The sequence below is a fragment of the Plecotus auritus genome, assembly GCF_963455305.1.
Source record: "Plecotus auritus genome assembly, chromosome: 10".
Classification (NCBI taxonomy): domain Eukaryota; kingdom Metazoa; phylum Chordata; class Mammalia; order Chiroptera; family Vespertilionidae; genus Plecotus; species Plecotus auritus.
The window spans coordinates 9,885,694-9,949,405 of record NC_137785.1 but is presented as its reverse complement, the minus strand read 5'-3'; the positions used below and the strand labels follow the sequence as shown (position 1 = coordinate 9,949,405).

The 63,712-nt window shown below is 52.7% G+C and overlaps 4 protein-coding genes across 6 annotated transcripts in view; 1 reads left to right on the top strand and 3 right to left on the bottom strand.

Moving 5' to 3' along the window:
- Positions 1–3,064: 3,064 nt before the first annotated feature.
- On the bottom strand, positions 3,065–13,398 carry KLK13 (kallikrein related peptidase 13; the record flags this gene model as incomplete). Its single annotated transcript, XM_080646075.1, has 5 exons — positions 3,065–3,253; positions 5,250–5,386; positions 8,116–8,384; positions 8,661–8,850; positions 13,347–13,398. The coding sequence occupies 5 exons, from the start codon at positions 13,396–13,398 to the stop codon at positions 3,065–3,067; spliced, it is 837 nt and encodes a 278-aa protein (XP_080502201.1).
- Positions 13,399–27,593: 14,195 nt separating this feature from the next.
- On the bottom strand, positions 27,594–34,121 carry KLK14 (kallikrein related peptidase 14). 3 transcript variants are annotated; one of them, XM_080643991.1, is made up of 6 exons: positions 34,028–34,121; positions 32,918–32,982; positions 32,058–32,229; positions 29,474–29,727; positions 29,201–29,337; positions 27,594–28,562 (listed from the first exon to the last, which is right to left on the bottom strand). In XM_080643991.1, the coding sequence occupies exons 2-6, from the start codon at positions 32,955–32,957 to the stop codon at positions 28,410–28,412; spliced, it is 756 nt and encodes a 251-aa protein (XP_080500117.1). In that variant the 5' UTR covers positions 32,958–32,982; positions 34,028–34,121; the 3' UTR covers positions 27,594–28,409. The 3 variants fall into 3 exon arrangements, with proteins under 3 accessions (XP_080500117.1, XP_080500116.1, XP_080500118.1); XM_080643990.1 differs by lacking the exon at positions 34,028–34,121 and adding an exon at positions 33,198–33,244; XM_080643992.1 differs by lacking the exon at positions 34,028–34,121 and adding an exon at positions 33,804–33,816 and having other exon boundaries at positions 27,641–28,562.
- A 12,175-nt stretch (positions 34,122–46,296) lies between these two features.
- On the bottom strand, positions 46,297–52,170 carry CTU1 (cytosolic thiouridylase subunit 1). The gene is made up of 3 exons (XM_080644903.1): positions 52,093–52,170; positions 48,580–49,128; positions 46,297–46,944 (listed from the first exon to the last, which is right to left on the bottom strand). The coding sequence occupies exons 2-3, from the start codon at positions 49,085–49,087 to the stop codon at positions 46,391–46,393; spliced, it is 1,062 nt and encodes a 353-aa protein (XP_080501029.1). The 5' UTR covers positions 49,088–49,128; positions 52,093–52,170; the 3' UTR covers positions 46,297–46,390.
- A 7,331-nt stretch (positions 52,171–59,501) lies between these two features.
- The window catches only part of LOC308235715 (sialic acid-binding Ig-like lectin 8), an 8,611-nt gene continuing 4,400 nt past the window's right edge, over positions 59,502–63,712 (top strand). Inside the window, exons 1-6 of the mRNA XM_080644759.1 lie at positions 59,502–59,559; positions 60,664–60,717; positions 60,782–61,165; positions 61,365–61,643; positions 62,101–62,148; positions 63,474–63,712. The exon at positions 63,474–63,712 is cut by the window's right edge and continues 16 nt beyond it. Coding sequence (XP_080500885.1) covers positions 60,684–60,717; positions 60,782–61,165; positions 61,365–61,643; positions 62,101–62,148; positions 63,474–63,712 — 984 coding nt within the window. The 5' untranslated portion in view covers positions 59,502–59,559; positions 60,664–60,683. The remainder of the gene's footprint in view (positions 59,560–60,663; positions 60,718–60,781; positions 61,166–61,364; positions 61,644–62,100; positions 62,149–63,473) is intronic.

Sequence of the window (63,712 nt, the reverse complement as noted above, 5' to 3'; positions counted from 1 at the left end):
GCTGGTGTGGCTCAGTGGTTGAGCGTCAGCCTAGGAACCAGGAGGTCACGGTTCCATTCCCAATCAGGGCACATGCCTGGGTTGTGGGCTCGATCTCCCGTGGGGGGCGTACAGGAGGCAGCTGACCAATGATTCTCTCTCATCACTGATGATGTTTCTATCTCCCTCTCCCTCTCCCTTCCTCTCTGAAACCAATAAAAATATCTTTTTAAAAATTCAAGGTGAAACTGCACATAAAAAGAACCATTCCAGGTGAACAGTTCGTTGGCATTTACTTTCTCAGTGTAGACTTTATTCGTATACTAGAGGCCTGATGCACGAAGATTCATGCAGGAATGGGCCTTCCTTCCTCTGGCTGCCGGCACCGCCTTCGCTCCCATTGGAGCTGCCTTTCCGCCTTCCCACGCTGCCCAGAGGCCCAGAGTGGCTGGGGTGGTGCCAAACACCTGTGTCATCACCATGGCAATGACACAAGCATCCCAGCCTGCCCCCAGCGGCACTTGCATATGCAAATTAACACACCATCTTTGTTGAGTTAATTTGCATACTCACTCTTGATTGGCTGGTGGGCGTCATGAAGGTATGGTCAATTTGCATCTTACTCTCTTATTAGTGTAGATGTTATAACAACTTGCATATTGTTTGATGTGCAGCATTTCCTTCCCAGACCACCCTATTTAAAATAGCAGCTCCAGCCAAAACCGGTTTGGCTCAGTGGATCGAGTGTTGGCCTGCAGACTGAAGGGTTCTGGGTTCAATTTTGGTTGCCGGCTCAATCCCCAGTGTGGGGTATGCAGGAGGCAGCTGACCAATGATTCTCTCTCATCATTGATGTTTCTATCTCTCCCTTCCTCTCTGAAATCAATAATATATATAGCCCTAACTGGTTTGGCTCAGTGGATAGAGCGTTGGCCTAAGGACTGAAGGGTCCCAGGTTTGATTCCGGTCAAGGGCACATCTCCAGTATGTGCAGGAGGCAGCTGATCAATGTTTCTCACTCTCTATCCCTCTCTGTAAAAAATCAATAATATATATAATAGCAGCTCCATGCACTCCATCATAACTTTCTATCCTTCCACCCTGCTTTTTAAAAAATTTTAATTTTTTTTTTAATCAGAGAGAAAGGGAGAGGGAGAGATAGAAACATCAATGATGAGAGAATCATTGATCAGCTGCCTCCTGCACACCCCCACACTGAGGACTGACCCCACAACCTGGGCATGTGCCCTTGACCAGAATCAAACCCGGGACCTTTCAGTCCACAGGCCTATGCTCTATCCACTGAGCCAAACCGGCTAGGGCCCACCCTGCCTTTTTTTTTCTTGCCACCTGACCATCTATTTCTTTATTCACCTTCTTTATCATGCATCTCCCCACAAAAATGTAAGCTCTACAAGAACAGAGGTTTCTGTCTGTTTAATTCACCCGTGTCTACAAACGCGCATGGCTTAGGATAGGCATCGACATGTAAACAAAACTGTATTTGCCAACACCCAGTGCCAGCACTGAATAAAAGTGTGCTGAGGGAAATAGATGCAACACCTTTCGGACACTCGGCAAAGGGGTTGCTGTTGCCACCCAAGGTAACATTTCATAGGGGATCATGCCAACAATGGCGGGGAGTCCTCAGTAGTTATCCTCAAAACAGCGCTCTGAGGGAGAAGGAGGAGCCCTGTTTCACGGGTGAGAAGAGGCGGTGAGTTTTAGGACTTGTTCAAAGCAGGGACTCCAGTGGCCCGAGCATTCAACCATTGTGCGCTGGGGTCATGGGCAAAGATGTGTCCACAGCTGTGGGCATTCAATGAGGGTGTCCCTGGAGGAGATGGATAGGTTCTGTGATGGACAGTTAGGGTCCGGGCATGGAGAGCCCCTGGGGATACTGAACCCCGTCACTCTAGATTCCAGCGTGGGCTCGGGGATTGAGAGGGAATATTACCAGGGCATCAGATATTAACAGAATGTGGGAGGTAGGCAGGGATGGGACATTTGGGAGGTCCAGAACCACGTGAGAACGAGCCATTAGGAGGGTCCAGTGTTAGCTGTGATGTCATTCAGAAGGGCATCACACCAAAGATGGTGGGCACGAGAGAATGTTTTTGGAATGAAATGTCATGGGACTCTAGAACCTTCTTGAGTACAAAACATAGAAGGATCTATTGGCAAGGAAAAGACTTTGTATGCATATATGCATAACCCATGGACACAGACAATAGGGTGGTGAAGGCCTGGGGCGGGAGGTGGGGGTGGGCTGGAGGGGGTTAATGGGGGGGGAAAGGGGGACCTATGTAATAGTTTCAACAATAAAGAATTATTTTTAAAAAACACAGAAAAATCCTATATAATAAAAAGCTAATATGCAAATCAACCGAATGGCGGAATGACCGGTCGCTATGACACACACTGACCACCAGGAGGCAGACGCTCAATGCAGGAGCTGCCCCCTGGTGGTCAGTGCACTCCCACAGGGGGAGCGCCACTCAGCCAGAAGCCAGGCTCCCGGCTGGTGAGTGCATCAGTGATGGCAGGAGAATCTCCCACCTCCATGGCAGTCGGACATCCCCTGAGGGCTCCCGGACTGCAATAGGGTACAGGCCAGGCTGAGGGACCCTGCCCCGAGTGCACAAATTTCATGCACCAGGCCTCTAGTGTAAAATAAAATATTGGCAATGAGTAAGTATCTGGAGGGGTATGGGATATTTCCAAGAATGGCGCATTCATGGGACATGGAATATTGCTGAGATGGGCTGGGGGTACCTAAGGATTCCATAGACAGAACATTTAGATGGTGATCTGGCTTGATGCTGAAACAGTTGGGAGACCCAGAACGTATCCGGGTTGGGACTCTTGGGGGACTGGGGTGTTTCAGGGATACAACGTCTGGTAGACTGTGATGCCGACAGGGACTGAGTGCTTCTGAAACACGGAATGTTATCTGGGGTGTGACATTCTGGGACCACGGATCGCTGGTTTAAGTGGAACGTTCTGGCAGGGGCAGGGGAGGGCTGGGCAAACTGCAGAAGGAGGGCTCCAAGGGAGTGAGGAGGTGGGTCAGTCAACCCAACTTTTATTGTGGGCCCTTCGTCCATTTCTGCTCTCGAGGTCTCTGTTCTCGGATTGTTTCCTGGATCCATGAAACGTACTGAGAGACGCGGGTGTAGACACCGGGCCGGTTGGGTTGCCCGCACGGGAAGTCTCCCCAGGAGATGATACCGTGGAGCTTTCCATTGCAGACCAGGGGGCCTCCTGAGTCGCCCTGAGTGGAGGAGACAGAAAAGGGGGGGTGTCCTTGCTGGGGCCAGACAAAGGCAGAGAGGGGGCCTTGTGGGGCGAGAGTGAAAGATGGAGCAAGACAGACATGGAGGCAGAGAGAGACAGAGGACTGTGGAGAGACAGTGAGCAACAGAGACGGGGAGGAACAGACAAAAAGACGAACTCAAAACAAAATAAAACAGAACCCAAAACAAACAAAGATAAACTCAGAGGGACAGAGAATGAGAACAAGTCCCCCCATCTCGGTGAGAGAGAGATACTGAGACAGGGGGAGACTTCTGTGTGTCTCCGTTGTTTTTTTTTGTTCCTGTCTCATGAAAGTGGTGAAAGCTTACCCCACACACCCGCTCTTCTTTCCCTGCCACTGAATCCCACATTGCTCCCCCTGCCCCCCAAAATCTGCTCCAGCTTCATGCCATCTTACTATTGAGCTAACCCACATCTGGGTTGGTTTGTACACATGTGTGCTTCTTCCCCCTCCCGACCCCCCCCCCGGGTCCAAGACAAACATTATTACTACCGATAAGGCTCTCGCCATTGATTCATTATCACACCCTTTCTCACGGAACCAAACCTCCACTTAAGAAGCCTCCTCTAGCCTGGCCGGTGTGGCTCAGTGGTTGAGCATTGACCTATGAACCAAGAGGACGAGGTTCAATGCCTGGTCGGGGCACATGCCCCCAGGTTGTGGGCTCAGTACCCAGTGTGGGGCCTGCAGGAGGCAGCCAATCAATGACTCTTTCTCATCATTGATGTTTCTATCTCTCTCTCCCTTTCCATTCCTCTCTGAAATCAATAATTTATATATATATATATTAAAAGCGTAATATGCTAATTAGACCAGATGTCCTTCCGGACAACCTATCGGATGAAGCCGGGGCTGCAAGGGAAGCCCAGGTCCCGGGTGCCAGAGGGAAGCTGGTGCCGGCAGCCAGGGGAAGGAAGGCCTACACTTGCACAAATTTTGTGCATCGGGTCTCTAGTCCTCCTATCTAATAAAAGGGTAATATGCAAATTAACCGTCACTCCATCACAAAGATGGTGGTGCCCAGTCCTCTCAGCCCCTCCAGAGTCCCCCAGTCCTGGGGGAGTGATTGCTGAGAGCGGGCAGCGTGAGCGGCCTGGCAGAATGCTTGCTTCGTCACCGCGGCGACGGGGCAAGCGTTCCGCGCCTGGCCATGGATGGGCCTCTGGGCCGCAGAGAGCCTCTGGGTAGTGGGCGCGGAGCGGCCAGGCCCCGCAGAAAGATACTGGCACACGGATTCGTGCACAGGGCTACTAGTATATATATAAAAAAGAAGCCTCCTCTATTGTACCTAGCTGTCATTTTGCCCATGTAGTATCCATTTTACCTTATTTTGGTAACAACTTTCTGATTTTTTCATGTGGGGCATGGCCCCCTCCCCCTTGTCCCTGCCCTTCCCAGCCTCCACAGTTATTTGCGTGACCCTGACTTGGTCCATCAGAGAATCCCACAGCTCGGGCCAGAGTGAAGGTTCTGGGACACATGACTTCAGTCAGCCTCGTGAGCACGGAGCTCAAGATGTTCACGTGAGTCTCACCTCTATTACGCGTGCGCCTGGATCCATCCGTGCCTGAAGCAGGGACCTCGGGGCTTTCCAGTTTTAAAAGCCAGTGTTTGCTTAAGGCAGTTTGAGTTGGGTTTGTTTGTTGGTGGTTTTTTGTTGTTGTTTTTTTTTGTCAATTGCAACCAAAAGAATCCTAACTTTTATGCATGTCAACTTCAGGATCTGGCAGCCACTGTCAGTCACAGCTGGGGCTTAAGATGAAGTCTATGTGCTATCCATGGGTACTCCCTTTTGCCTTAACCTTCTACTCTAGGGGACATCTCACCTCACAAAGACTAGTTCCCCAAAGGCTAGAAGCAAATCCTTTCCCTGCAGCATCCGTCCCCACCTCCATTCTGGCTTCCATCCTGGCCCATGGCAGCCCCCCACCCCAGCCCCACGTGGCCTCACCTCACAGGAGTCCTTGCCGCCCTCGCGTGAGCCGGCACACACCATGTTGCGTGTGATCCTCCCCGGGTAGGCTTGCCGACACTCCTCATCTGAGAGTAGCTGGATATTGGCACACTGTAAGGTTTGTGGGAAACTCACTGGGGAGGAGAGAGAGAAGGTCTGGGGATAGCTGTCTTGGACGGGCGATGAGGCAGGAGTTCAATAGGACAGTTGGCCGAAAAGAGAGATGGGAAGAGGGAGACGGGGGAGAAAGTGATGGAAGAGACAGAAACATGGAGAGATATGGGGGGGAGAGGTAACGGGAAAGGAAAGCGGAGGGAGAGATGGTCAGGGAACGGAGTGTGAAGAGATACAGATGAAGAGGGAGAGGAGAGAAAACGGATGCATGAAGACAGAGAGAGTGGGGAGAACTAGGAAGACAGAGAAGGTGAGAGGGAATGGGTGATGGGGAAACCACAGGAGAGGTGGCAAGAATTACAGGAGAGTAGGGAAGGGGTGGGAGAGAGATGGGGCATGCTGGGCCGAAAGACAGAATTGAAGCTGGGAGAGCGTGGGAACAGAACAGGGCTCTGCTGCTGTAGATCAGCTTTATACTCACACGTATATACACCGAGTGGCCAGATTATTATGCGTTCAGAGATCATAATAATCTGGCCACTCAGTGTATATCCTATATAATAAAAGGCTAATATGCAAATTGTCCCCCCGACCAGGAGTTCGACCAGCAGGCAAGCCGGCAAACCGCCCATGTCCCCTCCCCCTGGCCAGGCTGGCTGGACCCCACCCATGCACGAATTCATGCACTGGGCCTCTAATTATATATATACTAGAGGCCCGGTGCACGAAATTCGTGAACAGGGGGGTGGGGGTTTGGGGGGATGTGTCCCTCAGCCCAGCCTGCACCCTCTCCAATCTGGGACCCCTCGAGGGATTCCAACTGCCCATTTAGGCCGGATCCAGGTAGGATTGGGCCTAAACGGGCAGTTGGACATCCCTCTCACAATCCAGGACTGCTGGCTCCCAACTGCTTGCCTGCCTGCCATCCTGATTGCCCCTAACCACTTCTGCCTGCCAGCCTGATCATCCCTTAACCACTCCCCTGACAGCCTGATTGATGCCTAACTGCTCTCCTGCCAGCCTGTTTGCCCCCAACTTCCCTCCTCTGCTGGCCTGGTCACCTCCCAACTGCCCTCCCTTGTAGGCCTGGTCCCTCCCAACTGCCCTCCCCTGCTGGCCATCTTGTGGTGGCCATCTTGTGTCCACATGGGGTCAGTCATCTTTGACCACATGGGGGCAGCCATCTTGTGTGTTGGAGTGATGGTCAATTTGCATATTATTCTTTTATTAGATAGGAAGATTAGATAGGATAGAGGCCTGGTGCATGGGTGGGGGCCGGCTGGTTTGCCCTGAAGGGTGTCCCAGATCAGGGTGGGGGTTCCCTTGGGGTGTGGGGTGGCCTGAGTGAGGGGCCTGTGGTGGTTTGCAGGCTGGCCATGCCCCCCGGTGACCCAAGCGGAGGCCCTGGTATCTGGAATTTATTTATCTTCTATAATTGAAACTTTGTAGCCTTGAGCGGAGCCAAGCCTCCTATTTGCTCTGTGGCCGCAGCCATTTTTGTTGGGATTTATTTATCTTCTATAATTGAAACTTTGTAGCCTTAAGCAGAGGTCAAGGCAGGCCAGGGCTGCGGAAAGCTTGGCTTCCTCCATTGCCGGGGAAACGCAAGCCTCCTGCTCTCTCCGTGGCCGCAGCCATCTTGGTTGGGTTAATTTTCATACTCACTCCTGATTGGCTGGTGGGCGTGGCTTGTGGTTTAGCAGAGGTATGATCAATTTGCATATTGCTCTTTTATTAGATAGGATATATATATACACACACACACACACACACACACACACACATAACATTTATACACAAAGGATAAAGCTGTTTACATTTTATTATATTTAATTACTATATACCTACCATAATATACAATTTATATACAAATATTTAAATAAATGCATAAATATAGAACTATAATTTAGAAAATCTAATTTTTATAATTTGCATATTTATATACAGATGTATGATGTATATTTTAATTTTTTAAATGTTTTTGTTTTTTTAGAGAGAGGAAGGGAAAGGGAGAGATAGAAACATCGATGAGAAAAATATCAACATCGATCTGCTGCCTCCTGCATGCCCGCTACTGGGGCTCGAGCCCAAAACCCCGGCATGTGCCCTGACTAGGAATCGAACCAGCAACCTCTTTATACATGGGCTGACGCTCAACCGCTGAGCCACACCAGCCAGGCATATAATGTATATTTCTATAAATATGCACATAATATGTAGAATATATGAAATTGTATATATTTATAAATTTGTATAAAGACATAACTGTATAGTATATGACTTATAACAGTATATAACTTTATAAGTTTATATAAAGGATATCTATAACATAACTTTATATATTTATAAATTTATATTTATGTAAAAGATATACATAACTTTATACATTATGTTATATGTAATATACATATGTAACTATATATTCTTCTTGTTTCTTTAGAACTATATATTTTTTATTTTCATTTTTTATATAAAAAGGAATCTTGCTGTGGCCAGGTAGCTCAGTTGGTCAGAGCATCCTCCTGATTTGCCAAGATTGTGGGTTTGATCTCAGGTCAGGGCACATACAAGAAGCAACCAACGAATGCATCAATAAGTGGGACAACAAAATCAATGTTTCTCTCTCTCCCTTCTTTCTCTCTAAAAGTCAACAAATTAAAAAAAAAAATGAATCCTCCTCCAAACTACTCTCCCGCCTCTGCCCCCATCCCCCCGGCCACCCTGTGAGACCACCTGTGTGGGTACCTACCTCGGGGGCTGATGGTGGTGCCCCAGCCAGACACGCGGCAGCAGGTGTCAGCTGGGAGGCAGTCGCTGTGGGAGAGAGGCAGGACACGGATGTGGCTCGAGAGACGGACAGGCGACTGCAGCTCCAGCAGCATGATGTCGTGGTCGTGGTTCAGGTGAGTGGGGCTGCTCCGGTACTGAGGGTGGGGAATGGAGCGGGCGACGTCCCGCACCTGCTCTCCAGCCTCCGCGTGCCCCAGGGCGTGCTTGCCCAGGGAGACACTGTATCCGCTGTGGGTGCAGCAACAGGGTGGTTAGAGAAGATGGGCCCCTCCCTACCCCCCTCCCAGCTCCATCACACTTTCCCCATCTCCTTCCACATCAACTCCAATCCCATCCAAATCCTCTACTTCAAGGCCATTCCCATCCCCAACCCCCTAACTCCACCCAAACCTCATTCTCACCCGTTCACCTCCAAACCGGAAAGAACTCCAACCTCATCCTCAAAGGCAAACTCCACCCAGTCCCATTACCATCCCTCCCCCATCCTCCCTGGCCCCCACGTACTCCTTCAGACAGTGTGCTGCAGTCAGGACCCATCGGGGGTGGACGAGGACTGCCCCGCAGAGCAGCCGTCCCTGAACCAGCAGGGCTGCCTGCCAGGGCTGAGAGTGGGGAGGGCAGGTGTAGCCGCCTGGGAGAAACCCATTGGTCCCATTGGTGCTGTTGATAATCTTGGGATGCTCTTGAGAGACGCCTGGTAAAGGAGAGAAAATGTTAGAGGACGGGGGTTCAGGTAGAGGAAGCCTGGAGGTGTAGTTCTTGAGTTTGGGGAGAGGCTCAGCATTTGCTCTTGGTGACCAGGAACTGATGATTCATCTCTTGGGCTCTCGGAGTTGCCATTTCCAATGGAGCAGAGATGTGACGGGGCAAAGAGATGACAACGTCCTTTTCCACAGAAGTGTCATCTCCTCCACGGGGAGCGGGGGTGAGGGGGGAGAGGAAGGAAGAGTTCACTGAATGAAGAGTTTCTGATAAGCTTTCTCCCTACCTGCATTTTCTCTCTCATTCCACCACGGGGATGGATTTCAAGAGGTAGAAGTGAGATGGACCTCCACAACCACCTAGGCAGCATCCATCCATCCATCCACCCATCCCTTCATCCATCCATCCATCCCTTCATCCATCCATCCATCTATCCATCCATCCCTTCATCGATCCATCCGTCCATCCATCTGTCCATCTATCCATCCCTCCATCCCTTCATCTATCCACCCATCCATTGTCCATCCATCCCTCCATTCATCCATCCATCTATCCCTTCATCTATTCATCCATCTGTCCATCCATGCATCTGTCCATCCATGCATCTGTCCATCCATGCATCTGTCCAACCATCCATCCATCCATCCATCCATCCATCCATCCATCCATCCACTCATCTGTCCATCCAAGCATCCATGCATCCATCTTTTTAGCACCTTATTTACTGGGTTCCTCTATGGCTTCAAATACCATCCATAGGCTAACCACTCCTCAGTTCAAAGTTTGCAGGATTCTGAATCATCTGACCTTTGTTAATCCCTTCGACCCCATCCCTCACCACTCTCCTCTTCACTCACTCTGTTCCAGTTTCGCAGATCTGTTCTCAAACTGACCAGGGCCTTGGCACTTGCTGCTTCCTCTTTCTCGACAGTTCTTTCTCCAGGCCTGCACTGTTCAATATGGTAGCACTAGCTGGCGTGGCTATTTAAATTTAGACTCATCAAAATGAAACTTAAAAATTCAGTTCTTGCCCTGGCCAGTGTGGCTCAGTGGGGAAGTGTCGGCCCTGCACCAAGGGTGGCAGGTTCAATTCCCATCAAAGGCACACACCTGGGTTGCAGGTCAATCCCAGGCCCTGGTTGGGGCATGTGCGGGAGGCAACAAATCAATGTGTCTCTCTCACATTGATGTCTCTCTCTCTCTCCCCCCCCTCCCCTTCCACTCTCTAAAAAAAATCAATGGAAAAAATATCCTCAAGCAAGGATTAACAAAATAAAAAATAAAAATTCACTTCGTCAGCTACACCAGCCATATTTGAAATGCTCAAAAACTCCAAGTGGCCAGTGGCCACCCTATTGGACACTGCAGATAGAGGAGGGAGCTAGATCTATCATCATATCTGACACACAGTAGGTGTTCAGCTAATGTCGTGTGTGCCAGGCACTGTATCTGGCTCTGGACACAGCTGTTGACAATGGAACAAAGAAAGTCCAATTCTGAATGTGCCGCTTTTTGGCTGGGGATCCTGTCACAAGCTGCCAGTCTCTGTCTTCTCAGAGACACAGCAGGGAAGGTAACAGTTCCATCTGTCATGGGGTAGCCGTAGGATTCGGTAAAATCCTACACCTAAGACACACACAGCACTCAGTAGGTGGGCACTATTGCTATTATTAGCTGCAACAGGAAGTCCAGCAAGCCCCTTCCCCACCTACATAAGCAGCGGGATTAGCCCAGTGGTTCTCAAAGTTGGGGACAGAAGTCATTGGTGGGCACAAGGCCATTTTAGGTGGTACAGGGATGAGGCGTAAGTAACATCAAGTTGCATCCTCGGACACTGTGTCACTGTCCGGTTCTCTTCCAATTCTGATCTTTACATGGATTTTTAGAGAGAGGAAGGGAGAGGAAGAGAGAAATATCAATCGGCTGCCTCCTGCATGCCCCCTACTGGGGATTAAGCCCACAACGTGGGCATGTGCCCTGACCAGGAATCGAACCCGAGACCTCTCTGTGCATGGGATGGTGATCAACAAACTGAGGTGAGCCATATCAGCTAGGACTGAGCTCACTTTTTAAAACCCAAAGGGATGCCCTTAGTGGTTAGAACGTTGGCCCCAAGCACCCACAGAGGCATGGGTTTGATTCCCGGTCAAGGGCTGGTAACTGGATGGCAGGTTCGAATCCCGGCTCCAGTCACTGGGGTGCATGTCATGCAGGAGAGGCAGCCAGGCGACTCATCTATGTTTCTCTCTCTCTCTCTGTCTGTCCCTCCCTTCCACTCTCTCAAAAATACCCTCGGGTGAGGAATAACTAACTAACCAATTAACTAACAAAAACAAACGGAGCAGAGCCCTCAGCCTGCAACCTAAAATGTATTAAGTTGAACCATCTGCATGTGCTGTTTCGGGGCAGGTGGACAATTTCAGGTGGTCCAACCAAAAAAAACATACCATTTTTGTTTCATTGTGCAAGATTTACACTGAGTGGCCAGATTATTATGATCTCTGAACGCATAATAATCTGGCCACTCAGTGTATATCCTATATAATAAAAGGCTAATAAAAGGCTAAAAGTGGCCAATTATGATCTCTGAACGCATAATAATCTGGCCACTCAGTGTATATCCTATATAATAAAAGGCTAATATGCAAATTGTCCCCTCGACCAGGAGTTCGACCAGCAGGCAGGCTGGCCAACAGCCCATGTCCGCTCCCCCTGGCCAGGCTGGCCGGACCCCACCCATGCACAAATTCATGCACCGGCCCTCTAATATATATATTCACACACGCACACACACACACACTGAGTGGCCAGATTATTATGCATTCAGAGATCACAATAATCTGGCCACTCAGTATAGTTCTTTTTCCCTTTTGTTTCTAGCAAAGAATGCGGTTTTCCATTTAGGACGATGACATCGACTTTACTTTTAACATGTGTTAATTCAAGTTAAAAAATAATCAATTCTAAGCAGACCATTGGGGCCTAAAATAATGAAGATGGATGCCAGGACATGGGGGATGGACGGGGCAGGTACAGATTAGAACCCTGACTCAGGGGCGCTGCTGTCTAGGGCTGGACTCTCCTGTTGGAGGCTTGGGTTTTTCAGCTGTGAAACTAGAGTAATTATAGCTCAGGTCCCTCCTAAGACTGTTGAGGATTCCACAAGCTAATGCATGTGGAGTTCCTAGCCCAGGGCGTGGCACCCAGGAGGGGCTGGGGACGTGGCAGGAGGTCTGGGAGTGTTGCCAAAGGAGACGAGGCACCCCACCTCCAGGCCAAGGCTGGTGCCAGGTGCCGGGTGCCCTTGGCCTCCTCCTTCCATTGGGTCTCAGCTCCAGGGTCTGGGGGGGTGGGCGGGGGGCATCCAGGCAGGGAGCTGCCATCCCTAGCCTCCTGGCTCGGTCCTTTAAAGCCATCCCCTCCTACAACAATTGCAGCTTATTATTAACTCATTATTTGGGTAATTGTTGGAATGAGGTCTGCAGCCGAACCCACGGGGCTCTGGGTGCTGAGAGCAGGGACCCTGTCTCTGCCTGAACAGCACCCAGGGCCTGTGTTTTCTTTTAAAAAAAAAAAATTATTACTGAATTTATTGGGGTGCCATTGGGGAATAAAATGATGTAGGTTTCAGGGTTACAAGGCTACAATACATCATCTGAATGCGCGAATGAAACATGAATGGGGTTTCCAGAGAACTTGCCGGCCAAGGCAGGGAGAGGGGGGGGCTTACATGGGAGAGGACTGACTTTGGGTGAAATCAGATAGCTCTGGGGTCACCCCAAGGATGAAAGGAAGAACTGGAAGGTTCTGAGAATGGATAGAGAACGCGACTAATAAGGTAATAGTGACGACTAACCAAGCAACCTCCCACCCCTTCTATCGGCTGGGCAGTCCGCACAGATGGGCGTTACCTCATTTCATTTTAATATTCGAAGCAACCCTTTGTAAGCAAAAGTGCATTTACAGTTATGAGTACTATGCAAAGCACGGTATTATTATTATTATTATTATTATTATTATTATTATTTATTAACGATTGCACTATTTCCCATGCAAACAACGGTAAACCTACTTTTGCCCAGCCCCGCATGTCCCCATTTTACAGATGGAACAACCTAGGCACAAAGAAGCGAAGTCACTCGCTCAGAGTGGCAGCGTCAGGATTTGAACCCCTGTCTGTGCGACTCCTCTCACTCAGGGAGGCCGGGAGGCCTGGAGTGGGGAAGGGGCGGTGGGGGGGGTGCTTTCCAGCGCAGAGTCAGATTGAAAAGGGGGCCTGCTGGGGACAGAGGGGAGGCTGACCTCTGCCAGGAAACCAGGTCACTCAGGGATAAGCAGGAAGTTTTCGGGGCTGTCCCCAGGGGATCCTGCCCAGAGTGGGAGTGGGAGGGGGGGCGGAGCTCGCGGCTTCCCCGCCCCATCCCGCGGCCTGACCCCTCCTACCATTGTCTGCGGTGGCCACCCCGCCTCCACCCCCGCCATTCTTACCGCTTGACAAGGCCGTGGTCAGGAAGCCAATCACACAGGCCAGGGGCCACATGGCAGCTTCTGGGTGGGGGGCAGGGCGGGACGGGCCTGAGAACTAGGAAGGGAGGTGTGAAAGGGCTGGCCAAAATCCCCATCTCTGACCCCTGAACTTCCCAGTTGTAAATCTGCCTGCACTCTTGAGAACCCTGGCCCACCTCCTCCCCAAATTCATCGGGGGAGGGCGTGCACCCTAGGGCACTGGCTTGCTAGACCTCCACCCAGGTAACCAGTCCCTTCACCCTGCCCTGCAAGCTGGGCCCTCGGTGCACGCTCCAGCCCCTCTCTCTGGCCCCTGCCTCCCTTCCCAGGGTTGGTTCCCACACCTGGTCTTCTCACACTGAGCTTATCTCCCTGCGCCTGCAGCTCTCCATCTCTGCAGATTTCTATCTGTAACTGAGCCTCAGGTCTCCCTCTCCATCTCCCTGACTCAGCTATGCTCCCTCTTTCCCCTTCCATCCGCCCCCCTCCTCCCCTCCAAAGCTCCAGCCCCTGCCCCAGGCGCACGCAACTTACCTGGGCGAGGGGCCCGGGTAGAGAGCTTCTGCAGCCAGCTGCCTCCAACTTCAGCCCCGACCCATGCCTTTTAACCCCTGACACCCTCCCCCAGCGCCCTCAGCATTTCCCGGTCGCTGGCCTACCCCTCTCCACCCCCGATGGCTCAGCAGGCTGTGTCAGGCACCCCCCAGCCTGGGCTTGGCCCTCTGCTTGGGGCGGAGCTTTCAGGACAAACTGGGATCCAGATTTGGCTCCTCCCAAGCCCCAGTTGAACCCATAGTGAACTCTGAGGCGGCAGGACCCACCTAGGCGGAAGGAGAAAGCCCATTACTTCCTTTCCCAAACCCACCCCAAATCCCCATGACCCTTCCCGGTAACATAGCTCGCGTTCCAACCTCCGCTCCAACCCTGAGCATCCTCTCAATAGACATCAGCCCCCATAAGGCTATTTCCACCCTATTTCCATTTCCCTGCCTAATTCCAACCAGCCCCTGGTCTATCCCTCAAAACCAGTGCCCTCGACAGCTTTATCTCAAAATTATCTCTAGACATCACAATATAACGCATCTAAATTTCAGTTCTTGGCCTGGACGCTAGCCCCAATTCCATCTCCAGCCCTTTTTCTTCCAAAAAACACAGGGATGCCCAAGCGTATTCTACCATCTGCCCTTCCCGCCCCCACACCCAACCATCAGGCACAACAAGGGAATTAATTCTCAGGTGGGTGATTGACAGACAGTCAACTGTCCTTAAATGAGGATGGGGGCAGGGATTGGGCCTGGGAAAGCAATCTTTTGGATAAATGGCCTTTTGGAAGCAGTGTCAGATGGGGTGAGGGAGTCCATGGGTATGGGGCGGAGAGGGAAGCGCTCTGGGGGCTGGGACAAGGGAAGAGGAAGGAGGAAGAGGTTGTTTGGGGAATGAGTAGGAGTCTCCTGAAATTGTGACTGGGTGGGGCTGTGAATTAATCCTAGAGGGTGGAGGAGGCAGGATTAGGGATTAGGGAGGACCGAGGTGGGGCCAGAATTTGGAAGAAAGCCAGGGATGGGGGCCCGATGAAGTCTGGAGAGGGTAGTGGTGTCAGGATAGGGATAAGGGGTTGAGCCGGACGGAGTGAGTGTTAGCATCAAAACTGGTGTGGCCATAATGGGGAAAGTTTAAATTTGGATATAGGGATCAAATCTAGTGTCAAAAAATATTTTTTAAAAAATTTTATTTGTTGATTTTAGAGAGAGAAGGGAAGGAAGACAAGAGAGAGAGAGAGAGAGAGAGAGAGAGAGAGAGACATTGATTTGCTGTTCCACTTATTCATGTGTGCTCTGACCAGGGGTTGAACCCAAAACCTTGGCGTATAGTGACAATCCTCTAACCAACTGAGCTACCTGGCCAGGGCTTAAAATATAATTTTTAAAATATATATATTTCTTTATTAATTTCAGAGAGGAAGGGAGAGGGAGAGATAGAAACATCAATAATGAGAGGGAATCATTGATTGGCTGCCTCCTGCACGCCCCCTACTGGGGATCAAGCCCACAACCTGGGCATGTGCCCTTGGCCGGAATCGAACCTGGGACCCTTCAGTCCACAGGCCGACGCTCTATCCATTGAGCCAAACCGGCTAGGGTTAAAATATAATTTTTTTTTAAAGATCAAACCATGACTCTCCTACATCTATAAATTGAACATATGTCTAATATTTTATTTTGGCACATTAATAAGTGATAAAACTATCAAGATGTTCCAAAGAACCATAGGCAATAAGGAATGCTGAAATGAATTTATAAATAGACATAAGCTGTCTTATTCCACGTGGTGGGGAGAAGGAAATTGCACTTCTACCTGGTAAGACTCATTTGCATGGTTATGGACAGGAGTGATTTGCATTGCTATCAGCTGTCCATAATTTACAGAGTTGTAAAGCAGCTCAAAGACAGTAAAAGAAGCAGTGATCCCAAAAATCAGTTGGCCCATCTAGTTTTCCATTGAAGACACCAATTGTCTTCACAATATCCACGTCTTTCACAATTTTTCCATACACTAGGGAGAAAAGTTTTTTGTTTTTTTTTAAGTATATTTTATTGATTTTTTACAGAGAGGAAGGAAGAAGGATAGATAGTCAGAAACATCGATGAGAGAGAAACATCGATCAGCTGCCTCTTGCACACCTCCTACTGGGGATGTGCCCGCAACCAAGTTACATGCCCTTGACCGGAATCAAACCCGGGACCTTTCAGTCCGCAGGCTGACGCTCTATCCACTGAGCCAAACCGGTTTCGGCAGGGAGAAAAGTTTTTGGTCATGTTTAGGATGGATCTGATGACAGCATTGGGAATGCAAGTGGATTTGGGGAGAAAAATGGACATGTGGTGAAGATGAGGCTGGAGTCGGTTTAGGGGACAGGATTGAGTTGTGGTTGTGAGGTTTCTGGCCATAAGGCTGTTGATGGAGTCCTATTGGGTGGGACTGGGGATGGGGCCAAAACTGAAGTTTTGGATGGGGAGGTGTTGAAAAGCATTTGAGTTGGTGTTATGTAGGGATTGCCATGGATAATGAGGACTGAGGTTGAGCATCTGTGTTGAGGTAGGGTTTTGGTGGGGGTGGGCTGGGTCATAGCTGTGAACTCCTCTCCCAGTGACAGAAAAGCAATTGTCCTTCCGCCTCGTGGAATTCCCCCACTTCATAGGGCAGGAGCCCGCGTGGATACCGAGTTGACTCTTCCCCAGTAGAGTTGGGTTCAGTCTGGGTGGCAAGAGGGAGGATGCCGGGTTACGTGAGGTGCTGGGCTTGTGTGGGAAGTCAGGGTACCTGTGCCCTCTTGTGGCTGGGTCCACGCTTCCAACAAAAGCCTTTCTCATCTCGGAAGGGCCCTTTCTCACCTAGGAAGGGCTGGAAGGAGCCTGGAGAGGGGGTGGCTGGCTTGGCATCTGCTGAGGGGTGAGTATGAGGTCAATGCTGATAGTTGAGCTTATGATTGGCCAGGACTGAGGTTGGCTGACTTGCGTTGAAGTGAGGTAGGTCATGGACCCACGGAGGATGGAGGGCGTTCCACCCCCTCCCATGACTGATAAGGCAACTGGAGCCCACGGGGGTGACACATCAACTGGACCAAGTCCAGGTGTACTGTCTCACAGGTCAGGGTCTTCCCCCGCTTCTGAGAGTAGGGATGGGGAAAGAGAGACGAGAAAAAGAGGCAGGCTTCCTGGTGGCTTAGGGCTGAGGCTCTGGAGTTCAAGCGACAAGGACCCTCTGTGCCTCAGTGTCCCCGATTGTACAATGGCATCGTCAACAGCACCTCCCTCACAGAGGAGGGTTAAATGAGTTAATATTGGAAGGCACTTGCACAAGAGCCTAATAGGGACCTAGGGCCACACAGGTGCTTGCTAAATAGGTGAACCTGGAGAGGGAGGCACATGAGATTCCTGGAAGCCCCACCCTGACTTGGCTTCAAAATGGGGTTCTTTGTGAGGCAGGAACTGGAAGTTCTGGTTGGAAGTGCTGATTGGGGCGAGAAAGTGGGCCCCACCACCAGGCCCAGAGGAGAGGCCCTGATACAATAAAGACAAAGGGATAAATACACCGAGACAGACAGACAAAGTGGGTGGGAGAGGTGGGGAAATGCAGAGGGAGAGAGAGAGAGACAAAGGCACAAAGACGTGATGGAGAGAGATCCGCGGAAAAACCAGACGTGAGATGTGCAAGGAGTCCAGAGCCATGCATTCTTTCGTGAGAGCTGCTGGATCCCTGGGTCACAGGCGTCGGCCCCAGTCACCATCGTCCCTGGGTGGCAATGACATCACTTTTCACCCATCGGAATAGCAAAAGCTAGAAAGATCAGCCTTGCCACCTACCTGACTGTGTGCCCGCATCCTCTGCCTCCTCTCCCATGTCTGCAGACGAACAGTCTGCACCTCGATCGAAGACAGACCCCTCTGTTTGTGCCCGGTATCCCACCACCTCTCGTCTTCCTGAAAACATTGTTCCAGCCAGCACTTCTCTCTTCCCTTGTCTACATCATCAGTTCTTCCCCCCACCAGTGAGCTGTCCCACTAACATACAAACATGCTACCATCTCTCCCATGTTCCATTAAAATAATTTTTAGAAACCTCTCCAAATGCCCTGGATGATGTGGTTCAGCTGGTTGAGCATCATCCAGTGTACCAAAGGGGCTCCAGTTCCATTCCCGTTCAGGGCGTGTATGGGAGGCAACCAATCGATGTTTCTCTCTCTAGTCTCCTGTCTCTCTAAAATTATATATATATATTTATAATAAACAAAAATAAAAATAAAAACCTCTCCAACCTTCATGCTCTCCTGGCCGAATTTCTACTTGTTTGCACGGCAATTCTTCTCTAAAGAGTTGGCTACACTCACTGACTGCAATTTCTCTCCTCTTGTTCTTTCTTGAGCCTCCCCACCCCCCACCCTCCAACTGCTCTGCCAACCGTGCCCCTGTTCAGGGCACCAATAACTTCCATGTTGCTGAACCCAGTGGCGATCCCTTTAGGGTTCCTCTTACTTGAGTTATCAGCTGCGTTTAACAAGTGGATCACTCCCTGTTCCTTCAAAGGGTTTCTCTCCTCTGCTTCTGGGACACTTTACCCTCCCGGTCATCCTCCTCACTCACTGGCTGGTCCTCATCCGTGGCTGGTGCTGTTGGCTGTCATCTCCCCGGTCGGTCTCTACATGGTGGGGCATCTCAGGACTCAGCGCGTGGTCCTCTTCTCTCCTCTGTCTACACTCAGTCCCTTGGTGATGATCGCCATCAGGTCTCGTGGCTTTAAATACCATCCACATGCTGACGACTCCCAAATCTGTGTCTCTGGCCAAGACCTCGCTCTAGAACGCTGGGCTTTGCACCCAACTGCCTACTCGACGTCTGCGTGTTCCTTCAAGTTCAAAACGAGACTCCTGTCCTTCACTCCTCTCACGCCTCACACGGGGTCCTCCGCAGTCTTGGTCTTCTCGGTAGATGGTCTCTCCATCCTTCCACTCCTTGGTCCAAACCTTAGCCTTGCCCTTGGGTTCCTTGTCTCCTACCACACATCCATTTTGTTACCAAACCCTGTCAGCTCTACCTTCGAAGTAGATCCAGAATCTGCCCATTTCTCAACACCTTCCATCCTTACCACCTGGTCCCTCCCAGTCACCATCACCTCTCACCTATATGTTCACTCTCTCGTCTCCCTGTTTCTGTCCTTGTCCACCTACATTCTATTTGCGACACAGCAGCCAGACTGACCTTTAAAAAAAAAAAAAGTAAGCCAGGGCAGGTCACTCCTCTTCTCCAAACCCTGCAATGCCTTCCGCCTCACTCAGAGTGAAAGTCAAGTTTCCTGAAGGTGGCCTACAGGGCTCTCTCTAGACCATCTGGCCCCGATGGTCCTCTGATGTCATCTACTCTCCCTCCCTCCTCCTGCCCCTCTCATGCCAGCCATACCCCCACCTCAGGGCTGTTCTCACTATGGGAACGCTCTTCCAAACCAGAGGTCTACGTGGGTTCTCTTATTCTCCTCAGCGTCTCCACGAAGACTTCCTTGAGTCCTGTAATTGGGGGCCCGAGACACGTTCCGCGAATCCCCGGAAGGATTCCCAGAACTCAGAAAAGCGGCTCTGCTCACGATTTGGGTTAAATGACAGCAAAAGGCTACAGATGAACATGAACAAAGCAACACAGCACACAGGGCAGAGACCAGGAGAGGCCAGACACGAGCCTCCTGGTGTCCTCTCCGGCTGTGGTCATGCAGGTCACCCCTAATTCCCCCACAGACAGAGGGCTGTCCACCGGGGGTGTCTAGGTATTTTATTGGTTGTTGGTCATGTAGGCACAGCTGTCTGCCCTTGTGGCTGACCTTTGTCTCTGGGTCCTCCGAGGACTCCACCAGAAGTCACCGTGTTAGCATAGACTCTCCGGCATGGTCTGGTGCCCTGGGTAAACAAAAACAGGATAACGCAGAGGCTCTGTGGTTATCTCCAAGAAGCCAGGCAAAGGCCAAACCTCTCTTTGTATGTAATGTGCAGGACTTGGACAGCCCAGGCCCTCTGAGTTAACAACCCTTCGTGGCACAACCATCCGGGGATGTAAAATACAGCACAGGGAATATCTCTCTATATAAAAGGCTAATATGCAAAGTGTCCCCACTCACTATGATGTGCGCTGACCACCAGGGGGCGGTGCAGAACGAAGGAAGGCCCCAGCCAGCAGCCGGAAGGTCCTGATGGGCCCTGATTGCTGGCCAGGCCTAGGGACCCTACCCATGCATGAATTTCATGCACCAGGCCTCTAGTAGTCAATCATATTGTATTAACTATGGATGGTGCCAGGTGGGTATGAGACTTAAGAGGGGGATCAGTTTGTAAATTATATAATTGTTTAACCACTATGCTGTACACCTGAAAGGAATATAAAGTATGATGAATGTCAGCTGTAATTGACAAATTAAAGGGGATTTGTCTGTTAATGGGATGATTGGAATCCCATCGGCAGGTGGGAAGTGTTCGTGTGACAATGAAAAAAAACACAAAAAGCATACCACACTGTAACTCTTCTCTGCAACCCTCTATACCCTTCGTCCCAGGGCTGACTCCCATCTGTAGTACTTTCTGTTTTACTTATTCATTTGTTTCTTCGTCTGCCTCTCCTCTGGAAGTGAGTCCCCAGTACCTGTCATGGAATAGGATTCAATGGATATTTGCTGAATGAATGAATGAACTACTGGCATGATTGAGGGTGTGAGGAGAAAGAATCTTTTTTTAAAAAACTATATTTTTTTATTGATCTCAGAGAGGGTGGGAAAGAGAGAGATAGAAACATCAATGATGAGAGAGAATCATTGATCAGCTGCCTCCTGCACGCCCCCTACTAGGGATCGAGCCTGTGACCCGGGCATGTACCCTTGACCGGAATCAAACTTGGGACCCTTCAGTCCACAGGCGGACACTCTATCCACTGAGGCGGGAGACAGGAATCTTTATCTGGAAAAAAACCTGCTGGCATTTGGTGAGATGGATGAAGAATGGGCCTTTTGGTCCATTAGTCCTGCTCCTGTATTCCAGAGATGTCCCCTGTAGGTACATAAGGAGCATCCTATCCTCTCTGTCAAAATGTAGGACAGTGACCTTACCCCAGGAATCGGGAGGGCCTGTAGGGGGAGCTCTCCTGCTCTGTGTGGTGGAGAGAGTTCTACAGGAGCCATTCTACAGTATTGCCAATGGAGCTCTAAGGTGGTAACACCCCTCCTCTTAGCAAAGGACGTCCTCCATCTTTGTCCTGGCACGAACTTCCATGTGGCTGGCCATGGCTGCACATACTGGATTGTAGGTGTTTTGTTTTGTTTTGTTTTGTTTTCCTGAATAAACCCTTTTTGTCTAGCGAATACCAATGGCTGTTTATGGTCAACGCCCCAAATAATCATTGCACCACGGCTTGGGTAGTGGAGGGAACCTAGGTGTGCCCAGAACTGGGGAACTGAGTCATTACATGGTGGCTAGAAAAGTGATGGTGAAATAAATTACCATTTTCTAACCGGGCAGGGCTCGATGGGGAGTCCCACCTGGGCCTGTCACTTCTTTATTTGTTTATTTTTTTTCTATGTATTTATTTCTTTTTATTGATTTGAGAGAGACAGAAGCATCCATTTGTTGTTCCTCTCTTATTGATGCATTTATTGGTTTTTTTCTTCTCCCCCTCCCCCTCCTCCTCCTCCTCCTCTTCCTCCTCCTTCTTCTTTAATAAATCTTTATTGTTCATCATTGGTTTCTTCTTGTATGTGCCCTGACTGGGGAGCGAACCCACAACCTTGGTGTTTTGGGATGACGCTCTAACCAATGGTCGGACCCAGCCAGGGAATCTTTTTTTAATTTTTCATTTTTTGTCCGCCCTCCCCCTTTTTTTTTCCTATTGCTTTAGTGAAAAGTTGTGAAACCAGCCCCATCTATTGTTCTTGTGCATCTAGGTTAACACACCTTTTTGAGACACCATAAGTGACACCCCTGGAAGGCGTAACCACCCTCCAGACAGAGAACACTTAATCTTGTTAGCTCTCCTGTGATCCAGTCCCCACTTTGCTGTCTTCCACCTTCATGTAATCTTCCCTAGCTCCCTCCTGAACAAAAGGCACACACACACAGGAACTGCAAAAATGTTCTTCCCCAGAGCATCTGAGATCTTGTTCCCCAGCATATGTCGTCAGCTTGGCTCAGAGAAAGGCTTACAAGAATTCCCTATAGGGCTGGGTGCTTCACATTGGCACCCTGGGGTGGTGCTTCTCAAATGTTCCTAGGCATTGTCTTCTGGGGATCGTAGTGAAATGTAGATTCTGGTTTAGCTGGTCTGGGCTGGGGGGTCCAAGACTCAACCTCGAATAAGTTTCAGGTGATGATGCTTCAGCTGTTCTCGGGGCCATGCTCTGGAGTACAGCTGTCCAGCAGAATATTCCTCGTCCGATATGCAAATACTTTATTTATTGGCACCACCCAATTTGACTGCCACCAGCCACACACGGCTATTGAGCACCAACATGTGGCCGTGAGACGAAGGAATGGAAATTCCACACGTGTTCAGTTCAGCTAAGCTTCATTGAAAAACGCCAAGTGCCCTGGCTAGTGTGGCTCAGTTGGTTGGAGCGTCCTCCCATACACCAAAAAGTCATGGGGTTGACTCCAGGTCAGGGCACATACCCAGGTTGAGGGTTCGATCCCCACTTGGGGTGCATAGAGGAGGCAGCCAACCAATGTTTCTCTCCCACATCGATGTTCTCTCTCTCTCTCTCTCTCTCTCTCTCTCTCTCTCTCTCTCTCTCCTCTTTCTCTCTTCTACCTTCCTTTCTCTCTAAAATCAATAAAAACATATCCTCAGGTGAGGATTAAAAAATAAAAAGAATCTACACTAATAAAAAAGTAACATGCTGCCGAAACCGGTTTGGCTCAGTGGATAGAGCGTCGGCCTGCGGACTGAAAGGTCCCAGGTTCGATTCCGGTCAGGGGCACGTACCTTGGTTGCGGGCACATCCCCAGTGGGAGATGTGCAGGAGGCAGCTGATCGATGTTTCTCTCTCATCGATGTTTCTAGCTCTCTATCCCTCTCCCTTCCTCTCTGTAAAAAATTAATAAAATATATTTAAAAAAAAAAAAAGTAACATGCTAACTGACCATACCTTTGTGATGCCCACCAGCCAATCAGGAGTGAGTATGCAAATTAACCCAACAAAGATGGTAGGTTAATTTGCATTCCCAGGCGCTGAGGGGCCAGGGGTGGAGTGGGACACAGGCGATCTGCACCACCCCAGCCACTCTGGGCCTCTGGGCAGCGTGGGAAGGCGGAAAGGCGGCTCCGGGCAGAGTGAAGGCGGTGCGGCAGCCAGGGTAAGGAAGGCCCATTCTTGCATGAATCTAGTAAATAAATAAATAAAAATGACCACAAGTGGCCAGTGGCTACCATGTTGGACCACACAGGCTGAGAAGCCCGTGACAGTTAGATGGCAACACGGATAGATTAACACTGTGTCATGGAGTGAGATCACCTCGTTAATAGGGCAGCCTGACTCCTCACCCACGCACTTTCCTTCCCACCCTCTTTCCTTAATCTAAGAGGCTGTCGACATAAGAAGCACCCAAACCTGTAAGTAATTTTTTTTTTTTTTTGGTAAGCCTTTACTTGAGCCAAACTGAAGACACATGCTGGGGAGCGAGATCTCAAACGCCTCGAAGAATAAAAGTTTAGAGGTTTCTCTTATGCACTTGGAATTAAGCAGGGAACTGAGGAAGAGCACCCGGAGGTGGGAGAACGCAACGTGGGCACCGGAGTATGTGCCTGTGTTCGTCATGCATAAGAACAATGGCCAAGGCTGGCTTGAAACCTTTCACTAAAGAAGTTGTATGCCTGGGGCTTCACTACCCACCGTGACCTGCCCAGTTAAGAATGCATGATCAGATCACCCTGAGAGGTTACTTGTCTTAGAGCCCCCCTTTATTGTCCATCATGCTGTGGATTGTATTTGCTTTATGATTTCATATACCAGTAAGAAAGAAAAGAGGGGTGCTGATTGCCCTGGGTGGTATGCTCCGTGGTTAGAGCGTCAGCCCCCAAGCAACAAAGGATCTCTGGTTCAATCCCCGGTCAAGAGCACAAATCTGGGTTGCAGATTCTGTTCCCAATCCCCGGCAACCAATTGCTGTGTCTCTCTCACATCAATGTTTCTCTCTCCCACCCTCCCTCCCTCCCTCCCTCCCTCCCTCCCACTTCTCTAAAAAGCAATGGAAAAAATATCCTTGGGTGAGAATTTTTTAAAAAGGGGGGTGACAATTAAATTATGACATTATGCTGACACTATCAGTTGTAATATGCCCTCACATTAAAAAAAATTTTTTTGTTGTTAATCCTCACCAGAGGATAGTTTTCCCATTGATTTTTTAAAAGTATGTTTTTATTGATTTTTTTTTGAGAGAGAGAGGAAGGGAGAGGGATAGAGAGATAGAAACATCAATGAGAATCGGCTGCCTCCTGCATGCCTCCCACTGGGGATCGAGCCCGCAACCCGGGCATGTGTCCTGACCGGGAATCGAACCATGACCTCCTGGTTCCTAGGTCGACACTCAACCGCTGAGCCATACCAGCTGGGCTCCATGGATTTTTAGGGAGAGAGGGAGGGAGGGAGGGAGGAAAAGGAGGAGGAGGAGGAGGAGGAGGGGAAGGAGAAGGAGGAGGGGAAGGAGAAGGAGGAGGGGAAGGAGAAGGAGGAGGGGAAGGAGAAGGAGAAGAAGGAGAAGGAGAAGGAGAAGGAGAAGGAGAAGGAGAAGGAGAAGGAGAAGGAGAAGGAGAAGGAGGAGAAGGAGAAGGAGAAGGAGAAGGAGAAGGAGAAGGAGAAGGAGAAGGAGAAGGAGAAGGAGAAGAGAGATGGATTGGTTGCCTCCCACACATACCCCGACCAGGACCAGAGATTGAACCTGCAACCCAGGTATATGCCCCCCTTAACTGGGTATCAAACCCAAGACCCTTCGGTGCCCAGGGCTGTGCTCCCACTTTGAGAAGCATTAACAATGTGAAAGAAATGTGCATCTGAGAAGCAATGAGAGATGCCACTCAACCACCACAGCTGGGAGTATGGGTTGGAAATCAGATTAGAGTAATCTTTAAGGTATGTTTACTTAGCTTTATGGAAGGAGGCAGGCCAAGAATTACAGCAGGGCTGTATCCTCTTCTCACCCAGGCCTGACTCGACCCAGCCACACAGCTGTCCTCACAGAGCTGGTTTGTCCACAGCGTGTGTGTGTGTGTGTGTGTGTGTGTGTGTGTGTGTGTGTGTACCTCGACAGAAGGTGCAGCCTCCATTGCCCAGCAGTCTTTTTTTCTTTTGAATTTTAAAAAATTTATTAATTTTAATTTTTATTATTTTATAAATTTTTTAAATTGATTTCAGAGAGGAAGAGAGAGGGAGAGAGAGATAGAAACATCAATGGTGAGAGAGAATCATTGATTGGCTGCCTCCTGCACGCCCCCTACTGGGGATTGAGCCTGAAACCCAGGCATGTGCCCTGATCGGAATTGAACCCAGGACCCTTCAGTCCGCAGGCCGATGCTCTGTCCACTGAACCAAACCAGCTAGGGCCAACTTATTAATTGTGAGAGAGAGAGAGATTGCTCCACCCACTTATGCACTCACTGATTGATTCCTGTGTGTGCCCTGTCTGGGGATCAAACCCACAACCTCAGTGTATCTGGATGATGCTCTGAGCAACTTGGCCAGGACATTTCCCAGAAATCTTCTGAGCTGCTGTGGTCACACAGGTCCCAGAGCTGCCAGCTCAGAACTCTGATTCTGCGCTGTCCTCTCAGCACGGCACGTGGGCACTGGTGAAGCCAGACTGCGTTCTGCTCTGAACTGTGCAGCCCCCCAACACAGAACTGTGAGAAGACAGACACCAAGGTCAGCAGGTTGCCCCCAGGACGACCTGTTCAGGAGTGTGCCGGTGAGGGATTAACAGCTCTCTGAGCTGCACCGTTTGCCAATTTCTGTGGTGTAAATACTGCCCCTTGAGTTGATATCAACCTATCATTGCAAAGTCGCTTGACACTGAATCAGAAAAAAAAGATGCTCAGCCCGGCCAGCGTGGTCAGTGGTTGAGCATCGACCTATGAACCAGGAGCTCACGGTTTGATTCCCGATCAGGGCACATGCCCAGGGTTGCCGGCTCGATCCTCAGTAGGGGGCGTGCAGGAGGCAGCCGATAGATGATTCTCTATCATCATTGATGTTTCTATCTCTCTCTCCCTCTCCCTTTCTCTCTAAAATCAATAAAAATATATTTTAAAAAAACGATGCTCAGAAGCCCACCATTACAGATGTAATGTGATAGACATAAATAATTTCAAAGCATGAATATTGGTAAACGTAATTAGGAATTGACTAGTTTTGAGTGTTTTTTTTTTTTTTAAAGATACTCTGTCAGCTTTATTTATTTCATTTTTTAAATCCTTACCCAAGAACATGCTTCGAGAGAGGAAAGGAGAGAGAGAGAAACGTCTATTAATTACCTTTTGTACATGTCCCTGGGGAGCGAACCCACAACCCAGGTATGTGGCCCGATTGGGAATCGAACTGGCAACTTTTTGGTGCACAGGACGACGCTCAACCAACTGATCCACTCCGGCCAGACTGGATTTTGTTTTAAATATACCTTGTTTAATTGTAAGTTTATGCAATTTAATTTTTAATAATGGCTGTGTTTAGCAACCCGCTCTCAAAATTCCTGAAAATTTGCCAATGGGCTCTTCAGGGTTGGTTATGAGCTGGCTCTGGCACACACTGGGTCCGCCACCCAGCCCAAGTTTATTGACCTTTTTACTTATCCGGACTCTCTACCTTACTTTTATTACGTTTCTTGTTTCTTGTCTGTCATCTCCTGCTAGGATGTCAGCTCTGTGAGAGGCAGCATTTACTAGGAGTTTTGTCTGACTTACTCACAGCTCCACCTTCTAGAACATGCCTGGTGTACAATAGGTGCCTAATAAGTAGACCAATACCTGGCACACAGTAGGCGCCTAATCAGTAGATCAATGCCTGGCAAACAGTAGATGCCCAATAATAAGCCAATGTCTGACACACAGTAGGCGTCTAATAGTAGACCAATGCCTGGCACATGTCTGGTGCATAGTAGGTGCCCCCCAAAATAGCTGTTGAGGAAGGAAAGTAAGAAAGAAAATGAAATTCATAACACAATGGATTCCTGTAAATTAGAAGCAACGATGCACTGGCATTTGAGGCCATTTGCGTCGGTGCCCGTGGGGAGGGAGGAGACCTAGGCCAGGGATGACAGGTGGAAATAAACCAATACCGTGAGAGCCGGGCCCTGCCAAGACTTGAACTTCAAAGTGTGATTAACTCAACTCTCTTCATCTGAGATCTGATTAGGAAAAAGGCTGCTCCATTTGCATAGGGTTTTCCAGGAAACACAGTACATCTTTGCCCTCCCTGCCCTGGGCCTCAGCAGGGAGGGGCAGCCCTGAGCCTGGGGAGGGGCAGTCCTGCTCAGGGTCACACTGCAGAGCTGGGGGCCTCCTTCTCCGAACCATCCCAGTGGAGGGGGGTGTGGTAGGCCCCCAGGGAACACCCAGGGAACAGGCGTCCCCTTCAGCCAGTCAGGCGCCTCGCTGCGCACAAAGGAGCTGCTGTGTGCATATGTGCTGGATGAATTAAATGAACAGATGAACAGAATCTAGGATTATTCCATTTTTATTATTATTCATCTGGTTTACAGAGGCGCTAAGAGTTTTGAAAACGGTCTTCTTCGGACTATGTTGCCAAGTGTGGTGCCTTCATGCTCCCATCTCTGTGTCTAAGGGTGATGATGCGATGGGGGTGGGGAGAGAGCATCTGAGGGACGCTCTGGGAGAGGGAAGTTCTGAGCCAGGGGTTAGGACCAGGATGCTGGGGGCCTGAACTCCCAATAAATAGAATAATGCTTGGTTCTGAGGAAGGAGGGGGCTGGGGGCCAGGACTCCTGGTCTGAGGAAGGAGGACTGGGGGCCTGGATCCCTGGGTCTGAGGGAGGAGGTGCTGGGGGCCTGGACTCCTGGAACTGAGGGAGGAGGGGTTGGGGGCCTGGACTCCTGGGTCTGAGGGAGGAGGGGCTGGGGGCCTGGACTCCTGGGTCTGAAGGAGGAGGGGGCTGGGGGCCTGGACTCCTGGGTCTGAAGGAGGAGGGGGCTGGGGGCCAGGACTCCTGGGTCTGAGGGAGGAGGGGCTGGGGGCCTGGTCTCCTGAGTCTGAGGGAGGAGGTGGCTGGGGGCCTGGACTCCTGGGACTGAGGGAAGTGGGGGCTGGGGGCCTGGACTCCTGCGTCTGAGGGAGGAGGGGCTGGGGGCCTGGACTCCTGGGTCTGAAGAAGGAGGGGTTGGGGGCCTGGACTCCTGGGTCTGAAGAAGGAGGGGTTGGGGGCCTGGGATCCTGGGGCTGGCAGAGGAGCCATTTGTCTGGAGTGGAGAGAGCAGGTCTGGGCAGCGGGTGGGCATCTATATTCCCTCACACGGACGATCATGGGCTCTGAATGGTTTGCTGGATCCAGTCATAGTACTTGCAGAGGTTGGTGTAGACTCCCGGGTAGCCAGGCAGGGCACAGCGCTCCATCCCCCAGGACACCAGGCCCTGGAGCTTCCCTTTGCACACCAGGGGTCCCCCGGAGTCTCCCTGAGGGGGAGAGACCCCAATGGAGGCACCCGTGGATGGATGGACAGAGCCATGTGCATGAAGAAGCCAAGAGGCAGAGACGGGGAGGCACGTGGCTGAGACCGGGGGTGGGGGGTGGGGGTGAGGATGGGGCTGGGGGGAAGACTGCAGACATCAGCCCCAAGATTGGGTCCCTTCCTTCCCTCTTTGGTCCCTGGTGTCTCTGGGCCTCACGGAGCCCCCCTTTGTCTTAGCTCTGCCTCTAGAAAACTGTGTGTGGCTCATCACACCCCCCTAACTCTGGAGCCGTCTCCCAGGGCTGGCGTGAGATGCCTGGAGGCCCTGAGCACAGATTCCCAGGTGTGCATGCACGATCCGGACGACGACAGCGGCGATCAGAGCTCCGTGCAGGCACGGCTCCGCGCTCTTTCCACGAACCCTCTCATCTGATCTGCCAACTGCTCTACGCGGTGCTACCTCCGCTTGACAGAGGGGGAAACTGAGGCACAGGGGGATTAGGCCCGTCACAAGGGCTCACAGCTAGGAGGCCGCCGGGCTATTCCAATCTCTCAAGGTCTTGGATGCTCCTGAGATCCTTTTGCATTGAAGTCTTGGCCCCGAGCCATCCCCCTGCCCCCGGCTCTCGCCCTGGGCCTCACCTGACAAGAGTCCTTCCCGCCTTCCGGGGTTCCTGCACAGACCATGCCGGCGGTGATGGCTCCCGAGTAGGCCTGCTGACATTGCTGATGGGAGGTGATGTTGATGTTCACGCACTGCAGAGAGTTGGGGTACCTGGCTGGGGAGGCACTGAGTGGTCAGGATGTGGGTCTACCCTCCACCAGGACCCTGGCATGTGGGGACCCACCGCCTCCTCCCTCGGACCCAGATCCCGGCCCCCAGCTCGCTCCTTTCCAGGGTGCAGGAGTCCTCACCTATGGGGCTAGACGTGGTGCCCCAGCCTGACACGTGGCAGGCCGTCTGTGGGCTGGCGCAAGTCCTGGCCACAGTGATGGGCCTCACGGCGCGCCCCAGTCGAGCCGGCTGCTGCAGCCGCAGCAGCAGCAGGTCGTTGTCGTGGGTCCGGGGGTTGTACTGGGGATGTGGCACCTGGCGGACCACGCGCAGCACCTGCTGGGTGGCCTCCCACTTCTGCAGGTTGTGCTTGCCCAGAGCTACCCGAAGGATCCTGGCCCATGACCCACGAGAGGAGCGCTGCTCACCATGTGACCCGGAGACCCCTTCCCACGCTCCAGCCCCACTCCCTCTACCCAGGGGCTGGGCATTTGCTGGGTATTCTTTCTTGGCCCAGGCCCGTCCTCCCGCTCCTCTAGTGAGCTGTGCTCTGGCTTCTGGCTGGGGTGTAAGGTGATGGGTGGGAGTTCTTGGTCGGGGCCAGGTTCTATGCTCTGTGTTCTTCGCCAGACTCTGGGCTACGGCTCTAGGCTCCACATCAGAACCGATGTTCTGGACCAGTGGTCGGCAAACTCATTAGTCAACAGAGCCAAATATCAACAGTACAACGATTGAAATTTCTTTTTGAGAGCCAATTTTTTTAAACTTCAACTTCTTCTAATGCCACTTCTTCAAAATAGACTCGCTGAGACCGTGGTATTTTGTGGAAGAGCCACACTCAAGGGGCCAAAGAGCCGCATGTGGCAAGCGAGCCGCAGTTTGCCGACCATGGTTCTGGACTAAGCTCCAGGGAGCCTGCATCCCAGTTCTAGCCTGGCCTGTGGGTTCCTGACCTTTTGAATGTTGGAATCTAAGCTAGGACTGAGGTTCTAGATGGAGTGTGGATTGTGGCATCCTTTCTAAATACTGGTAGGGCAGGCTGAAGGTTCTGTTTTGAGCTCTGCACGATGGCCTGAATCTGGGTTCTAGATGTTGATTTGAGTTTTCAGTTTTGGGGTAGGGGGAGGATGCTATACCGACCGATAGATTAAGACCTGAGCTGTGGCCCTAGCTGGTTTGGCTCAGTGGATAAAGCATCGGCCTGTGAACTGAAGGGTCCTGGGTTCAATTCCGGTCAAGGGTACATGCCCGGGTTGTGGGCTCGATCCCCAGTAGGGAGCGTGCAGGAGGCAGTCGATCAATGATTCTCTCTCATCATGGATGTTTCTCTTTCCCTCTCCCTTCCTCTCTGAAATCAATAAAAATATATTTTTTTTTTAAAAAAAAGACCTGCCCTGGCCAGTTTGGCTCAGTGGATGGAGCATCGGCCTGCGGACTGAAGGGTCCCGGGTTCGATTCCGGTCAAGGGCATGTGCCTTGGTTGCGGGCACATCCCTGGTGGGAGTGGTGCAGGGGGCAGCTGATCGGTGTTTCTCTCTCATCCATGTTTCTGACTCTCTATCCCTCTCCCTTCCTCTCTGTAAAAAAGCAATAAAATATATTAATAAAAAATAAAAAATAAAAAGACCTGAGCTGTGGATTCTGGACGTTGATATGAGCTCTAGTTTCTAGGTTGAGTTTTGGATTCTTGCTTCAGCTCTGGCTTATGAACTGGGTTTTGGACGATGGTGGAGATCTGTGCTGCAGTTGGGTTTAGGGTTCTCAATAGCGGTCTGAGGTCTCGATTCTAGGCTGGACTGTTCACATCGAATCACTGGTTTGTCGGGGCTCTTGGATTGTGGTCTGAGCCCTTGACCTCTGGGTTCTAGAATAAGCTCCTGGATCCAAGTTTTATCTAGATGCTGGTTTGCATTCTGGGCTTCCCATCCTAGACTCTAGGCTGAGTTCCGCCCTCCAGGTTCTAAACAGAACTTCCGTTTACGGCATTGGACCTGGCTCATAGGCAGTCGGACGGAGAGCTCTCATTTGGGGCCTGGGTTCTAGGTTTAGGTGCAGAAGCTTAGAGGGGTTATAAGTTGCTGGCATGGGGCTTCAGATTATGGTCTGAATTCTGGGATCTAGACGCTGCGTTTGGGGTCTGGGTTCTAAGCTGCTCAACGAGGAGCTGTAGTCTGGACTCTGGACTAAACATGGGATCTAGAATGGGCTCCAGGTCCTGCTCCTATCTACCCTACCCTCTGAGCTGCATGTCCCAGCTCGAAATGGGGTTCTGGATTTATGGCTGGATTGTAGGCTCTGAACCAGACTCTGGATTCTAGGCAGTGTTCTCTCTGAGAGGGGGCCCTGGGTTTCTAAAGGTAGATTGTGCCCTGAATTCAACCACCCACCTAGAATGGGCCCCTAATCTTGGTCTCTTTGTGGCTCCCGGCCTCCGGATGGATCTCGAAATTACGTTAGGTTCTGTGGGGGTGCCTCCAAGCTGGTGTGTGTGGGGGGGTGCGGTTTCTAAACTCTCAATCTGCTTTCAGAACCTAAACTGAGTTCAGGATTCGTGGCTAGATTCCACCTGCGGAGCTATGTCTGTGGTTCTAGCCTCTTATCTAGACCCCAAACCTGGACCCAGCTACTACGTTGGGTTCTGCACAGGGTCCAGGTTCTGAGCTGAGCTCTGGGCCTCCACACTGGAGGTCAATTGGCATAAGCGTAGGGGAGGGTGCCACTCACGGGCGGGAGCAGTGAGCGGCGGTGATGGCCCACTGGTCTGACAGCAGGGCCGCTCCGCAGTGGAAGCGACGGGCGACACCTGCCAGCAGGGCTGCCTGCCATGGCTGGGAGTGCTGGATGCAGGAGTAGCCACCAATTATTTTGTTCTCATCATCTTGGCCCTGTACCATGGCTAGGAACAGGCAGGGGTGGGGTGGGAAAAGCAGGTGAGCAAATGTCCTCCAGCCCCCAGCAAGCCAGGATCTCCTGGACCCACGCCCCCGCGCCCCCCCCCCCCCACTTTCTTTACTTAACCCTTGACTCACCTCCTCTGTCAGCCCCACCCACGGGGCCTCCATTTCTGCTCCAACACAATAGGGAGCTTACTGACCACCATCCCCATGATCTCACCCAGGGCCTTGCTATGTCTTCTGCCCTCAACGGCATTCTCCCACAAACACTTTCTATCTCCATACGCCCCTTACTCCTCCCCTAAAACATTCAATGAGCTCCCTGCCCCATCCCCAAACTTCCCACTCAATGTGGCCCCCCGGGTCCCACGATCTCTCCCCACACCTACTCCGTACTCCACACCACATCCCTGCCACGAGCCTGCCACCCCATCGTCACCCCCACCAGCACTTGGGAGCACCCTATGCCCTCCTTTCTTGGTTGACCCCCAAAACCTGGCAATATCACCACAAGTCAGCAGCACGCGAGGCCCCGCTCCAGCCCATCCCTTGGCCTGGGTGTCCAAACTACGGCTCCCCTCTCCTCCTCACCAGGTCACCCATGAGCATCCTGGCCCCCAGCGCCCTTGGCCCCTCCTTTCTCGGCGTCTCCGGGGCACCTCCTACCCCGGCCCCCACTGCTTATCTTACCTAGAGCCAAGATCTGAAGTGAGGTCAGCAGGAGAAGCATTCTGGGGACTCGGGGGTTTGGGTTTCTGGCAAAAACAGAGAGAAAGTGAGAGAGGAGGAGGCTGCGTCAGGCCCAGAGGCCGAGGGTCAGAGACAGCGAGGGCCTCTCACACGGAGACCGAGACCCTTTCTTAGAGACGTGAATCCGGGGTCCTTGGCAGCTTGGAGGGAGAATGCTGACCAAGGTGCACGTCCGGCCTTGATGTCTTCCTGGGAGGAGGAAGTGGGGATGGTGCCTCACCTTCCTGTCACTCCGTAGATCCCTTTTATCCCTGGTCTGGGCAGTTGGCCCTGCCCAACCTCCCCCCTTCCCCCCCCCCCCAGCCCGCCCTTCTCCTGACATTTTATTAATTGCTTAGTTCCCATTCCAAGACTCCCGGGTACCATCTCCTCCCTCCCTCTTTGGCCAGAAAAGCAGCCACAATTGTTAAGGTGAACCTGCCCGCCCCATAAAGGGGTTAGAATCTGGAAGAGATCCAGCGAGGGGACCCCGGGGCAGGGCGGATGGGATGGGGGTGGAGGGGCTCCGAAGAAGGTGCTGGGAGGGGCTGCGAGAGGGAGGGACAGAGGCTGGAAATGTACGTGAAGGTGGAGAGACAGGGAAAGAGGTAAGACAAATACAGGCCCCGAGAGAAGTGGGAGTGGCAGAGCTGAGAGAGCCGGGGACAGGGGAGGCCGATGAAAAAAGATAAGGCGGGGTGGGAGGCACCGAGAGAGAGAGTCATGGAGCGGTCAGTGTGGAAAAGCTGAGCGAGGAGCAGAAAGAACAGGGAAGAAGGTGCAGACAGAATAGGAAGAGACACAAAGAGAGAGAGAGAAGAGGGGTCCCCCGCCCCCAATCACACACGTGCTGAATGATAAAGCAGCGATGATGGGGGGAGGTGCAGAGAGACCCCGGAAGGAGAAGGCAGGACCAGGCAGATGAGAGTGATGGATGCAAGACAGGTGATGCGGACGTGAGCAGAGGGAGCAGTGGAAGGTGACACAGCAGAGAGAGAGGCGGGGGGTGGGGAGGTGGGGGTGGGGAGCCGGCAGGAGCCGGAGGTGCAGGAGGCACCCATGCTTTCTCACTTTGTGGTCCTCACAGTCCTGGGAGGTGAGGGAGCAGGGTACCGGGCAGGGACGGGGAGGCTCCGTGCAGAGTCGGAGAGGAGGGCACGGACGCACAGGAAGCGATGGAGACCCAGACAGAGGGAGACAGGGACCCAGAGAGACCTGGAGAGACAGCGGTGAGATGAGGGAAGTTCCAGGAAGCCCGAGGTGGGGCCCTGGATGGGGGGGAAGCCGTCCTGACTGAGAGCAGGGCCTCCGTGCCCAGCCCCTCCCCCAGCCTCTTAAAGTCCCTAATGACTGCAATTTGTCTCCGGGCCTGAGCAGCCCCTCCCCGGACCACCAAGCCGTGACTCAGGAGGCAGCCTCTCTGTCTTCGCCCTCCCTCCCTCCCTCGCCCGCCCAGGGCTGGCTCCCAAACCACTTTCCTCGCCTGTGCCCGGGCTGCCCTGAGCTGAGCCTGCCTCTGCCTGCACCTGGGGACCCGCTCGGTGCTGCCTCGGGACACCCATGCCCACCTGGGCCCGCCCCCCTGGGAAGGGGCGCCCTGCTTCGTGCTGAAGGCCTTGGCTCGGGCCCTGGTGACAAAGAAGGGCCAGATGCTGGGCTAAAACACTGAACCCCCTTTATTATTTGTTGGTTTGTTTTTAATATATTTTTGTTGATTTCAGAGAGGAAGGGAGAGGCGGGGAGAGAGAAAGAAACATCAATGACGGGAGAGAATCATTGATCGGCTGCCTCCTGCACGCCCCCCCCCCCTACTGGGGATTGAGCCCCCAACCCAGGCATGTGACCTTGACTGGAATGGAACCAGGACCTCTTGGTTCCTGGGATGATGCTCAATCCACTGAGCCACCACAGCCGGGCAACACGGAACCCCCTTTGTAAAGGGAGAATGCTCTGGCCTGGCCACGTGGCTCAGCTGTTGAGCATGGGCCCAGGCACCCAGAGGTTCAATTGCAGGCTGCAGGCTCGATCCCCCGTAGGGGCCACATGGCGGGAGGCAGCCCACTGGTGATGCTCCTCTTTCATCGATGTTTCTCTCTTCCTATCTCTCTCTCTTCCTCTCTTTCTAAAAATTTAGAATAAAAACATGTAAAAAAAAGAAAGAATTCTCTGGGGACAGAGAGGTGGGCGGCTCCAGGGGCCTGCTCTGTGATGAGGGGTCAGTTCTGTGTCTCACACAGAGCTACAGCAGGGATAAAGTTACATAGAAACACAGTGCACACACGTGTACACACGTGCACACACACACACACATAGGCAGATAGACGCATGTGAGCAATGGGTGCGGGATAAGATCTGGGGTGATTCCGAGGGTGATCTGCCCGGTGTGGCTCAGTTGGTTGGAGCTCAGTCTTGCACAGTGAAAGGTGGCGGGTTCGATTCCCTGTCAGGGCACTTAACAAGGTTTCGGGTTTGATCGCCCCTCAGTGCACCTACAGGAGGCAACTGATTGATGTTTCTCTCTCACATAGATGTTCCCCTCTCTCCCTTCCTCTCTCTAAAATCAATGAAAAACATCATCTCAGATGAGGGTTTTTTTAAAAATATATTTTATTGATTTTTTACAGAGAGGAAGGAAGAGGAATAGAGAGTTAGAAACATCGATGAGAGAGAAACATCAATCAGCTGCCTCCTGCACACCTCCTACTGGGGATGTGCCCACAACCAAGGTACATGCCCTTGACCGGAATCGAACCTGGGACCCTTGAGTCCACAGGCCGATGCTCTATCCACTGAGCCAAACCGGTCAGGGCAAGGATTTTTTTTTTTTTAAAGAGAGATCTGGGGTCTAACGGATGATGTCTGATAGAATTGTACCCCTGAAACCTATATAATTTCATTAGCCAGTGTCACCTCAGTAAATTCAATAAAAGAAGATCTGGGGTCCAGCTGACCCCTGTGGATGGCCTGGGTCGGATGTTGGGCCACAGCTAACTAGACGTCACCATCCGGGGAGGGGACGTGGGACCGTGTGGACTATTTGTGCAACGTCCTGTGAATCTACAACAACTTCAGGATACGGAGTTGGCCACGTCACAGAACTTCCTGGGAAACACACGCCCTCGACCCCGGTTTGAGGAGAAAGCTTTGCTCTGAGGGGCTCGCAGGGGCCCTCCACTGAGCCTGTCTCCAAGGTCTCCCTCATCCCGAAAAGAACTGGCTTGAGCTGGCGGCCCCCCGGAGCGGAGCCCACGGGAGCCGCGAAGGCTGGGGATGCCACCACATATGAGGCTCAGCACCGCCTTATCGCTGCCCAGCCCAGCCCTCGAGCCCCCTCAGGGCCACTCCCGCTTACTCACTCCCTTCTCGCCAGACTAAACTCTGCTCCCCACTCCACCCACCAGCTTAGCACAGTGTTGGTTGCCATGACGTGGTGTTAATAAATATTTGATGAATGGATGAATGAATGAATGAATGAATGAACATATGGCCACAGTCTTGCCTTCAAGGAGCTCACAGTCTGGTGGGAAAGGTCAACAGGGCTTCTGACAGGGGGATGTTGTCCAAGGGCCTGATGGAGCCTGGGGAGTGGGAAGACCCTGGCGGGCAGGCGAAGCTGGGTCCTGCGAATGAGTAGGAGTTCGCCAGGGAGAGTGTGGCAGGAGTGGGAAGGGAGGGAGTGATTCTGAGGATAGTCCTGCAGAGTGCTGAAGGGAGACGCAGCCAGGAGAGGCAAGAGGCCCAAGGGTGATTCTGAGCAGGGAACAGAAGGTCCCTGAGGGTCCTCGCTGCAGACATAGGTCTCGAGTTTAGGAGTGCTGTCTGGGTAGAGACTGCCGTGGGGCGTTACCAGGACAGATGGCACCAGAAGCCAGAGTGGGGAGCTGGTCTGAGGAGATGGGATTGAGGGAGAAGATTCGCGACCCCAAAGAAGGTCCCCAGTGGGTGGGAAGAGGTACAGGAAGTGGAGGGGTAAGAGAGAGCCATGGACGAGCTAGAAGGAAAACCAGGAGAGAGAGGTGTCAGGGCATTTCAGGTAACTCCTTTAAAAAATTTTTATTTATTTTGAGAGAGAGAGAAAGAAAGAGGGGGAGATAGAACACTGATGAGAGAGAAATATCAACATCCTGCATGACCCCTGCTGGAGATCAAGCCTGCGTAACCCGGGCATGTGGCCAGACAAGAAACTGAACCGTGACCTCCTGGTTCATAGGTCAATGCTCAACCACTGAGTCACACCAGCTGGGCTGGGCACAGGTAACTCTTTAAGGAGGATGTGGCATGGGGGTCAAACACAGCTGGGCTGTTCAAAACTTAAAAAAAAAAAATTACATTCTGGAAAGGGGGCAACCAAGAGAGAGAAAGTTAAAGAAATACAGGACATACTATGACAAGTTATGAGTGATATGAAAAACAACGAGAAAGCAGGGAGGAGGGCAGGGTCAGGGAATCCTGATGAGGGGAACTTCGAACAATGGTTTAAAGGTCGTTGGGGAGCGAGCCATGGGGATCTCTGGGGGAAGATTGTCCCGGGCTGAGGGAGCAGCCGTGCAAAGGCCTTGAGGTGGGAGGAGTCCTGGTGTGTGTCTGGGGACCAGAGGGGAGGCCAGTGTCACTGGGGCAGGAAAAAAAAAAAATTGAGGGCAGTGAGATTATGGGAATTCTGGGCTCCATGAGACAGGTGCTATCTTTTTTTTTTTTTTAAATATATTTTATTGTTTTTTTACAGAGAGGAAGGGAGAGGGAGAGAGAGTTAGAAACATCGATGAGAGAGAAACATCGATCAGCTGCCTCCTGCACACTCCCTACTGGGGATGTGCCCGCAACCAAGGCACATGCCCTTGACCGGAATCGAACCTGGGACCCTTGAGTCCACAGGCCGACGCTCTATCCACTGAGCCAAACCAGTGCTATCTTGTCCCCATTTTACAGGCAGAGAAACTGAGGCTGAGAGAGGGGAAGTGGCTTGCCCAAGGTCATCCAGCTGGTAGATGCAGGAGGAAGCATTCAAACTCCAGGACTATCTGAACTCTCCGAACCTTTGGAGATGATGAGAGGAGTCAGTTCCATCTGAGCACTGATTTTGGTGCCAACACTGTTTTATTTTGGGGGGTGGAAGTGGGGAGAGCTTAAAATACAGATAGTTATTTTCTCATAGTTATGGAGGCTAGAAGTCCAAGTTCAAGGTGTGTCAGAAGGTTGGGTTTCTCCTGAGGCTTCTCTCCTCGGCTTGTAGATGGCCCCCTTCCCCATGTGGTCACAGAGTGCTGGTCCCAGTCTGCATCTCTCTCTGTCCAACGCTGTTTTAATGCTTTTTGTGTGTGTGTACATTAACTCCCTGAACCCTCCCCATGGTCCCGTGAGAAAGGGACTCTTGTTATCCTCCATGCACTGAGGAGGAAGCGGAGTCACCCGCCCAAGGTTACACAACGCTCAGTGGTGGCACCAGGATCCCACGAACCCCTGTGGAGAGCTAACAACCCCAGGGAGTGAGATGCCCCAGAACAAAGGGGCAGATGGTGCAACCGTGAGAGTGGTGGGATTCGCCCCAGACAGCAGCCCCACAGACACCACCTCTTCCATTGTTCCAGGAAGGAAGGAGGAAAGGGCGGCTGGGGTGGCAGGTGGGGTGTGGGTCAGGTGGCAGGAAGGGGAGGGCGGGCCTGTTGGGCCACTTCTGTTTTCTCCCGGGGACATAGGAAGACCAGGAGCCATTGCCTCTCCTCAGACACCTGGGCAGGTGGGGTGGGGGGAGGGCTGACTGTAGAGAAGATGCCGGGTGAAGTGGGCCATCGGGAATGGACAGAGGAGCCATCTGAGCAGTTGGTTGATTTTGTTGTTGTTGTTGTTTCTCCAGCAAAGAACAGGCAGATCTAGGGCTGTGTGATGTTGGGGCAGATGCTGAGACAGGGAAGCTGAGGATGGGAGGGGTGGGAGGTGTGGGGGTTCACGAAGGGGTGGACTGTGGGGCGGTGGAAGTGGAGACAGAAGGGGCTTGGAGGGGAGGCTGAATGAGAAGGGTCAGGGTGTCTTTGAGGTGGAAAAACAGGTACAACAGAGCCACCCACAACCCTGGGAGGCTGTGGTCAGGGAGTGGGATGTGGGATTTGGTGGTTTCAGAGGTGGAGCCCTTCTGGATGCAGATAGGGGCTGGGGTGTGACCGTGAGAATGGGTGACAGCTGGAGGTGGTCTCCAGCCACGTGGATGTAGGGATACTGCCCAACCAGGGGGTCAGAGCCCCAAGTCCCGCGGTCAGCGGCTGCCTGCCTCCATCTCAACAAAAACAAAAATGTAAAGCCCAGGCAGGTTGCCAAGGGCTTTACATAGATTATCACATTTAATCCTCGCAAACAGCTTCGTGAGGTTGGAGACTCTCAGGAGTGCGTGCGTGACATGTGAGGACACCGGGGCTCAGACTGAAGTCACTTGTGCAAGTGGCGTCGTCCGGGCCGGAACCGCGGCTGCTGAGCACCGTGCCATCCGGCTCTAACTGTTGTCCGTGCCGCTGGAGGCCCAAGCGTGGGAAAGCCTGGCGTGAGGGTTGATGAGGGCGTCTGCATGGAGCACACAGACCCTCACCTGTCTTCCACAAGTTCTTGGTGGACAATTTTCTTAGTACCGCCCACGTGCCGTGTCTCGCCGAATTCCCCCCATCAGCCCCGTGAAATGCATGCAGACACACTCCCATTCGACAGATGAGGAAACAGAGAAATGTGGTCAGTTTCCCAACGGCGCCTGGTGAGCAGGTGGGGGAGCTGGGGTTCGAACCCCAGCCCGTCTGTCTCGATGCCTCTCTTTGCCGCTGACCTCATGCGTCTCTGATTACCCAAACTCCCTCTGGGTAATCTCTCCGAGGTCTCTGAGCCAACACCTGTGTCTGCTGCCTGCCAGGCAGCATCTGGGTGCACACCTGGGCACCCCTGATGCCAAGTCAACAGCCGACAAACATCTCTGCCTCACCCCCCCCCCCCCCCCCCCCGCTCCATGGCTGCGTCCCACTTATTTTTGTTTAGGCTCCATGGTATCCCTCCTCTCGCCCCCCGCCCCCTGAGTCTTCCCCTTGTTAGTAAATGACAACATCCTCTTCCCTGTGGCTCTGGTCCCAACCCGGGAGTGGTCCTTGATCCCTCCCTCGCTCCCGCCTGCCACTTTGACAAGTCTAGTCACCTCAGCTCCAAAATAGATGGCGAATCGCCCACTTACCTCCTGTCACCCGCTCTTATGCAAGCCACCCGTCTCTCTCACCGGGACGGGCACAACAGCATCCAACTTGGTCTAGCTGCTTCTACATTCGACCCCTGTCCCCACCTCCCCCATCCCCAGCCCCTACCCCACACCAAGTCAACGTGTCTCTCTCTCTCTCTCTCTCTCCATATATATATATTATTGATTTCAGAGAGGAAGGAAGAGGGAGAGAGAGATAGAAATATCCATGATGAGAGAGAATCATGGATTGGCTGCCTCCTGCAAGACCCCCACTGGGGATCGAGCCCACAACCCGGGCACGTGCCCTTGACCGGAATCGAACCTGGGACCTTTCCGTTTGCAGGCCGACGCTCTATCCACGGAGTGAAACCGGCTAGGGCAAGTCAACGTGTCCTTAAAACACACAACAGTATCTTGTCAAAACCTGCTCAAAACCCATCTGTCTTTTCCCACTGCAATGGTCAGCGAACCGAAATGCCCCCAGGGTACCCCAGCCTGGCTCGTGTCCGTCTCCCCCACCTCTGTGGCTCAGGCCTCCTGGGCTTCTGTGATTATCTGGACGTGGTAGGTGCCTTCCCACCTCAGGGCCGGCCTTTACCTGTGCCGTTTCCTCTGCCTGGGACATGCTTCCCACCACCCTGCCCGTGATCCCCCTTCCACTCTCAGCGGGAAGGTCGCCCGCTGACCACCTTCTCTAGAGCAGATGTCCCCTTCTGCTTCCTATTGTAGCTTCGCTGGTGGTTTCCCGTCTACGCCTGATTTCAGCTTATCATGGCTTTATGTGTTTGCTTCCTTGTTTGTTTGTTGTTGTTGTTTTTCTCGAGGTTGCGTGTCCCCGTTGGATGTCCCTCCTGCTTTACGTACTTGATGTGTAGCCCGACTCCCACAGTCTGTGTGTCAGCACGCACAAGGGCGGGCGGTTCTGCCCGCGTTATCCGCTTCTGTGCCGGGGGCGCGTAGTAGGTGCTCTGTGAAACGCTCATGAAACGAAGAAACGGATCTGTCGCTACAACGAAAGCTTCGTGAGGGCAGGGACCGTGCCTCACGTGTTCACTGCAGAGTCCCGGGAGCCCAATCCGATACTTGCCTGTGGCGGGGAGGGGGCGGGGGGACGAGTGAGATGATCACAAAGCCTTCTCTCCAGAATGTCCGCATCCAACGCCTCTACCTCTTCAGACCTGACAGGAATCTCCAACTAGCGGGCCCTGGGAGAGCGTTCATGGCGGGTGGGGGTGGGGGGGAATCCCATCTTTCTGAGACTGGGCCCCAAATACTTGCAGGGAGGAATGTTTCCAACTCTAGGGGATGGGTACCATCCGCCCGGTCCTTCTAAGGGTCGCTTGGGTTTAAGTAGGGACTGCATTCACCAGGCCATAGACCTCAGCAGCAGCCCGGCTCCCCGCAGATCAGGGCCTCCCGCCTCAGCAGCCCCCGTGCCCGCCCTCTGTGGGAACTCTGGCCCTCTCCCTCCACAGAGCTCTCCCGTGTGTGCTGTGGCCAGCGGCCTCGGGGCCAAACACCTTTGTTTCCGCTCAGTCTCTTTCGTAGAGATTTCTCTTGCATGTGGGTTTATGTGGAAACCCTTGTGCTTACAAAACACACCCTAAAGTTTATTTAGTAGGATTTCCATCCAACCCTTGGCGCGTGCTTCGTGAATAGCCCTTGTATCTAAGCCCAGCCACTCCCACACCCGGGCCACGGCCGGTTTGGGCTGCTCCCTGGCCTCCTGGACACGGTCTGAGAAGGGTCGTTCTGACACCTGGGGCAGCCCCATCTGCTCTAAACTCTCCCCGATGCCCCATAAGCCGAGCTGAACACCCACTGGTGCAGCAGCATTCTGACCCCTCTTGGGGGGGCCCGGCCACCCTCGCCGGCTCCTCCCGGCCATCTTGTGCCAGGAGCAGCCCTTCTGCACAGGTTCTCCGTGCTCCCAGGGCTGGCGTGCCTGCCATCCTTCATGCCAGCCATTGTCTTGTTCCCTTCCCACCCCTTTCCGTGATCATTCTTATTCATTTACTTACTAGAGGCCCCGTGCACAAAATTTGTGCACTGGGGGGCAGGTCTCTCAGCCTGGCCTGCACCCTCTCCCAGTCTAGGAGCCCTCGGGGGATGTCTGACTGACGGCTTAGGCCCGCTTCCCACGGGGAGCAGACCTAAGCCGGCAGTCGGACATCCTTAGCACTGCTGTGGAAGCAGGAGAGGCTCAGCTTTTGTGAGCCCAGCTTTTGCCTCACCAGGGGGCAGCTCTTGCGTTGAGCATCTGCCCCCTGGTGGCCAGTGTGCATCATAGAGACCAGTTGTTCTGCTGTTTGATCACTTTGCATATTAGCCTTTTATTATATAGGATTATTATTATTTTTTTCATCCTCACCCAAGGACATGCTTAGGGAGAGGAGAGAAAGAGATAGAGAGATGAGAGAGACATTTCGATCAGCCACTCTCCTGCACACGACCCCAACCAGGGACTGAAACCACAACCCTGGCAATTGAACCAGCGACACTTCGGTGTCCAGGACATCACACAACCGACAGAGCCACACCGGCCGGGGCCCTGCTCATTCTTACCTCCTGGGTCCTGGGTTGAGCACTACCGCCTGTGGAAACCATTTCACGGCACCCCACACTGAGCTGGGTACCCCACGTCTGGGGGTGGAAGGAAGGGAGAAAGGAAGGGGAGGGGAAACAGCAGCCCAAACTGTCAGTTATTGAAATCAACCAAGATCTCTAAAACCAGGGGCCAGCCTGGCCCTTTTAATAGTCATGTGGCTGGTGACGTGTTTGCTCCGGATAAACATCTTTGAAATGGATGGCTCGGTAATCACAGCAGGAGAGGCACGTACACGCCACACAGGGGAGAACCCACGTGTCAGGACTTACCCTGCACCCCCTTAAACGTGTGGCATGCTTCTACCCCCGATTTAGCACCCTCTGACATACTCTATATTCTGTTTATTTTTCTCCTTTCCCGTTGGGCCCCTCCCACGGGGGCAGGTTTTTGCTTTGGTCACTGCTGTCACAAATTAAATGCTCAATAAACGTTTGTGGAATGAACGAATGAACACACAGCTCTTGAGGTCAAGGAAGGTTTCCCGAGTTCATGTGGGGTCTTAAGATTTCTGCCGGACTGTGCCTTGGAGGCTGGTTTAGGTCACCGGAGATCAGAGTTCCCAATGAAGGGAGGGGCCACCCCATGCACAGGCATGGGCACAGTGACCCCTTGTGGTCAGGGCTGAGAATAGCATCTTCCCCAGCTCCCAAGGGAGGCCCTCATGTCTATCACATGTGGATTGAATAGTGGTTGGACTTGAATCCAGATAGGCTGAAAGTGTAACAGACACATCAGATTTCAAAAACTCAGCAAAAGAAAAAAAAAAGAATGTAAAGGTTTTTTTTAAAAAAATTGGTTACATGTTAAAGTCATAATATTTTGGATAGAGTGGGTCAAATAAAATGTTATTTAAATGTCACCTGTTCCACCCTGGCCAGTGTTGCTCAGTGGTTGGAGCGTCGGCCCAGGCACCAAAGGGTCGCAGGTTCGATTCCTGGTCAAGGGCACATGCCTGAGTTGCAGGTTTGATCCCCGGCCCCGGTCGGGGTGTGCGGGGGAGACAACCAATCGATGTGTCTCTCTCACATCGATGTTTCTCTCTCCCCACCCCTTCCAGTCTCTCTTTAAAAAAAATCAATGAAAAACAATATCCTTGGGTAAGGGTTAACAAAAAAATTTTAAAAATTAAATGTCACCTGTTTCCCCCTTCTAAAATCTGACTATTAGAAAAAAAAAAAAAAGAAAGAAAATATGACTATTAGGAAAAAAAAAGAAATAAAATATGACTATTATTACAGCCTTGGCTGGGTAGCTCAGCTGGTTAGAGCACCATGCCCATACACAAGGTTTTGGGTTCAATCCTGGGTCAGGGCACATACAAGAAGCAACCAATAAGTTCATAAATCAAGTGGAACAACAAATCGATGTCTCTCTCAACTCAATTAATAAAAATGAAAAAGAAACTTTATCATTACATAGATGACTCACACCATATTTCTATTGAACAACACCGCCCTAAATCACAATAGAAATCTAACCAAACACCCATTTCCCGGTGGGAGGGAGAAACTCAGTTGAACAGAAGGGAAAAGGTCCCTTGCCCAAAGCCATAGGTGAATGAGAGGCCCACCTACAAAGGACCCAGGTCCCCGGCTTCTAGCAGGCAGCATAGCAAAAGGGTCCAGCGTCCCACCTCCTTCCCTGAGCCACAAGCTTATCCTTTGTAAAATCGGGAACCAACCCCCGGCCCATCACACCTCTGAGCTAACACGGGAAGAATGCTCTGCAGTGCCCGGAACACAGGAGCCATCCCATTGTGGTAACTACGGGTACTGGACTTATTGGAGGTGGGGGGGGGGACTTTGAAAGGTGTATAAATGTGCCATCACTGTGTTATACACCTGAAATGAATAAGACGTTGTATGCCAACTGTAATTGAAAAAGAAGCGTTGTTTTTTAAAAAGGCATCCCAATTGACCTTGATCATCTTGCGCCCCCTACAGTCCATTGTCCTCACTGCAGCTGGGGTGAGCTTTGAGGCAATGGAAATCCGATCTTGACCTCTTTGGGTGGAAAGCTCCCCCATGATTTACCATCATCCTTAGACTCAATGCAAATATTTCTTGCCCCCGCAGACCCTGCACGGCCCGCCCTGGCTACTGCCTCATCTCACCTGTTGCTATTCTTCCTATCCACTCTGCTCTGGACACACTTTTCCTGCTGTTCCCTGGATTACCAAGCTTACTCCCACCTCCAGCGGTTCCCTCCACCTGGAAAGCTCTTCCCCAAGATGGCTTTATGATTCGTCCCTTTGCTTTATTCTGGTCCCTGCTCACATGCCACCTCTTCCAAGAGGCCTTGCCCTGACCCCTGTGGAAACTGGCTCTTGCCATCCATCTCCCTCTCCCCTTATCCCACTTTGTTTGTTGCCTTCACCATGACTTGGCCTGGTTTATTTGCTTATCGTCGGTCTCTCCCAGACTGTGAGCGTCAGAAAGGGCAGGGGCTTTCGTCTTTTGTTCACTGCCGTATTCCTACCACCTCGGAGGAATTCCTAGCACCTGACACACAGGTCACAGACAAGGTGCTCAATAAACATTTGTTGAATGAACTATTAATGCGAATACTCGATTCGCTCACGGAAGAGGCAGGGCACCTGGTCCCTGTCCTCCAGCCCAATCTAATTAGGGAAAGATGAGACCCAAAGAGTGCGGATGGCCACAGCGGAGGGCCGGATCCAGGGGATGGGGTCTGGGTGAGGTGGGAGGAGAGAGTCAGGAGGCTTCCACGAGGACCCTGGAGGATTTGAGCAGGAAGAGGGGAAAGAGAGAGCATTCCCGACAAGGCACCAGCCCAGCAAAGCTTGGAGGTGGGACTGTAAACACCAAGTCTCCCCTGGGAGTCTCCACTGGCAGGACAGTAACCCTGAAACCCAGAGCCCCCTGGTGGCCAAACCTTAAGGTGAACAACCAAGTCCTTCCAAGAGTGCTTTGATGGGGGGGCTCTGATTCCATGTTCAGAGGAGGCAGCTGAAGACCAGAGAAGTCAAGTCACTGACCCAGGCTCACCCAGCTCGGCCTCCAAAAGCTGAGGTCTGGGGAGCCCACCCGGCTGTGCCTCACCCATCACAGACACCAGGAGGGATTCAGGGGTGAGCGGGTGGGGCCAATTCCCTGGTCTTGAAGAGCCCCAGGTAGACACCGGTGTGACCCCCAGCTCGGTCCCTCCCCAGTCAGGTGACCTCAGGCCAGTTTCCCCTGTTCAGGCTGCAGCCAATGAGATTATGCAAATGATGAGAGGGGGCGGGCCTGCAGGGTGCTCAAGGCTCAGAGAAGCAGCGTTATTACTGAGCCCTGTGCCCACCAAGTCAGGCGGCTTTGTTTATCCCTCTACAGGCAAACAGGAAATGCGGGTGCACAGTAGGTGCTCAGGAAGGTAGCACAGGTGTGAGGCAAGCCCCCCTCTCCCCGCCCCCCAATTCCCACTCGCTCAGGAGTGGAAAGTTGTTCAGTCCCCTCCTCCCTCAGACCCTGCAGCCCAGGCCCCCAGCTCCTGCAGGGTCTCCCGACTTCACAGCGAAGCCCTGGGCAAAGGTCACTCGGGTTTATTCACAGTGTCATTTACAGGCGCCCCACGCCCCGAGCTCCCCGGTTGGTCGGGTCCCAACGGAGAACTGTGGTCCCTAGAAGGTGGGAACAGCGGGAACGGCTTCCCGGGTTGCGGGTTGGACCTGTTCCCGCTCCTGAGGAGTCCCCGCAGGCCCCACCTCGTCCCGCCCCCGGCGGCCTTTGCCGATGGCCAGGCGGGGCCGGCCGCGGTCCAGGCCGTCCAGGAGGGCGCAGGCCTGGCAGAGTGCGCGGCTGGCCAGCGCCCCGCAGCGGGAGCAGGCGCCGGCGGGCGGGGGCCGGGCGGCCGGGGCCAGCGCCAGGCGCTCCGCCGAGTGCACCAGGTCCAGCACCGCCGACGGCCGCGCCGCCTCCAGCAGCTTCAGCAGGTCGCGCGCGTGGCCGCGGAAGGCCTCGGGCGCGTACACACACTCCTCGGAGAAGTAGTCCAGGCGGCGGAAGTGCGCGTACAGCACCACCTCCTTCTGCGAGGCCAGCTGCAGCGGGCGGCAGCGAGGCAGGGCGCCCCCCTCGCCCGGGGAGCCCAGGCCCCCGCCCCGGGCCAGCCGGCCCGCATCGCCCCGCAGGAAGTTCATGAGCACTGTCTCTGCCATGTCGTCCGCGTTGTGGCCTGGGGGAGAGACGGGGAGCCGGTCAGAGAGGGCGCAGGGGGCGCTGCTGGTCATGAGGACCCGGGGGCACAGGGGGTGGGGGGCAGAAGGTGGACCAGTGAGAAATGGAGAGAACAGACCCCCATGGATCCATTTGGGGTGCCCTCACTGTCACCCACCTACCGGGCCAGGCAGGCCCTGTGCTAGATGCCCCTGGCGGAGGGAGTAAAAGTGCTTTAAGCTACAGGTGCCATTCCGGCCTCAGTGTCTAGTGCACTCAGGCTGCACAGCGGAAGTCAAATGGCACTTTACGGAGATTCCCAACAGGCTGTTGACACACGTGCCCCTGGCACGGCAGGTCGCGGAGAAAGTGACTGCACCACCGTCACCCGGAACTTTAAGCTAAATGTCTATTGACTGTGCATGTTGTCATCTTAGACTTTTCTGTACAGTGAAACCCGGGTCTTCTCAGGGCTTCTCCGTCAGCCCGCATCCTCTCCTCAGGGCCCCTGCATGAGCTGTTTCCTTTGCTCACAACACCCTCCCAGCCCCTCTTCGTCCTTCACCTGGTTACCCACGCAGCCTTCAGGTCTCTCTCACTCCACAACGCTCCCTGAATCCCCGCCTTCCTCCCTCCTCCAGGTTCTCCTGCTGCAAACTCGCAAAGAGCAAAGCGTACTTTTCCTTAGTAGCGCCTGTCAGGTCGTCACTATGTTATGTGAGAAGGGGGCGGGAGCAGACTGACTGGTGCACCATGGCAGCAAACGTCTGTGTCAGCTTCACTGCTTCTCGGCCTCTGGTCTAAGCGCTTCAGTCATAACTCACCTAACGCCCAGCCTCTCCGGGACCCAGGTGTTATTAACATCCCCAGTTCACAAGAGAGGAAACCGAGGCTAGGTGCTCGGCTAGAGGCTACATGGCTTGCATCCGGCGCATAGTAAATGGTCAATGATTACTTGAAGGGATGACTGGGAGGGAGTAAGAGAGAATGAGAGAGGCAAACCGAGAGAGAAAAGAAGTTAAAAGACACAGTTACGTTTCAGACTACAGATGGAGGACACCGCTGCACACCCCTCCTTTCGTGAGGGGAAACCTGTAGAATGTCATTATTATTAAAAATATATATATATTTTTATTGATTTCAGAGAGGAAGGGAGAGGGTGAGAGAGATAGAAACATCAGCGATGAGAGAGAATCATTGATCGGCTGCCTCCAGCACGCCCCCTACTGGGGATTGAGCCCACAACCCAGGCATATGCCCTTGACCAGAATCGAACCCGGCACCCTTCAGTCCGCAGGCCCACGCTCTATCTACTGAGCCAAACCAGCCAGGGCTAGAATGTCATTTTTAAAACGCAGAGAACCACGGCCCTAGGCCCTAAGGGTACCCTTCCAGCCTCTATTTGCCACTGTGTATGTGCACCAAGATGAAGGCAGTGGCTCAAAAGCTGGTCACGCCTGCCCTATCTCTCCTGGGGACGCGCACATACCATGGCCTGAACCTTCTGGGGGTACCCATAGCCCTTTTACTGAGACCCTCCAGAGTCTCCTTTTCACTTCTCGAGCATGCGCTTCAGCCCCTGTCAGTGCCGCCCTCGCCGCGCATGCGCCCCTTCCTCCCACAAAGTCCCTCCAGCTGCCGCGCATGCGCTCACCGGTCACTACGTGCGTGGCTCCCACGAGGCGCGCCCCTTCCTCCAGCGCCCGCCGCCGCAGCACCCCGCAGAAGGTGCAGCAGGAGCGGCTGCGGCCCGAGCCGGCTGTGCTGCGGGCCACGGCGTCCATCGTCCAGCCCCCGAAGAGGTCGGCGTAGGCCACGACAGTGAGCGGCAGCTCCCAGCGCGCCGCTTGGCGCCGCACGGCCGCCAGCGCCGCGTCCCGGTAGCCGCCGATGCCCTCATCCACCGCCACCAGCTGCAGCGAGATGCCCAGGCGCGGCGCCAGCTCGCGCAGCACGTGCGCCAGCACGGTGGAGTCCTTGCCGCCCGAGGCACCCACGGCCACCACGGCGCCGGGCGGCAGCAGGCGGCCCGCGACCACCGTGTGCAGCACCTCGGCCTCGAAGGCGGCGCAGAAGCAGGAGCCGCACAGCGCTTGGCCGGAGCGGGGGCGGCGGAGGGCGGCGCGGGCCTTGTGGCAGGAGGCGCACTGTGGGGCCGGCATCGCGGGGTCCGGGCGGGTGCGAAGGGTCCGCTTCTCCTGGACTAGAAGAGAAGGGAGGCGGGTTACAGGTGGATCCGGATTGCGGGGTTGCCTCCAAGCGAGGCTGTCTGGAAAGCGCCCTGCCGGAAATAGAGTGTGCCGGTGGAGCAGGCTTCTGGAGATGGGCTGGCCTATACACATGTTCTGCTTAAGGATTCCGCTGTGATAGGCACAGTATTCTCCATAGTCAGTGGCATCCTGCCCAGTAGCTTGTCTACATCCTCTCATGCATCTCACCTCACTTCATGGCTGATGGCCTATTGACAGGGGGGACCTATAATCTGATAGGTAGAGCACCTGAATTAATCTGAAAGGTAATCATATTATTTTAAATCTTAAAACACATATACTTATGTGAATAGGGGGTTAAGTTTTTAAGTTTCCTTTTCTTTTTTTAAAAAAATATATTTTTATTGACTTCAGAGAGGAAGGGAGAGAGAGAAACATCCATGATGAGAGAGAATCATGGTCGGCTGCCTCCTGCATGCCCCACACTGGGGATCGAGCCCACAACCTTGGCATGTGCCCTGACCTCCTGGTTCATAGGTCAATGCTCAACCGCTGAGCCACGCTGGCCGGGCCTAAGTTTCCTTTCCAAGGCCTGTGCAAACCAATTAAGGAGGTGACTCCGCTGTGGATTCAGCAAGCAGAACTGAATCAATAAGCATGGTCAGACCGACCCACCAGCAGTCAAAACATCATCTCATCGCCTGATGGCAAGGACAATAGCTGACCTCCGTTCCCAGCCTCACTCTAGCCCCTTCCCCTTTATAATCCTGCCCCCTGCCCCCTGCTGCAAGGAAGGATTTGAATGCTTGTAAGCGCCCTGTCTTCTTGGTTGGCTAGCCTTCCCAGTAAATGCCTTATGTGATTCCCAGTAAATGCCTTCCTTATTGGACACAGCGACAGGCAGCCAGAGCCCAAGTCCTGAGAACACCATGAAGCCCTATGCGATCTGGCTCCCTCTTCCGGTGACCTCCTACCCCAGTCTCCTTCAGCCATGCTGGCCCTTCCTCCCACAAAGTCCCTCCTGCTGACACCCCAGGAACACCACAGTCTGTGTTTACACGGGCTCTTCCCTCTGCCCAGAGTATTCTTCCCTGTCACTGGGCTCAGCAAGGAGCTCTTAGGACCCATCCACCATGACTGCCTGTCACCCTTGAAATCTTTTCTCCTTCTAGGTTTTTTGTGTTTTTTTTTTTAGAATAGTTTGTTGATTTTTAGAGAGAAAGAAAGGGAGAAGAAAGAAACATCGATGTGAGAGTACAATATCAATTAGCTGCCTCCCACACGTGCCCGGACGAGGGATTGAGCCCGAAACCCGGGCATGTGCCCTGACCGGGAATCGAACCAGCAACCCTTCAGTGCACAGGACAACACTCACCTCACTGAGCCACACCAGCCAGGGCTCTCCCTCTAGTTTTTTACTTGATCCTCCCTTACTCTCCTGCTGAGTCTCCAGTCTTTCGGGGAGAGTTCTCTTTATGCTCCTCAGGTCCTGCCCAGCTCATTCCCCTTGTGGGTGACTCTGAATGGTAGCTGGGCCTTCTCTCGGATCCTAATTGCCCCAACTGACCAGTCCCTCCTGCTCCCATCTCCTGGGAGCACCCCCACCTTCCACCCAGCTCCTCTGCAGCACAGGACATACAGTAAAGGCACCCTGGGCTCCTCTCTCCTCTCCCCCGACATCTACAGTCACCTCAGAAGACGAGTCTGTGCAGGTTGTTAGAGACTCATAGGGCACAAAGCCGAGTTTTAATTTTATTCAGAGGGAGATGGGAGAGTTTTGAGAAGAGAAGGGATATAATTGGACTTAAATATTAAAGCGATTTCTTTTGCTGCTGTGAGGAGAACAGACTGTACCCTACAAGGGGCAGAGGCCAGGAGGCCATGGAGGAGGCTATGGGGCAATTAATAGTCAGTGAGAGCCTTGGCTGGTGGGCTCGGTTAGTTGGGCATCGTCACTTTGATTCCTGGTCAGGCCACATCCCGGTTGCGGGTTCCTAGATCATCACATCGATGTTTTCCCCTCTCCCTCTCCCTCTCCCTTTAAAATCAATAACATATTTGGAAAACATTTTTTTTTTTTAAAGTCAGTGAGAGATGATGTGGCCTGGGTGGGGGTGGTGGCAGTGGAGGTGGGAAGAAACGGGGGTTTGGATCTGTTTTGAAGGTAGAGTCAGTCCATAGGACTTGCACAGGACACGGACTGGGGTGGAGGATAGGGTAATGAGAAAAGAGGAATGAAGAACGACTGAGGTTTTGGGCAAGGCACCTGGGAAGATGATGGGACATTTAGTCGGGGGGGCGGGGACAACTAGGAATTCCATTGGAACATGTCAGGTTTGAAGTCCCCGTCAAGCGTCTTCCGTTCAAAGACTTTAGGGACTCCAGGATGGGCCTGGCCCCTCCTCTGGGCTCCCAGAGCCGCGTGCATGCCTCATTCCAGCCTAACCAGGACTCTACCTGTCCGTGACAGGCCTGACTGCCCACTGTGAGCTCACTAACAGCAGGGCTGGGTCTGCCTCTCCACCATCGTCTCCCTCCACTTCGCACTGGGTTTGGCACACAGTGTCGGCGCTCAGTAAATATCTGTAGGATGAGGGGATAATAAGTGCACCCTGAGGACGGCACGCGGAACCCTGGGGATTGCTGCCTTGTCAGAGGATGGATATTGTGTGACATCTATCATGGCGGAGGTTCTAGGGCAGAGTAGGGACCTTCCGGACGAACCCGATTAGAGGCGGGGCAGAGAGATGGTCGAACCCGACTTGGGGGATGAGTGGGTGGGCAAGAGACAGGCGAACCGCAGTGTCCCACGTGGGGATCCTGGACAGAAGGCCTGGGGATACAGGCGTTGGGAAATCACAAAGGCGAGTCACCACCCCTGGAGACCCTTCCTCACACAACACCGCAACAAAGAGCGGCCGCCCACGGGCCCACCAGCCACGGGAAGAAATACTCACTTGTGCAGAATGTGGTGCTGGGATGGCCAAGCTGCTAGACACGCGGAAGCCCCGCACGGAAGTGGCTCCGGAGACTACGACTCCCACAAGGCTGTGGGGCTGGCTTGGCTACGGCTCCCAGAACCCCATGCAACAGCGCCATTACAAAGCACTTGTGGCTACTGGGCCCGCTCGGCCTACAACTCCCAGCAATCCTTGCGGCCCTTTGGGCTCTGTTTACCGCTTCCCAAGAGCATCCCCTGTTTCCTTTCTGCGCCTGCGCAGAGGCATGGGACGTAGCCGAGCTGTTTGCGAAGTGACTGCGTCCGTATTATCTGCTTTTGTGGTATTATTATAGGTTTTTTAATGGATTAGAGTGCATAAGGTGTCTACCCTTTGAGGTGGGGTTGCAGGTGGAAATTGAAGGTGGGAGTGCGAGGGTCGGTCGCGAGGACAGCGCATGTACGGGGGCAGACTTTCTGAGGGTGGGGGCTCCGAGGGTCTGCGGCTTGGTGGGGGGTCTCTGCGTGTCTGCGAATTGATTTTGGTGCATGTGAGCGTGTCGAATGCGGAGAGGAGCAGTGTGTGAGCTGAGGTCTCTGCGCGTGCGTGAGCTGCTAGTGATTTGGTGGTGGCGTGGGGGTGGGGTCTCTGTACATGCTCCTGGCTGGCCCTGGGTAGTGGATGTGCTTGGGATCCGCTGCACTGGTACACATTTCCTGTTATGTAAAGGTGGAGCTGGATAATGGAGGGTGAGAGAGAGCTCTTGATGGGACTAGGAGACCCTGCAGACTCCGACTCCGAGACTGAGGGGCCCGAAGGTGCAGTAGTCCTGAGGCACAGAGTCATGGGGACTCACGGTTCCAGTAACCCAACGGCCTCGAGACTGAGACCCTAGACCAGTGATTCCCAACCTTTTTTTGGCCATGCCCCACCTAAGCATCTCTAAAATCCTGATGTCCCCTCCGCCCACCCCGTGACATATAATTATCATTATTCAAAAAGTGAACTCTTATTCACGTGGAGGAAGCCTAAAAGTCCATTAACTTGGTTTAAACAAGCTTCCAAAGAACATGGCATCCAAGAAAGAGCAAAATGAAAGAACAATTGAAGTACTGAGGAAGAAATCACTAAGAAATTGTTTTTTAAAAAAATTATATGAAGTGATATGAAAAAATAGCAAAGTTTCAAAACATAATAGAGACCTGAAATGCATAAATATGTCACAATATATATTTATATACTGTATATGAGATCCCTAGAACCATAAGAAATGCAAAAAAATTCACTTTTAATAACTCATTCCCTAATTGCCCCCCTTAAAAATCAAATTGCCCCCCCTCATGGGGCACGTGCCCCATGTTGGGAACCACTGCCCTAGATGGACAGATCCGAAGGCTTAGATCCTTCCTAACCCAGGACCCCCAGGGCATGGAGTCTCAGCTCCCTGAGATCCAAGCAGCTGAGTAAACCACTGCTCCAGAGACAACCTTCTCCCACCCAACCCAGGGAACTAGAGCATCCATTTCCCCTCCAGTGGCCAAGGGCCTGGAGACCCCAGAAACTGAAATTTGGGGGTCCCAGGAGTCCAAAGACTCAGATTCCTGAGGCCCAGGAGACCAGAAATCTTGGGGCTATAAAACTTGGGTTCAGGGCCCCCAAACCCAAATCTCCAGATCCGGAGCTCAAAGGTCTTTATGATGAAGGGGGCAGAGTCTTAGACATCCCAGGAGGTGCAGAGCCTGAGGGTGAGTGGGTCTGTGGTGAGTCATAACCTGAGGGACATGAGGGGCACTGTGTAGCCTGTATTGTCCTCACGTTGGGAACCACAATGCCTCAGTTTCAGAGATGACCTCCATGAAGTCACCATTAAGGATCATGATGGGCCAGTTCTCGTCATCACTGGCTTGTTAGTTCATTTGGCTAGTGGTCATTTCCTGAGGTCTGCTGTGTCGGACCTGCGCTAGGTTCTGGTGATACAAATGAGGTCTCTGTCCTCTGTGGCCCTGCCTGGTGGGGGTGATGGAGACCTGCCTTTTCAGGAATATAGGGGGAAAATGTTGGGCTGAGAAGACCTTGGTAATTATTACTGAAACTAGAGGCCCAGTGCATGAATTCATGCACCAGTGGGGTCCCTTGGCCTGGCCTGCGTGATCAGGCCGAAACTGGCTTTCTGACATCCCCCGAGGGGTCCCAGATTGCGAGAGGGTGCAGGCCAGGTGGAAGGACCCCACTGGTGCACCATCGGGGCAGGGGAGGGACTGTGGGAGGGCTCCAGGGCGTGGCCAGCCCATCTAGCTCTGTCCGGATCTGCCAGACCCCAGCAGCAAGCTAACCTACCGGTGAGGGGTGTCTGCCCCCTGGTGGTCAATGCACATCATAGCGAGTGGTTGAGTGGCCTTAGCATATCATTAGCATATTACCCTTGATTGGTTGAATGGACGACCAGACACTTAGCATATAAGGTTTTTATTATATAGGACTCCCCAGTAGACGCACAGTCCCACTCATAGGAGTGGACAGACCTGGATGAAATTAGTGAAATGACTTCCAGAGAAGCCTTATCCATCATTGGTTCTGTATTTGAGAGTCACCCAAGCTTACCATCTTCCATCACATTGTTCTGATTTGAGGTTCAAGCACAAACCCCATGTAAGACATGCCTCTGGGTTGATGGAAAGAACCCTAGCAAATATTGGAGTCTCAGAAAAGAGAGTCGAGTCCTGGACCTCAGGGAGTGTGTACTGAACCCCATTTGAGTTCTACCCTCTTTCTCTCAACCCTGGACACTTAGGTCTCAGAGCAGTTGGTTGAAAGCAACATCCACTCCACAAACACTGGTTCAGAATGGAGGGGGAAGATAAAAAGAATGGAGGGACTGCCTGTGTTAAGCACGAAACTGTGAAAAGCAACCACATGAGTAGTATGCACACACACTACTCTGCTTTTGGTTCTGTTCAGGCCCTCCGTGGATTGGATGGTGCCCACCCACACTGGGGAAGGGCAACCCACTCTCCTGAGTCCACAGATTTAAATGCTAATCTCATCTGGAAATACCCTCAGAGATGCACCCACAAATAATGTTTAATCTGGGCATCCTGTGGCCCAGTCAAGCTGATGCATAAAATGAATCATACACTGGCCTAAGAAAACCAATATTCAGTATCTACACACACACACACACACACACACACACACACACACAGATGGGACATGTCCTGCCTCATTGCAGCTCTGAATCAGCACCACGGACAGCGCCATCGCCCAGGATATATCCTGGGCAGAGGGAGCGCCCCCTATGGGTAGTGAACTGACTTCGTTGGGGCAGAGGTGGGTTTGGTTGCAAACAGCACATAACTTGGTAGTTGATGGAGGAGTGAGTGGCATTGAAAACACAGAACCTGAATCCGGTCGTTTCCAGGATCACCGGCAGAATTTATGACCCTGTGACTTGCCTGAGAGTCCTTACCATGTCCACTCGGCCTGTTTCTCCCTGAGAACTCACCTTCCAGTTCATAAGAGCAACAGCCCCCCTACTTCCAGCCTATGCCTCCCCCATCACAGCTACCTATCCTACGCCACCAGCATTGTCAGGTAACCTGTCTGTCTCCCAACCAGATGTTGCTTTTCTCAAAGGCAAGAGCCAAATCTCTCATATTCACCCTTTTACTGGAAACCTGAGGGCACAGTAGATGGTTGTTGAATGAATGATTGAATGAATGAATGAATGAATGAAAGAATGAAACTTCCTCCACCTCATGGGAAGAGTTGACAATTCTTTCCTCTCAGATTAACACCAGCGTCTTCCTGTTTCCCAGCAGACAGACATTGATGATGTGGCTTCCCGCGAGACAGGAGCCTGAGACAGGACACTCCTGTGATGTAGGCAACTCACTTGCTCTCTCTGCACCTCCGTGTCTTCTTCTGCAAATTGAAGAAGTGGGGCTAGAAGACGTCTCAGATCTGATGGCCTGCGGGTTATAAGTTCCTCTTTTGCATGCGGTTAGATTATCTGAGGTTTCACCGTGTCTCTCCTTCCCATTCATCTGCAACTTGGAGGAAACTGGAAACTGGGGTGGCCAGCCCTTCTGACCACAGAGATGCTGTAACTCGGTCCTTTGGTCCTCTGGGGAGAGAGTGGATTGGCCAGGATCAGGGGCCCAGGAGGGGGCTGCAGGCAAGAAGCCTGCTGAAAATGCGGGAATTGGCGTTGGTGTGGGAGTGTAGATGCACGCTCAAACCCTGCAGCTTCCCTCCCCAGTGGTCACAGCTCTGACTCCACTCCAGGTTGTGGGTAGTGGTTCTGTGAAAGGTTATGGGACGGGCAGGTTCCTGAACTTGAAGGAAACAGACTGTAATTGTTTTCCATTTATAAGCCTTAAGAAAAACATGTGCAAAGCCATCGTATTAAGGGCGGCATGCTGGGATGATAAACACAAAGGAAAACAAGGACACAATTAGTTTTCAAGTGAGGCTAGGGGCTCCTTTGGGGATGTGGGGTGTGGTGATAAGGATGGGGGACCCAAGAAGAGGTCATCCACAACATTCTATTTCTTTTTCTTTTCTGTAACTAACTGTAGGGAGCAGTTATAGGGTTAAGCCTCGGACTGACCTGCTGGCAAAGCCGCAAACAAGTCCCAGCTTAGAGGGCACAGCCCTCTTAGCACAATTAAGCTTGATCTTGTGACTGCTCCCTGGATCTTTCCTGGGTAGCTAATGGGCTGTGGGAGGTGCAGCAAGTGCTGCCAAAACAAGTGAAACTCACAAGAACATTGTAAATTACCTTGTTTACCTCTGACTATAAAATAAAGCATCAGCTTGCAGTCTGGATCTGTTCTGTGGTCTCAGTCACGCACAGAAGATCCACCTAGACCCAGCTTATTCTCTTTGTCTGTCTTTTCTTCATCCTTCGCCGGCCCTCCCTCAGCCTCGCCAAACCCTTGGCTGTGCTGGCGCGGCACAAGTGGCACCCAACGCGGGGCTGAGTTCGGCCCAAGTGTCACTCAATGCGGACCTGAGTGTGAGGGAACTGCAGTTGTCAGGTGAAAGGAGGCCCCAAGGCGTGTGCACGCAGTAAGTAAGGAAGGGGTGTAGTACTAGCTAGGTGTAAAACATGGGAAATTCAGGATCGCAGGGAAAGAATGTATGCGTATCCATGCTTAAGGCTATGCTCCAAGCAAGGGGCTATTCTGTAAGGTATGAACAGCTTTTTGATTTTTTTGGATTTTGTGAGTAAAACCTGCCCATGGTTTTCTGAGGAAGAAGAGGTAAATATAGAGGCCTGGGAGAAGGTAGGAAAACAACTTTGCGATCATTATATAGCTGAAGGTCCAGAGGAAATGCCTGCCTCTACTTTCAGTCTGTGGTCCCTGATTCGGGACTGCCTAGAGCCCACCCCAGAAAGGGAGTGGATGAACGTGGCAGGGGGATCAAGACAGATGGGGGAAGGTTGCCAAAGGCTTCTGACTCCACCATCAGTGCCTCCACTGCCTTTTCCAGTCCCTGGGGCTACAGCTTCTGTGGGAGAGAGCCCTCCTAATGATGCGCTTTCTCCCAAATATGAGCAAGGATTGAAGGAAGCAAAGGAACAGCGCTGGTGGGTTTGGGATGATGGGGGTAGAGATATGCTAAAGTATTGCCTCAGGGCATGGCCAATAGTCCTGCCTTATGTCAGGATTTTGTGGCTGCAGCCATACATCCTATAAGGAAAAAATATCCCGAGGCTTATATTATTCATTATATGGATGACATTCTCTTAGCTCATAAAAATGAAATGCATCTAAATAATATCTGTATAGATTTTCAGAATTCCCTGCATTGTGCTGGATTATGCATAACACCCGAAAAAGTTCAAAGGACATTTCCTTTTTCTTATCTTGGCAGCATTATTGAGGGAAAAACAATAAAACCTCAGAAAATTCAAATTCGGACTGACACTTTACTTACATTAAATGACTTCCAAAAATTATTAGGAGATATTAACTGGGTTTGACCTGCTTTAAAATTAACTACTGCTGACTTAAGCCCTTTATTTCATATAGTAAGGGGAGATTCATCTCAGTCATCCCCATGCTGCTTGACAGAGGAAGCCAAGACAGCCTTACATAAAGTTGAGGAAGCCTTAAGTTTAGCCTGGCCGGGTAGGTGAGTTGGTTAGAGCATCATCCCAATACACCAAAGTTGTGGGTTTGATCTCTGGTCAGGGCATATACAAGAATCAACCAATGAATGCATCAATAAGTGGAACATGCCCAACCAGTGTGGCTCAGTGGATGAGCATCGACCTATGAACCAGGAGGTCACAGTTCAATCCCAGGTCAGGGCACATGCCTGGATTGCAGGCTCCACCCCCAGTAGGGGCCAAGCAGGAGGCAACTGATGGATGATTCTCTCTCATCATTGATGTTTCTATCTCTCCCTCTCCCTTTCTCTCTGAAATCAATAAAAACATATTTTTAAAAATAAGTGGAACAAATCTCTCTCAAATCAATAAATTAAAAATAAGTAAGTCCAGCAATAGGTTCTAAACCATCCTGCTGTATTGGTTTCCTAGTGGAAATGGATCTGTTTCCTCGCTGCTACCTGGAAAGAGCAAGCTGTGTGATGGCTACTCATCCACGGTTTGTTTGCAAGCACATTTTATCGTAGCGATGTCTCAACCTGGAGGTGATGACAGCAGCACAAAGCCGTCTGTGGTGGGCAGTGTGTTGCAATGTTGCCAAGCTGATGTCCTGTTCTCCTCCTGGCCATCTTCCTCTCCTAGATTCTGGTTATGCTTGTAAGGGCTCAATGTTATGCAAACAGCCATTTGTTATTATTATTACACTAGAGGCCCGGTGCACGAAATTCATGCATGGGGGGGGGGAGAGAGGGCGGGTCCCTCAGCCTGGCAGTCGGACATCCCTCTTGCAATTCAGGACCACTGGCTCCTAATCGCTCACCTGCCTGCCTGTGTGATCACCCCTAACCCCTCTGCTTGCCTGCCTGATTGCCCCTAACCTCTCTGCCTGCCTGCCTGATCGCCCCTAACTGCTCTCTCTTACCAGCCTAATCACCCTTAACTGTTCTGCCCTGCCAGCCTGATCACCCCTGACTGCCTCTGCCTTGGCCCCTGCCACTGTGGCTTTGTCCAGAAGAACGTCCAGAAGACATCCGGTCTAATTAGCATATTACCCTTTTATTAGTATAGATTATTATTATTATTATTACTAGAGGCCCGATGCACAAAGATTCATGCAAGAATGGGCCTTCCTTCCCCTGGCTGCAGGCACCGCCTTTGCTCCGGCCAGAGCCGCCTGCCTTCCCACGCTGCCCAGAGGCCCTGAGTGGCTGGGGCAGTGCAGAACACCTGCATCATTGACACAAGCGTCCATGGCGATGACACAAGCGTCCCCCGGCAGCTCAGCGCCTGTGTATGCAAATTAACCCGCCATATTTGTTGAGTTAATTTGCATACTCACTCCTGATTGGCTGGCGGGCGTCGCAAAGGTACGGTCAATTTGCATTTTTCTCTTTTATTAGTGTAGATTATTATTGTTACATTATCGTTATTTCAATCCTCACCAGAGGATATTTTTTTCCATTGATTTTTAAAAATTTATTGTTGAGAGTATTACAGATGTCCCTCTTTCCCCCGCTCCTTGCACGCCTCCACATGGTTCCCATCCTACCCTTAGGTCTTCACCACCATATTGTCTGTGTCCATAGGTAATGCATATATGCATATAAGATCTTTAGTTAATCTCTTCCCGCCCCCCCACCACCCTTCTCTCTGAAATCCTCATTTGTGTCCCATTGGACAGAGACTCTGGGGCAGCATCCAGGGCTGGCGTGTGGCCTTGTGAGTGGAGAGGGGTACCCACCGTGTGGCTGCTGAGGGAGGAAAGATCACTGGCCTCCTTACCACACCCCCCTCAGGCCTCCCCTGTCTCCCATGTTCCCACCCCTGGCTGGATGACCTCCACAGACACCTGCAGCCTGTGACTAGGGCATCTGGCCCACTTTTACTTTTGCAGAAAATGACCTCTGAGGGGAAGGGCATGCCGGGGAAGCAAGAGGTGGGCTGAGGGCCTGCCTGGGTGTGATTTGGCTGCCTCTCTCACCCTCCCTGGCCGCCAGGTTCCCAGGAGTGGACATGGGCAGGGGATGGGTGATCTTCAAGGGCTGTCTGGGTCCTGACGGTATCAGAGCCCGACCTTTCTCCTCTGATGAAGGTCACTGTTCTGCTCTCACCCTCATCTTCCTGTGCCGCCTTCTGTAAATCTTGCAACATTTATTCTAGTTTCTCAGAGATGAACCCTGAGAAACACAATTCCCCAGAGGGAACTTGGTACCACGGACCCCAGACAGGCTGCTGTGGGGCCTGGGGGTGAGAGGGGTGGGCACGAGGGCCAGAGAGCACTCAGGACGGATAACAAGGGCCAGTTGCCCAGGTCTCTGGGCTGTGGGGTGTCCTCCCGCTCTGTGCAGAGGGGGACAAGCTCAGGCTCTGAGGTTCCTCTTCTGTGGACGGGGAGGTCCTGTGCTGCTCCTCAGCTTTCCTGGTCTCTCTGCAGGCCCCTCCCACTGTCTCGCTTCTCCTTTCACCCACAGGAGCCCAGACACCCTCAGAGATGGTGCGGCTGCTGCTGCCCCTGCTGTGGGCAGGTGAGTGCCCGAGGGGAGGGGGCTGGCAGGGCGGGGGCTGTGGCTGACCCTCGTTTCCCTGCAGGGTCCCTGGCTCAGGACAATGAATACAGTCTGAAGGTGCAGATGCCCGTGACGGTGCAGGAGGGCCTGTGTGTCCACGTGGCCTGCAAGGTGTTCTACCCCAAGTCTGAATGGGATGACTCTACACCAGCTCACGGCTACTGGTACCGGGAACAGGCATATGCACCTGAGAAGGTTTTAGTGGCCACAAACAACCCAACTCATAAAGTGCAGGAGGAGACCCAGGGCCGATTCCACCTCCGCGGGGATCCCAGGACCCACGACTGCTCCCTGGACATCAGAGACGCCCGGAGGACAGATGACGGATTATACTTTTTTCGGTTGGAAAGAGGAAGTTCTGCTAAATATTCTTACACACAGAACATGCTCTCTGTGCAAGTGACAGGTAAGGAACGGGCTCCAGGAGAGGCCTTGGTAAAAGTTCAAGGTGGCCCCGGGAAGGGCTGGGATGGGCCCCATCCTGGGAGGGGATCAGGGTACAGCCTTTTGGGCTCAGAGGGAGGAGCTGGAACAAAGCTGAGGCTTCTCTCAGGGCCGCACCTGGGACCCTCCCTCCTCATCCCCTGTCTCGCCTTCCTCACCAGCCCTCAACCACACACCCCACATCCTCATCCCAGGAACCCTGGAGTGCGGCCGCCCCAGGAACCTGACCTGCTCTGTGCCCTGGGCCTGTGAGCGGGGCACACCCCCCATCTTCTCCTGGACGTCAGCTGCCCACAGCTCCCTGGGCCCCAGGACCCGCCTCTCCTCCGTGCTCACCCTCACCCCACGGCCCCAGGACCACGGCACCAAACTCACCTGTCAGGTGCATTTTCCTGCCACTGGTGTGACTGTGGAGAGAACCATCCAGCTCAATGTCACCTGTGAGTGCTGGGTCGGAGCACCAGGTCCCTGAGGGTGTGCAGAGCAGGAGGGCCAGGCCGGTGTGCTGGATGCTTGGTCCTGGGGACCTGGCTGTGTAGGGGACCTAGAGCACAAAGCTCTGCCCCTCTTGCTTTTCTGTTGCCTCTGGGGGTGGGCAGGTGCCACCTTCACCTGTCAGGTGACCTTGCCTGGGGCCAGGGTGACCACGATGAGGACCATGTACTTCAACATGTACCTCAACAGGACGTGGGGGCCCCTGATGGGGGTCCCGATGGCAGCAGAGATGGGGGTGGGGACCTCAGACACTGGGTGCTGGGTTCTGAACCTGGTCTGGGAAGGGGTCCAGGGGAAACCTGCTCCCACCCTGCCCCCATTTAAGCAGCTCCTGGGGGCCCAGAACCAGTGTCTACCCAGCCCTCACCACTGACTTTGGTCCACCTTGTCTTTCTGTCCCAGACTCTCCACAGAACTTGACCATAACCGTCTTCCAAGGAAATGGATCAGGTAGGAGGGATCCCGTCATGGGCTGTAGGGAGGTGGGCCTGTCCCAGGTCAGGGCAGGACAGGGCCGGTCCCTGCATCATCCTGGACTCACCCCATGACCAGATACCCCCAGTGCTCCCTCTTCTTCCGCAGTCCCCATGGCTGCTCTCCAAGCCCCCTGCCACCTGCACCAGGAGAACTCGGCACCCTCCACATGGCTGAGCTGCCACTCGAGGCACCTGGTCCTCCATCTCCTGACGAGTCCTCCAGGCTCAAGTTTTCATTTTCCTCCAATAGTTTAATTTGTGTATTTTCCAATAGGTAATATAGTCACAGTAGAGGCCTGGTGCATGAAATTCGTGCACAGGTAGGATCCCTAGGCCTCCCCGCCTCCCCGCCTCCTCCTTTGCTCGTTCCCACAGCACCAGGCCACCTCCGCTTCTGGTCGCCCACCATGTTCTGCGCCACCTCCTAGTGGTCAGCACACGTCATAGTGAGCTATCGAACTCGAGTTCTCCTGGTCAAACTCCCAAGGGGACAATTTGCATATTAGGCTTTTATATATATAGATGGGCAAAAATGGAAAGGCACTAAAGTCTGCCCTCAGATGCCTGGTCACCTCGCTGGAAGTGAGCAGTGTCCACACGCTGCTATGAACCTGTTCACTTGAAGGATCTCACAGGTCCTTCGCCACCCATAGGACAGACATCCCCATCCCTCTCCATGCCTATGCAGTATTCCACAGCATGGCTGGATTCCAGTTGTGTGCACATATTTTTAAAAAATGTATTTTTATTGATTTCAGAGAGGAAGGGAGAGGGAGAGAGATAGAAACATCAATGATGAGAATCATTGATCGGCTGCCTCCTACACGCCCCCCACTGGGGACTGAGCCCCAACCCGGGCATGTGCCCTTGGCCGGAATTGAACCTGGGACCCTTCAGTCCATAGGCTGACGTTCTACCCACTGAGCCAAACCTGCCGGGGCTGTGTGCACATCTTCTACTAATGGAGACCCAGGGCGTTCATCTGACTCTGCTCACCTCAGCACGGCAACGAATACTCTGCCTCCACTCTCACAACTCTGTGTGTGTGTGGGTGTCTGTGGGATAAGTTCCTGAAAGCAACACATAGCTACTAGCCCTTCACACGTTCTTTGCAAGTTTGAGGGAAGTGGTCAAGTTGTTCTGCACGGAAGGCAGACAAGGGTTCGTTCCCACCAGCCGCAGGCGAGAGCGGGTCAGACCATGTCTGTGCGTCTGTTCCTCTCCTGGGCTCTCCTCCCATATCCTTCCACTTGCTCTGCACCTCGCGGTCACTCTGACCCCCTGTCTCTTCTTCTCCAGCACGCACAGTCCCCGAGAACGGCTCGTCTCTTTCGGTCCTGGTGGGCCAAGCCCTGCGCCTGGTCTGTGTGGTGGACAGCAACCCCCCCGCCAGGCTGAGCTGGGCCGGGAGGTGGCGGAACCTGACCCTGAGCGCCTCCAGGCCTGGGGTCCTGGAGCTGCCTGCAGTGCAGGTCGGGGATGAAGGGGAGCTCACCTGCCAGGCCCAGCACCCTGGGGGCTTTCTGCACGCCTCCCTG

Excerpts from the sequence above, each read along its gene's own strand:
- KLK14 (XM_080643991.1), bottom strand. The coding sequence starts at position 32,957 with ATGCTTCTCCTGCTGACCTCACTTCAGATCTTGGCTCTAG. Across the intron at positions 32,230-32,917 it reads ACTTCAGATCTTGGCTCTAG|CCATGGTACAGGGCCAAGAT; the intron begins GTAAGATAAGCA and ends GCCTGTTCCTAG. Across the intron at positions 29,338-29,473 it reads CACCACGTCTAGCCCCATAG|CCAGGTACCCCAACTCTCTG; the intron begins GTGAGGACTCCT and ends GTGCCTCCCCAG.
- CTU1 (XM_080644903.1), bottom strand. The coding sequence starts at position 49,087 with ATGCCGGCCCCACAGTGCGCCTCCTGCCACAAGGCCCGCGCCGCCCTC. Across the intron at positions 46,945-48,579 it reads AGCCACGCACGTAGTGACCG|GCCACAACGCGGACGACATG; the intron begins GTGAGCGCATGC and ends TCTCTCCCCCAG.